The sequence below is a fragment of the Micropterus dolomieu genome, linkage group LG07, assembly GCF_021292245.1.
Source record: "Micropterus dolomieu isolate WLL.071019.BEF.003 ecotype Adirondacks linkage group LG07, ASM2129224v1, whole genome shotgun sequence".
In the NCBI taxonomy this organism is placed as follows: domain Eukaryota; kingdom Metazoa; phylum Chordata; class Actinopteri; order Centrarchiformes; family Centrarchidae; genus Micropterus; species Micropterus dolomieu.
In genome coordinates this window covers 28,148,062-28,220,150 of record NC_060156.1, presented here as the reverse complement: position 1 = coordinate 28,220,150, position 72,089 = coordinate 28,148,062, and the positions used below count along the sequence as shown (strand labels likewise).

Below are 72,089 nucleotides of genomic sequence, written 5' to 3'. Positions count from 1 at the left end.
TCCTGCCACTTTGAATTCAGAGCGATAATCTTGGTCTCAGATGTCAGTCTGTCAGTGTCTCTTAACTCCACGCACGCCTCCTCTTAGCAGGTGAGAGAATTAAATCTGACTGCTGAGAGACTCTTACATGAGTATCATTTTGTGCTTTTTTCCAGGTGGACTGGAACCAAAGAAGTTGACCTATATCAAATCAAAAACACGAGCCACCCCGAGCCAACAGAAAGAACAGACAAGACTTCAGCTTGCTAACTGTAAGGTTTATATGAGTGACACATTTGGGAAAAAGTCAGGCCGAAAAATGTGCTATGGTCTGTGCCCACAGTGTGTTTTTCTAGTGGTCACATTTTCATTCTCTAGCTTTATTATTTAGTGTTACACGGAGAAGTTCATTTTTGCTACAATAGTAAAATAAGCGACTGAAATCTTTTTCAAGTTATCACCTCTAAAAATCCCGGCGACCTGACTCACTCACGAAACGGCACATCACCTGATTCCAGACAAAATTAATCCACAAAAGAGTTATTATACCATTATATAATTAACTTGGAGAATACTGTATTCACTTTCATGTGGCAACAGAAAAACTCTCCAGATGCTGAGGTCAAAAGACTTGGGAACTTAGTTTGTTCCACGTGTTAAAAACTAGTGACGCTCATTTCTGCACACCAAAGGTATATTAGGCAGTATGATGAAAGTTGAAAAACTCTGCAGCGCTTAAGCTTTTTATTCACTGAATATAGAGCTGCTGTTGTCAGTAACGTTGTCAGGACATATTCAAGCTTTGCCTTTCAAAACTGTCAATGTAGCTGGTAGCTATAAAGATGAAGAAAACTTTTTCACAGTGTAAAAAGGTGTACATTCCCTCAAAACTGCACTTAAGAAGCTTTACTTTCCTGAAAAACTCATTTCCATTCCCCCTGAGCAGAAAGTAAGCTTAATGGTAGCAACTACACACATGACTAACACGAGTTTCTCAAACATAATTTGCATCTTACTACAGTACATTAACGCTGGCATTTACAACATGTGTGTGTGTGTTTGTGTGTGTGTGTCACATCAATTCACTACTTGTCTATTTTGATTGGCATTTAAACGACAGTTACTCATGCAGTACAACTGAAACTGATACATGTTAAATTAACTTCTAACAACTTTAATACTCTTGAAATCCCCATAAAAGGTTCTCTGTAGTAGAAAGAGTTGCTGACTTTTCTTTGAGCAAAATTGGTTATGTATGAGCTGTTTCTTGGCACACATATTGAGGAAATGTATTGCAACATGTTTTTTTTAACCATTTCTGGGGAAATAAACACACAATCATACTGAAATTCACTATTGAGCATCTCTTGACCGGAAAACCCCGGTCTGTGAGATTATTAGTCTGTGACATTTTTAATTACCTTCAACACCACTCTCTAAATATTGCAGTATGTGTTTTGGACGTTGTTTGCATGCCACCGTGCTGCAGGATCTCACTCTGCTCTTCATCTTCCATTTCAGAGCTTATGAAGCTGACTGAGTCAACCTGAAGTAAAGAATCAGGCAATCATTTGGATTTATCACTCTAACACACGGAGGATCCCTGAACCCCACAGCTTGGACTGAAGTGAGCTTGGCATTGTAGGCTTCCACCTGTGTTTAGTGTGGTGTTGAGAAACAGAGTAGTCTTTCAGGTGTAGTAACGAACCTTCTGGCAGCCATTTTGGAGGTCTGCAGCTCATTGGCATCAGCTGTGAGCAGCTGATTGAATTTCTAAATGTACAGCTCTGCTGTCTTTCAGGACTGGAGTCAAACACACAAACCCTTTTCCCCCTTGATGAAGTAACAATGTGGAGTACAGACAGTTTCCTGTGTTGCAGTTACCTGAACGTAATAAAACAACAACTGAGGATGAAGCTTATATATTTGGAACTTATAAATGGATCTACTGTTGCAGCACACAGCTGCCATCATCAAAAAGAGATTTCTCACATTGCTACTCAAAAACTATGTAACTATTACAACAATGGTGCAGCCATGTCACCTACAAATTATATTCACATACTACTAATTTACCGTGGCTAATACATTTTGGAGGAAACATATTGACCTGAATAATGGATTACAAAGCCTTTATAGTAAACAAATATGCAACATTGATGATTGTTTTCTTTCATTCTTCTCCCCTGGCAACTAAAGCTTGATTCAAGGTTTTTGGCAAAGCATAGGTCTAATCTATCAGCTATAATCCATATCATATCGGCAGTGTTGGGGCAAGTTACTCAGAAATTGTTAAGTTACTAGTTACTTATTACTCCTTAAAAAAGTAATAATTTTACTTTATTTATTACTGGGTGATAAAAGTTACTAGTTACATAATTCATTACGTCAATATATTATTTTCACTAGCACCCTCACCCCGAAACAAAGCAGTCTCTCCCGACTTATCATATTCATAACAGCAGCAAGGAGTGTGGGTTTTACAAAATAGATAACGTTTCGATCGATAGATAACGCCAACGGCTGAAATAAAAAAATAAAGCAAGTTAAATCCTGACTTTTGAACTATTGTTTTTCGCCACTCTCTCCCGACGAGTCCAAGCATCACTGGCAGTAGCGGCGGGTATAAGTTTCACATTGCTGTGCTGCTTTAGCAGATGCTGTAATAAATCAGATGTAGAATTGTTCGAGGTTGAAAGCTTTTTACTCGTCGCACAAAGTTTACAATGTGCGACAATGTTCTTTGCATCTTGACTGTGACACAATAATGGCAATAAGCTACTTACAGCTGGGGAAAGAACGCCGCTCTCCCTCGTTCTCCAGTCTTCCTTTAGCTTCTCGGCTAACAGCTGAACTGAACTAATAATATTACTGTTTTGGAAAAGCAATCTGTTATACTACTAGTTACTGGGAAAAGTACAGTAAAGACCACCAGACCTCCATAATGGCACCAGATGTGGTCACTTTTGAAGATCAGTGATGCAAATGAAAGACTACCACTAAAATCCTGCTGAACAAAGATTATGTTGACACACTCATTTGCATTTTTCATTCTTCAAACTTTCGTGTGAAGATCTAATTCTGCTTTGAATCTACTAAATATCTATCTAGCTACAATACATGTCAGTAATATATTTTTAAGTAAAACATCAGATTATAAACTCAAGATTACAGAATCCGTTCTGAAGACAATTTATGTACAGCACTAACTACTGATTGCCATTCATGAGCTCTATACCTGACTGAGTAATGTGATTCTTTAAAGTGTGCATCTTGTTGGGAACTTTTTTGTATTATCACAATGTTAATATCGACTTGCATGCAACCACCATCGGTCTTATTCTAACCACAGAATTGCGGTGTATGAATCTGATATCCATCACATGAAGAGTTTCATCACAAGAGGTGAAACATACTGATGTGTGAAACTTGATGTGCACTGCTCAGTATTTCTGACAGAGTACACATAATCTGTCATTACCTAAGAAAAGGTCCTGAAATAGCCATTGTGAGTCTGACTTTCACGGCTCATTCTAAATAGGTGTCGCATTTTAAAAACTGCACATCTCATTTTGTAATGAAACTCTTCATATGAGAACTCCATTCTGCATTTTATAAACATTTCCACAGTTATGACATCAAGACAAAGGAGTGAGTTGTTGCATGTAATCTTAGCTATAAAGCACCTAGTAGGCACATTGTGGACATTGTTGTGCTAGCTCAGGGAAAATACCATTTATATTGTCTCTGATAGATGCTGTGGATTTAATAAAGAAACCACATCTTTAAAATGTACACAACCATTTCATTGCAACCAGTGAACACACCTGATTTCACGGTTAAAGAATATTTCCTGAACTCAATATTTCCTCGTCTGTTTGTGTCTGTACATTTAACTGTAAGATATCTCCCCATGGTTGCTCAGTTTCTCTCTCTATTATGTATGCTGTGTCCTTTATAGTAATGTTTTCGGTGTTTTAAATGCATCCTGACATATTTGACGGTTTTACCTGCTTTGTGATGTTTCCCCCTCACACCTTGGTCAGCTCCGCGCCTTTCATGTGTAGATATTTGCCAAAATGCATATTGCCAAACACCTCTTTGAGCTAATCACATATACAGAAAATGAATGCAACTAAATCTACATATCAGACGTGTCATGGTGACTATAGCCATATTCTTTTGAAACACTAGGGACAGTGATGTAGAACTGTGGAGCACTGTAATGTTGCACAATATCATGTCATGTCATCTTACTGTATTTACCTCCTCTTTAAATCTTTGCTCACTTGCTACACGTATATGTTGAGGGTAATATTTGTAAAACTGCAGCAGTGTTTATGCCTGTACCAACACACGTGTAATAAATGAAATATGTAGCGTACACAGGTGAGACGAGGTGTTAATGGATCAGGGAACAGATTGGCTGTACTGATACGGGTAGATGGAGCATGACATCTGTGTTTTTAAAACGGCTTACATAATGAAGAGTGTCACTCTCACAAGAGTATTGTATTTTTTTAACATTTACTCTAATGCCCTGTATTTGTACTCAGCACTGATGAGTGTAATTGACCATTTATTGCACATATTGTTACTCACTATTACAGTAATTCTCCTTCTAAATGTTTTTTTCAGAACCCATAATAACAGTGATGTTCTTGTGTGACAGTCACCTTAGTAGTACGAATTGAGAATTGTATATTACTGATATTCTTTGATTTATGTAAAAGAAAGAAAAAAATAAACTATTTCAATACTTACACAACATAAAGGATGTTGCCTTGTGGTTTGTTGTAGTTAACTAAATGAATTTGGCTATTAAAAGCTCCAGGTGTGATTTTAAGCTAATAGGGGAGACAGTTTCCTCACAGTTCAAGTGTCCGCTCCGGACTCCAGCCCAATCTCTGTGCTTGCCAGTATGAAAGATGGAAGAACTACAGAGCATTGGGTCCAATTTATTTTTCCAACTTTCTTACAACCAGTGTTGTTTTTTTCACTAAATTCAAAGTAGCCTAAACAATTTGCAGAATATCAACCAACACATATTGGGCACTGGACCAGGGTTTCTCAAACTGGAAGCAAACTGCTGCTGGTCTGCCAAACAGTGTTGTCAGGTGAAAACTAAAAATGAAAAACAAACTGAATGAAGAATGCTTGGTCTAAAATTGAGATTCATGTATTGTAGGAATTGGTGAGAGGTTAATATAGTGAGGCAAAAAAGTAATGATGTAGAGGTGAAGTAGTAGTAGTAGTAGTAGTAGTAGTAGTAGTAATAGCGTGAGGTGTTGAATTCCCGTTCAACACTGGCATCCTGGAATCTCAAAGCAATATTTTGACATTTTTTTAAATATTTGCCATTGTTTGGAAATAATGCTTATTATGTTCTGCTGAAACTTAGATGAGAAGATCACTATCATATCTGTCCATTAAATATGCTGGAGCCAGGAAATGGTTAGCTTAGCTTAGCAGAAACAATGTTGCAGGGGGTTATATAATGCAGTATTTGTTGGCCAGGTACTGTTAGTAACTGTGAAACTGAAACTTGTCCTTTTTATTCTACATTGTTACGTACAGATTGCACAGATTAAACAAACAAGATATAATATGTTAATTAGTGAACTTTCTCTGGGGTGTGGCCTGTCAAATGCTGTGAGGTTTTTTCGGGTGTGTTTTTTTTTTGTTTCCTTTGTACTTTCAGCTGCAGCTCTAGTCATTGTTGATTGTTTCTTTCATATTTGCTCCTTTTCTCTGTGAATTTGAGTTGTATGTTATATTTATTATTTGGGTTAAAATCCCAAAAAAAAGAAGGTTTTTTTAATCTTTAGACAGATGGCCAAGACAGTTGTTTCCACCTGCTTCAAGTTTCTGTGCTAAGCTAACAGTCTTTTGGCTCTAATGTCACATTTCTCAAGAGATATGAGAGTGGCATTAATCTTTTCATCTAATTCTCAACAAGAAGGTGAGTAGCCTAAGCTCATCTCCCAAAATGTCAAATTATTCCTTTAATTATAGCCCAAGTGGTTTGGTTTGTCATTGGTTGGTCTTAAATGTGGGGTATTTGATATTGGAGAAATCCAGTTCCATGACAAATACCATGATATAGAGCGTACAACGATACAGCAAGTAATTTAACTAACGTTAGCTACGTTATGGCTTAGCAAACTGTCCCTACTGTAACGTTAGCTACGTTATGGCTTAGCAAACTGTCGCTACAGTTGCTTCCACGAAGCTAACATGCAGAGAGGACGTGACTGCCCCAGCTCTCCTGCTACTATAGCTAACATCACAACAACAGCATGTCTTGGCGAACTAGAAAGTAAGCTGAATGTCCGTGAGTAAGTCATTTAACATTAACTGACACAAATCATGGCTGGAATAGTGTTGTGTGGCATGGTCTGGGTGGCTTTGTTTGAGCATTTCTCCTGCTCTGGCTATGGGAAATGTCTGAGCGTTCGAGGGCCATCTGGTCCAGTCAATTCCCTGAACACAAATCTCCCTTGCCTTTGACAAACCCACCCACAGTTCAGGGTACCAGCGCAGTGCTGCCACATTTTCTCTTTGGACATGGGTGTCAGACATGGGAAAGGAGACAGAGTTGGCTGTCTGTTCACACTTTTAGCCAAAGACATTTTTTTTCAGTTGCACAGGCTGTAGTTCAATGTTGGCTAGATTTTGGAAGTATCCAACTGAAAAAATCCCACCCTCTCAAATCAGGCGTCTCTCCAAAGCCACTCCACCAAAACACATGTTCATGTGCAGTGAGTGCACTGGCAGAGTGCACGCTGGTAAACAGGCAGGTAGGCCATCATCATTTCATAGGGACCAAACATCATTATCTTATGATATCTTGCTCTTTGTGGCCCTTAAAGTAAAGTCCTGTATCACACTGAGTAGTTACTAAGTGCTGAATCACAACTTCATTATTTAGAGTTAATCAGGAACGGCTCATGAAGAAAGTGGTCAGTATGATCGCACAGTATGATTCACAGGTAATCATTACCTAATGATTCATTAATAAAGGATTTCCCAGTTGTTCTCTAGTAACTTATCATGATCTACTATAAGGTCCTCCATTAGAAATTGTTAATAAGTACTTAATAACGATTTATCAATAATCAAAGTCGTTCCTCAGTTGTTTCTTAATTAACTAATCATTATTAAATTTGATTAAGAGTTACTGCGTCCCGTATTGTAAAGTGTTACCAATCACTGTAGCCAATAAAGAATTATGATAAAACTGGCTACTGTGCTATCCATAATATTTGTAGTAAGAAAATGTAAACCTCTGCTGTATTTAAATTTTTAACACAGAGAATCATCATTAGTTTCATTCTGAAAGAATGATTTCTATATCTTTACTACAAAGATGTCTGTGCTTTATTTATTGTCTTATCTTTGACTGTGAGGGCCGAGGTTAATAAACGTTTGGCAGTTATTGCTTATTGTCTGTCTGCCAGTTGTTAATTATTGCTCTGGATGTAGGGTCGCAACTGAAGGTGGCTTATCAACCTGTTTTATCAACTCAGATCTTCTCTCTTCTGGACCATGATGGCTGAACAGTCAGAGACCAATGTTGAGAGATAGCAACCAAAATCAACCTGAACAATGAAATGAGGTGATATACGCCCCTACCCCTCATACCCAGTGGAAATTACATTCTTGTCATTGATGACAACGGAGACACTTTTAAATATTATCCTTAACTGCAAATCAGGTAAGAACACAGCCTCTCAGGAAGAATCAAGGTTCCTCTAACCTTGTGCAGTTTGAGCTGTCAGAGTGAATGCTTTGAGTCATGGAGTCTTACTGTCTTTGACATAATGACTTCCTTTTGATTTATGGACACTCATTTAATAACAAGGCATGCATTATGATCCTTTTCATTTTGGACATTTTGTTCAAAAAGCTTAACTGACACTTTTAAGATGCAGGGCACATTGTGTATGCAGTAGGCTTTTTTTCTGATCTGATGGTCAGTCATCCTTGATTAGTGTTGCTTTTAAAAAGCTCTATGCATAATGCCTCCCAGTGTGCCATCAGTCATGTTATGACTCTTACTCAGAAGCTGCCATAGAGGAAAAAATACATCTGGTGCACATTTAGCTAAACTCTCCTACAGTAAATGTAGTGTTACTCTCACTACTGATGCCTGGCTAAAAAGTAAAATGAAACTTTGTAAGTTGTAACACTTTTCTCCTAAAATACTGAACCATCTTTTAATAACAACTCTAACACCTGCCCATTATGTCTTCTACTTTCATACCAGCAGGGTTTTACTTTAATTGTCTTCCTGAACATCACATTTCAGAGTGAAAAGTTTCTTTGTCACCGTTGTAAATCTTCTCATTGCCTAAAATGTCATGTAAATGACCATTAGCTAATTTAAAACTCCACCAAAGTAGGGAATCATAACATTTAAGTGTGTCTTAATGTGTAATTATCCAAGTTCCAATTAAGATGATTAGCACAGTAAATCACAAACAACTTCCCTGCAGCCCCTTGATGCAGCGCTGACGCAGTGTTTCATCCACTAATTGAAACACGTTGATCATGACGACTCTGAATGAATCTAATGTAGACAAGAGGATTGAAACAGACCAAAATCTGCTCCTCTTGAGACCGATAAACAATGACAAAGCATAACGTGACCCTCCTTTGCTGCAGATCAGCAGTTTGCCCTCATCTGGGTTTGTTCTGCACTGAAATCCTCTTACTCTTTATGCAGCAGTGTGCTGGTAGGTGTAGTGAGGCATATACAGTATAAATTAGTCTGGGGTCTGGAAAGAACAGGTTGATATGGTGTCGGGCTTAGCACTGCGGACCACAGTTGTTAAGCAGAGTTGAGTAGAAGTTGTTAAACCAGCTTTCAGCACCATATGAAATATTAGCCCACACTACAGCACTGAAGAGACTAATCCATCTTTTGAATTTGTGAATGAGTATCCAACTGGTTTTTACCCCCCAAGTGTTGCAGACAGTGTTATTAGTTTTTGAATAGCCTTTGAAAAGTGCCTCACTTCACAGAGCCTTATCACCGGCCTTTTTATGGCAGGTTTTTGTGCCTTGCTGCAACATACTGAACCTGACAGCAGTGTGCCTCTGTGTTTACCTCTAACTTATGGTGCGTTTCACTGCCTGCGATATTTTCCTCAGGCACATGTTGTTTTAAGTCTTGGTTTATGATTTGTTCATGAAAAGCAGCCATTAGAAGTCAGATGATAACACTTTGGTTAAATAATCCCGTGTTTGTTTCCATTAAGAAAGCAGGAAAATGTGATTTGTAAATAAAAAAAACTGCAGTTTGTTTAATTAAAATAACTTTTGTCCAATCAGAAAAATCATGTATGACTTGTTTCAAAGGTTGGTGCATACACACCATGCAGCTAAGATGTTTAGCCCAGCCCTCACACCCTTACCTTCCGCCCTGCTACATAAAGGGAACACTACTTCGTGCGTTGGCACTGAATGTTAGCGCTGAATCGTGAGGGACAGAATTGTCTTACATTCACATAATCCATATAGGATACTTGTCTGGATTTAAAGGATCATGCTGGTGATATTCTATATTTTTGCTATTGTCAAGAAATCCCATACTTTAATAATAATAATAATCTTCTTCCTCTGTGCCATAAAGCTCCATTGATGTCCAAAAACTACTAAAAACACGTGAGCCACACTGTTGCACTGGGTGACTTGTTCCATTGTTTATTTATGTAAGTACATATATCGTCCTGCTGCTGGAAAGACACTGGGGTACCAAATGTGTATTAACCGCAAGTGAAAATAGTGCCCAACAAACATACAATTTTTTAGCGTTTGCTGAATAATGCAGTGCCCAGCAGGGAATGATTTAGCCTTTATTAAAATTTAACTACTGACATATATAGTATCTCACAAAAGTGAGTACACCCCTCACAATTTCGTAAATATTTGATTATATCTTTTCATGTGACAACACTGAAGAAATGACACTTTGCTACAATGTAAAGTAGTGAGTGTACAGCTTGTATAACAGTGCTGTCCCCTCAAAATAACACATCACACAGCCATTAATGTCTAAACCGCTGGCAATGTTAGAGACCTTGCACTTCTCCACCTGTATATGTGTGAAGTGTTTTTAAAAATGTAGATCTTTAGTCAAAACCAATAAGCTTAGAGCTGACAGACAGAGAAGATGAAAACACACTGTTAGGGATTTGCTGAAGAAGTCATAGAATCTCACCAGTCCTGCTCCGTGCCTCGTGGCACAACATACTTCAACAGGCTCATGACCACCATAACAACATGCCGATGACTTGGGCACCAGAAGGGAGAAGGAAGAGAGGAAGACCAAAAAGCATGTGGAGACATATAGAGGAGTTCATGGGAAGAAGCACGAGGGATTGCAGCAGACAGGAAGAGATGGAGAGAATCTGGAGAGGCCTTATGTGCTACGAGGCAGGGAGGAGACAGATACGATGATGAGTCCTATTCTTTCATGTAGTTCTGGAGTGAACCTAACTGGAAAACAGACTAATTGTTTCATTGGGGTTTATCTGGTTACTTATTACTTATCTGTACGATGGTTGTATAGATTTATTCTGTATGTCACATAAGCATAATCGATCTGATAACTTCATGTCACAAAAGTATTCATATATGTTATGTTTTGAAGTTAGCTTTACACCCTGTGTTGTTATGTGACCCTATGCCTATATCTCTAACTCTGTTTCCTCATAACTTTACAATAAATGTAAAATAATACTTTGGTAACAAAAGTAAAGTGGTTAGTTGCTATTATCTTTTACAGACATATTGGGCCAAATGGGGAAATAGAGATAAAACTGAATGGTAAGAAAGTAATTTTCAGCACAGAGATTACTAATATATAGGTCTCATTTCTGTAAAATTGGGAGTTTGAATTAAAGCAAATAAAGATCCAGCAGTTATTTAGCTATATAAGACAGATTTGGGGTGGTCTTGGGAGCAAAGGTGAATGCTTCCTAGACATTTCCCATGCCTGTTAGTATCTTTATGACTCCAATGGTGAAACCAGTGAGTTGCAGGGGATTCAACACAGATACAATAGAACATTCCCAGAGTAGGCTAATAATCAGTGCTTTAAGTGGTACGCAGTACCGGCACCTCGACATTTTACTCTTTCGCGCACCGGGACATTTTCTTGCGTACCGGAACTTCTCCCAAGTCCTCCCTATATCAGGTTCTCTGGGCGCTACGTGACGCTCACCTGTTCCCGTTCTCGCCTGCCTGCTGATCTCGAGGGAGAAGAGAAACTCGGGTGTCTTTCAAGCAGCCCTGTGCTGAATGTAGGTCGTCAATGTCGCTTGTCGTGAACCGACCAATCACAGCCTGGACGGGGCGGGACATTTAAAAGTGTTGACAGATAGGTGTCGTTGGGGACAGGTGAGAATCAGAATGTCTCCATCACTTTTTGAAGCTTTTGTGAAAAATATTCTGAAAAACAGCAACTAGAACAAATGAAACAATGTACAAAAGGAAAACATGCAATGCAATTGAAATAAAGAAGAAACTAATTTGCATTGTCCAAAAGCTGATTACTGAATTATCTGAATTTTATTGCATTATATTTTGATTTGTCACCTGTCACCTTAATTTAGTTTCCCTTCATAAAGACATTTCCTTCATAACTTGGTGCATAAAATGTGTTCAGAATGCAAGAACTTATGTGGTTAATGCGCAAAGTCGTTAATAATACCTACTTGTTTCATCTTGTGGTTGAGGATAGTGCGCGGGGGGGAGAGTACTGGCAACTATATTTTCCCACTTCAAGCACTGCTAATAATAATAGAGAAAGAGAAGAAACCAGGTTGGAAGTTCCTCAGCATCACTGTCAAAATTCTTTTTGATCACGTGTGACACAACACAGTGGTGAGCGTGCGTGTGAGCGTGCGTCAGCAGGCGGATAAGAGAGGTGAAGCATCGCAGGAGGTGTCAGGCTCACCATGCCAGACGGCCAGCTGCCGTGTCTCTGCGTCTCAGACCCGGCGAACACCCGTCTCTCATGTTCGTGCTCAGAGGCGCACTAAGCGGACCATGCGGCTGTTCACTGTCTCAACTTTGCTCCTGTGCTTCTTCTCTTCAGGTATGGACACGCAGCTTTGCTTTGTCAACACTTCGCGGGATTAAATGCGGCTTTTAGGGCTGTCGTTCCACACCAAAACTTCCAGACAATATTGCTTTTTGGAGAAGGGGCGCAGTGCCACTGAGGGTGTAATATCGGTGGTAAACTGGGAGACGCAGCGCGCGCAGCTTGGAGAGATCAGCGCTGATCCAACGTTGTCTGTCTTTAAAGTTGAGCAGATTTCAGGTTCTCCAATATGATGATGGAAAACTTAAATGTGTATATACTTAATGTAAAGTATCGGGTGCCGCACGTTTAGGGTACTAATGACACCTATACTAGTCTCCTAAACATCGCTGTGGCGCTGCGCTCCTGTGGTCTGAAATGACCCAGGTAAGTTTGCATAAAGACTACTGATCAACAACGGAGAGTCCGTTATGACTCCTCTTTAAACTGTGAAATGCCTTCCCGAATTTGACCTCTGCTTAATCTCCTACACTGTTCCATGGTCAGCGCGGTGGCACAGTGAAAAGGAGCGTTTTCTCCTGTTTTAGGTCTGCTGATGGCATTTATTTGATCAGTCTCGCGCAGGGCTGGAAGACGATCCTTTACTTGAGTATTGAATGTTAAAATACTCCATTACAAATAAAAGTATTGGAGTAAAATGTACAATATTTCGCTCTGAAATGAGGTGGACTAGAAGCATAGATAAAATGGAAATACTCAAGACAATTACTTCACAACTGTGTATAAGTAGTGCTTTATGTAATACTATGTACTTAGATTCCACAGTTGATAATATTTATAGTTTATAGTTTAGTCTATTTATAGTTGTATGTTTAGTGGCTACTGTTAAATACATTGCTTTACATACAGTAGGAAGGCAAAATTGTGTTAATGTTGACCAATAGTGAAATATGAGGTTTGATCACTTTGTGCAAAAAATCTCATCCTCTTGTCCTTTCAATGTCAGCAGCATGTTTATATTTTAAATGTCAGTTTTAGCAGAACAAAATGATGGGTCAAAATAACCAGTCTATGTATTCATGACTTGAGACCATTTGTAGTGTTTCATGGAAAAGGGGCAAATTAGATTAGTATTTTGAAGGACACACTATAAACAAATGAGTTTTATGGAAGAAATAATGAAATAACAAATATCAAAGCAAGCCGTGATGAAATGTTGCAACAACATTCCGCTAAAATAAATGTACCAACAGCTACTCAAATGCAACTAAATAATTGAGCATGTCTGTCACTTGAATTTGAAACGGTTGGAGTGCAAGACACCAAATGTCAAAATATTCACCAAAATGAAATTGAATTTCACTTCGAGATGAAACTCTAAATAATTCTTTATTCATGATACCAGAGAAAATAAATGGAGTATGCAAATGAAATGAGCAAGTGTTTTGGCTAACGGTGGCGGTGATGGTGGAGGCCATTCAACCTGCTGAAAGTGATATAATGAATATGGATATGGATTATGGATAATAATTGACTGTGTGTGTGTGTGTGTGTGTGTGTGTGTGTGTTGCAGGGCTGGCTCTGCAGATTCAGTGTTACCAGTGTGAGGAGATGACACACGACTGCTCCACGCCAGAGTTCATCGTCAACTGCACCGTGAATGTGCAGGACATGTGCCAGAAGGAGGTTCTGGTGAAGGATGATGGTAAGTCACATCTCTGGAGTGCATCTCTAGGATAGCTTGTTCCACCTCTCTACTGTCAGAAACACATGCTCATCTCTTCTTATTTTTCTGACAGGGTATCTCAGAGCAGAACAGACTCCAGTAGAATCTGGACAGATTGGCCTCAATCCAAGAACGACAGATTAGATTGTGGTGGTGATGTGGATCTGGGATTTCAGCTGTGAATCGAGGGAGTTGATTCAGAATCTTAGTTCTCTCAGTTTATTTTTGGCATGAAATCAATACTGCTTCATCAGTGTATATGTTGGCCAATACGCAACAGGATATTGCAATTCAGTAATGCCAAAGATCTGTCTGAGGTCATTGTAAACAGTGTCACTGTTACCAGGGCTCCAGCTGCCAGTGAGGACACTGAGCTCATGCTCTTAGTGTTTTTTAATGGAATTCAGGAATTCTAGTAACCTGTGGGGCGTATACTACAATTAAACATTGTGGTTTTTTGACCCCAGTAGCCAGCTAACATTTACTTAAAGCTACGCTAATCAAGTGGCCAAAATCAATTAAAACAGCATTACATTTGACTACTTTAAAACAATATTATCTAAGACATGTTTTTTTGTCCAAAATTTGATTTGCCATCCTTTCTGAGTGTAATTCACTGCGGTCGTAAATAAGGACATCTGTACATGTGCATTTGTTATTACATTACTCTCAAAGTAGCAAGTCGAAACTTTGCTAGCACAGACAAACATTAAGCAAGTGTGACAACACAAGACATAGCAACTTACAAGTCCAACAGAAAGGATGCCAGCTTGGCTTGCAGCCCTTTATTTCATGAAGCTCTCGACAACATCTCTTGCTTGGTCACTATCTTTTTCTCTTCTTAGCTTCCTCCATCAACGTCCTCTTCGGTCTCTTCGCCTTTGATTTAGCTAACTTTATGTCCATAGAGACTGCTGTTGCCCACTTGCCCTCATGCTCTGGCACAACACAGCAGCAGCAATAAGTTGCTTGAAACTTAGGTGGCAAGCTAACCAACAAAGCTAGACAGCAACCGACGAAAAAAAAGCACTTACAGTAATGTTTACAATGTCCAAGTGTGTTATCTTGTAAGTTTGCTAATATGAACTCGAGATTTATAGCTAGCGGCCAAACTCTCTTCGTGAAACCTGATTTTGCCGTAGTCAATAACTTTGCTAACGCAGGCAGACATCAAGCAAGCCGGCAACACAAGACATAGCAATCCAGCTAATATGTTATTATTTACAAGTACGCCAGCTTTGCATCCTTTCAGTCCTGCATCCTTTCAGCTTGTTTAGCTCACGCCAACGAGTCATAGCCAGTCAGATGTTTTCTCTTCTATCTCATTTGCTTGTCTCTCTCTTTTTCTCTTCCTCGCTTCCTCCAAGGTCTTCTTCGGGCTCTATGCAGCCTCTGTCATGATATTTTACTTACTTTGTACATTATATACTTTTTGCTTTATCTCATAGCTTGCTTGAAGAGTTTTCTTGATGCCGAAAAGCATTACGCTGTTCTCACAATAGAAATCCTGCTTTCAGTTTCAGTTCTGCATAGTGCCAGGCAAAGCATAAAGGGGACAGAGCAGCAATGCTAGTAAAGTCATTCACCATGATTACATGTCAGTGTACCATCAAAATGATTTTGCATCTGTTATTATAAGATACAAATGCTACATAATGTTGCTTTAAAGAAAATTCAGGGGATTCCAAAGTCATCACGATAGCCTACACTGTAGCTGGTAGGTTCTAAAATGTTATGCATAACAAAACATTCTGACCTGCTGGTGGAACTAGATGACAATGTCAGGAGATAACCAAGGCCAGTAGGATTCATCCTCTGGGCATCATTAATGTCTGCACAAAATGTTATTAAAATCCATCCAATAGCTGTTGAATCTGGACCAAAGTGGTGGGCCGACTGGCTGAGTGACATTGCTATTCATAGAGCAACACTGGCTAAAAAAATTAATAAAAATCTGATAACAATGTATCAGCCTATAGAGTCACAAGTATTCATATCAATATTGGCCTCAAAACTCAGTATCAGTTTGGCTCTATAAAATGGAAAGACAGCTATAACTGCTCTGATCAGATAGTTAAACTTCCATCTATTTGCTTTGGCCTTTTTGTCAATGTCTTAGACCTTCAATCACAAAGGACAATACACTTTCATATGTGTCTGGCCTGAGAGATTCATCTTACTCACAATTAAATTAAATATTCAACATGTTAAACACAATGAAGTTATGAACATATGTCCTATCTACCTGTGGTGTTGTTTTGGTTCATGTTGTGCTTTTTGCAACTGTTCAAGAAACAGTCATAAAAGAAAAACTAGCACAACATATCATGTGAATTATAGAGTGTAGAGGGATAGTTTTGAAATCATAACTCCAGTCCTGTTGGTAAAACATTTAGTACACATAATCAGTCATTTTCAGAACCATTAAAACCTTTCAGTAATTGGAAAAATGACACCATGTATGTTTGTGGACCTAAAGTCACATGTTACATTGTATGGGCAACAGCATTGAAGTGATTTAGTATTAAGGGACGTGTAAATATCTGTCATACGTAAAAAGATATTTTGAAATCAGCCAGTGGAAGAGAATTAAAGTGTTCCACCTGGATTTTTTCCGATTTGGTTTACAATATGTTTTAGCAGCTGCTGAATTTTACATTCATTGAGCTTTGTCCATCCATCCATCCATCGTCAACCGCTTATCCTGCGTACAGGGTCGCAGGGGGCTGGAGCCAATCCCAGCTGACACTGGGCGAAAGGCGGGGTACACCCTGGGATGGTCACCAGTCCATCACAGGGCTCATTGAGCTTTGTTTGCTTTTGTTTTTTGCATTTACCGTAAAACTTTGAATAATAGCCCGGGCTTTAAAAATTCACTGAATTGACCCTGCCTATATGGGACAGGCCTTTAATTCCTTTTGCATAAAACTGAAACTACTATGTAACAGTTCATTAATTAACATTAATTTCAAACAGATTAATACTAGTATAAAAACTATCCAATTATATCAAATACACATCATCTATTTGATCAAGCTCCGACAGACGGCTTATGCGCTTTTATTTTGAAGTAACATCATGACAACAACAGGGTGCAGGATGAGAGAAGTTAGCAGACAGAGAGTGATGGACTTCACATGACAGGATTCACAACTTGGATTCATTTTATGAAAAGCTGTTTTGGTTCTTTTGATCGGTGGACCCTTACAGACTAAAGGAAGATAAGTAATCAAGGAAGGACACATTCGGACTTAACGAGCACTTCAACGGTAACAGCAGTCAGCACTTTTTTTTCCTTTCCTCTCATGTACCATGCAGGTTACACTGGTAAATCTATAGGAATCAGACTTTGGGGCTCGTTGTTTTCGTTAAATGCACTGAACTATTGAATTGTGGAGAATCTAACCGATGTGCAGCATGTCCATTCTGACACATTGATCATAGGTTTAAACATTAACATTTGTGTTCACAATCTAAGCAGCTAAAGGAGGCGATTATTATACAACCAAAGAACTTCTATAAAAACCAGACCAGGCGTTTAATGGAGACCTGCGTTTATTTGTCAAAATGTGTTCCCACACCAGGCCAGTAAAGGAGATAGGCGGCTATTTGGGACTCAGCTATTAATTGAAGACACTAAAGGTCAATCTTACGCCCCAGGTCTACTTAGTTTTCACACCCAGCGAATATTGGCCCATTTTTTTCCCACTCTCTGCTGCTGATGAGCAAAAGCAATAAGCTGCTGTCTTTGGAAATGTGGTTCCCGATCCAAAGGGCAGGCACTCGGCACTATAGAGTCGACAGTTCTTTAATAAGAAAATTTCTGCATGAATGCTCATGTACGTCCCAGTCTTTATCTGTCAGTGTTATCATTATTGCTGCTCTGCATAAAAAAGAGGGCTTAAAAATTCCACTGACCGCACCTTATCATTATTTGAAATGCAATAGATACATTCACAATGGCACTGCCACCTCTGTGCAATGTGTTAAGTAATAAGAATAAAAATCAGTGGGGCTGTATAATTGCCCCATGATTTCCTCTATAAGCCTGTGACTGCATGTAACTCTATAAGTTAGACCTAAAAGATATAGAGACCCTGACGTATGTCCCCCTCAATTGGGCAATTTTCTCCTGGCTCAAACACGAGTCCTTGTGCATCTGGAGGACATTACAATCCATCTCCTACAACTGAGCTTTGTAGCTAAAAAGAAGACACTGTTTGGCAGAACATCATGGTGTCACTGGAAGAGTGAATATCATCTGTCAAACCACCAAGAGTGGAGAGAGACACATCCACAACCTCCATTCAGATGATGGCTAGTTTTCTGCTGGGCAGCATGAGACAAGCCTGACTTCCTATCGAAGCCCATCTTCTATTACTATCATCATCGTTCCCCTCTGATTATGTCTTGAGAAATGATAAAATGTGTGCTTTTACCTTGCTGAAGACCCTTCCTCTCCCATTCCCTTTAAAGGAGGGATGATTGCCATGCTCCAGCAGGCCACCTTTCATTTCAATGTCCTCTGCCCCTTTTGTTAAAGAAGGGGGAGTAAGATGTACTGTGATGAGGGATATGAAATTGGCCACCCTTCAATTGCTCAGAGGCAATTTTCAAGGGACCACAACTAAATTAATGTAATGACATATAAAAACACACCAAAAAGCATGGGTGTAGAGATTTTTTTTCACTTTATAATGGATAAATTATTTGTGCAACAAAGATATAAAATCTTTCAATGTCAGAATAATATTTTAAAGCTACACTAATAATTTTTTTAATAAATCAAATTACTATGTGATGCAAGCTCATAGGGAATTATAACACAACTGCAGCTCCCCTCAGCACTGTGGAGAGTTTTAACCTTTTTCAGTCCATTGTTTTGGTTTTTGGCTCACAAATTTACCGTTTTTGCTTCAGTCTCACAGCTCGTCTCAGCCCTGTCTCCAGACACAGCAGGAAGCTGTCTTCAGTGAAAAAGCTCAGAGAAACTCATTGTGCACTACCAGCAAACAGACACTTTAGTGACTAGCTCGTGAAGCATTTAGCAGCTAAAGAGACAGATATTTTTCTCAGGTGGTGGAGACCAAAATAGAGCTAAAAGGAGAGTGATTAACCCTCATGTTGCTAATGTCGTGTTATGTCAAATATGATTGGCTAAGTATGTATCTTAATTAGCCTGTCTGCTGTTTGGTGCTGGGCAGGTAGTGGACAGTGTTGGTTTACCGAGTGTTTTTGTTGTAGCTGCCTACTGCTGGAAAACAATGTTGTTAAAGTGTTAAAGTGGAGTTTGTGGGCCAAAAAATCAAAACAGTGAACTTAAAGATGCTAAAAAGCTATATAGAACTGAGGGGGACTGCAGAGTTAGGGGATAATTCTCTGTGGGTTAGACAGTAGGAGCAATACCTTTCATGTTTGGCTCATAGCCATTGGATTCTTTGTTCATATTAAAAATATTGATTACAGCAACTTTAAGCAAAGTTCAACATTTTCTGGTTCTGTGATTTCTGTTTAGCTCCATCAATTACATAAACAGGTTGATAAGACAGAGTGAAGATACCAGATCTCTGTTGTCTTTTTGTCATTTTTGACAGCAGCTACATCATAACAAGGACTACCCTAGAATTTTATGGTAAGGAAGAAAATGACAATGCACAGTTAATTGGGTTGACAAATAACTCGAGACTGCTCTACCCCCTTGAGCAGCAAGAACAATGCTAACTAATCACTTCATTATACTGTACAGAAACACAGCTCCCAAAAACAGCTTTAAAATAAGTGCTTAATGTCATACAGAGAATATGTCACAGTTGCTGTTTGTCACTACAGTGTGCCTTAAGCTGGTGATACACGGGGCAACTTTTTGAGCAGTGTTGCTGGGCAATCTTGCTGGTGGCAAGTCCAACTATATTAGTGGTGGGGAGCGTGGCGGAGTGGTGGGGGAAGGGGATTACGGTAGTAATCTTTACTCATTACCATTGACAGCAACATTTCCCAGCACCATTGCTCCAAAAGTTGCTCCATGTCTCTGCCACGGTTTGTCTTCACAGTGAAAATGTAAACTCATATCACAGTATCCACAGAGGCAGTGCGCTAAGTGGAGCAGTGATGACAAATAAGAATAATGATTGATGATGTTCTCTGAACGGAAGTCTGAAAAATCAAACAGTAGTGGTTGAGGTCTGCAAAAGCTGACGAAAGCTGATAAATAGCTGAGCAGAAAAATTTGATTGTTTTTGTTGTGAAGTCTTCTCTTAGGATACAGATTTGAGACTGAGTAAAGTGAGTGGACCTGAAGCTTCATTGCAGCACCAGAAACTGCTGCATCTCATCTCTTAATAGGTTGCTAAGGCATCTGTCTCATCTGTCTTTGGTTTGTGTCTAAAATGAAGAAGGAAAATTCAAATCATTTGATTGCTCGCACAAGAAGACTGACAGCAAAAATATCAAGCTGCTTTGATGATTTTGACTGATGTCTAAGACGAAGTCGGCAGCACAGGAGAGATTTCAGCCTTCAAAGAGAGAGGCGATGAGGTTTCACAATGACCCTGTTGATGATGTGGTTCTGAAAATTCATCTGGGCTGGAATCGTCAAGTGGGCTCATAGCCTGAGGCAGCATCAGACAGTATCACTCCTCAGAATCTCACTGAATCCAATTCAGTTAAGACAGTTTTTGACATTCAAAGATGGTGATAGCCTTCTGATGCACAGTCACTGGGCCTGTTCCGATAATGCAATGCCTACAGGTGACTTTGTCTGGGCTGGTACAAGACTGACATTGCGGGTCACGCTGGTTGTCATGTTAAACCGTTGGAGAGACCAAGGAAGAGAGAGCAGGATGGAGGCTGCACTTGTGTCTTCCCTTCATGGCTTATCTAAATTAGCTTTTGCAATTCACAAAAGTTAATTTACTGTATCAGGAAAAAGGAAATGAGAATATGGTTAGTCACAGTAGTTTACATTAATTTGGTTAAATTAGGAGATTGTGCATGTCTGTTGAAGCTTGTTTGATTGTGTAATTTGGATTGCTGTGTTTATTTAAAGGAGTGTTTTATGGACTTGTTTGGGTGACTTCTTGTGAAAGTTTCAAATCTGCCGCACCCGCACCCACACAGTAATGTCACAGTTTACAGACCACACCCTGAGTACACCTCTACATCATAGCATCAAGGCGAGAACTTCAAAAACTATACATGGAGCAATTTAAGAATCAAAAAACATCATTGAAAAATAACTTCTACATACTGACGTTTCTGGTGTTCAAAAACATGTCGTGTTGGAATGAATATTCTAATTAACATTCCAGTTTATTAGCTAATTAATTGTTTTGGTGGACAAATGATTCATTTCATTTCACATCATTTTAGTGCCCTCAAGTATTTGTTTTCATGTGTAGTGTGGTCAGCAGATTCACTTGCAGGAATAAAGTAAATCCATGTGGATCTTTGTGTTACGTTCAACTTTGGTTAACTTTTGGTTAGCTATCATACCTTAGCTGTGTTGCACTAGGCTACTCAGTGCACAACTCCAATAGTTTTGCAATTGATGGTTAAAGTACATATTTTTGAATACACCTTGTGAACTTACAGTTCCATTAGTTTGAGCTAAATGCAGATGAGTTGAACATTTTCCCGTAAGAAGAGTCTGTACTGATCAAACATTTTGGTCAAGCAATTTTCAGATGCGCCTTATATGATTAATTGTCTTTCAAGGTTTCCTCAGTTTTTCCCTAAGTCCCCTTTCCCCTTTTGGGAACATCATTGTGCTGCTGTTTTGGCCAGTGTGTTGATTAATTCATTCACAAGTGCTCAGAACTTGATGACTTTGATTTCTTGGTGAAATTCAGACTTTTATCACCAAAAATACCTGCCATCAATTTTATTGTCCCTACTGACCATTTATCTAGATGACATCTTTATGTTGGCTCATATAACAACTGCCATCGAATTTCACTGCTTAGTCAAGTTTGATTTAGAGGGATAATAAACCCCACAGAGCAGACTGATACATGTCTAACATACTGTAGGCGATACACCACTTCACCCAAGAAACAGGTTTCTTTTCCTTGTATAAGCACAGTCCATTCACCAACCACCAACAATGCCTTATTTTTAAAGCAAGATACCCTTTGGTAACTGTGTGTTGCAGCTCTATGGTAATGGGAAAAACACAAAAGTACAACCAGTGTCAGTGATTGCTTAATTTATTTGGTTAAAATCTCATTTAGGAGAGCAATCAAAGGTTCTCTAGACTCTTGGACATATTGGACTGCTCACTCTTCCCGGTGCAGTCGACCATGCTGATTCTCATTAGACTAAAGTGTGCAAGTTCTCTCAGTGCTCAAAAGTTGATAAGAAATTTCAACCTTTTCCCCATAAATTACCTCAACAGGATAATTTAGATTGAAGTGCTGAACCTTAGAATTCCCACTCATGGATTTAATTAAATCCCCCCTAAGCACTTAATACGTTACAGTGTGTTTCCCTGTTGTGCTGTCCATTTTGGTGATATTTGCTCAACAAATGTGGCGCAGCACGGCAAATATTCTCCATACATATGGAATATAATCACCATGTAAATGGTAATTGTAAATGGACTGTATGATGTTTATGTGCATTTGTTCTGAATTTCAATTAGAGCAGTTATCCTGGCAATGCATAATCCCCAAGGTAATGAATCAAATATTAGACAATTAACATCATAATCTAATTAGGAAGTTTTACATCTTAAAAAGAACGCTTTGTGATCTATAATATACTTTGACTTTGTCTCTTCAACTTTTCCATTAATTAGGATGTGCGAAAAACCTGCAGTAGCCAAAATGAATATCCTGTACCGCTGTGTCAGAGCACAGACTGAGCGCCACTGAAGCGTTCTCCTCAGTTGCTACAGAATGGTTCAGCAGGGGTGAGGTGTTACCTGTGCTCCTTCTCACAGTTATACCATTGTATTCAAAGTGCTGCACTGTCTTGACACATTAATCTGCCGAGACAGCACCAGTCTATTTGTGGATGTGCTGTGAAAGTAATATTTCACTTTGGTGGTACATTGTTATTTCTAGTGTCCACCCTTTGGACGAGTTCTTGAATGGAATGTAATCACTGAAAATAAAATGTTTAGACACACACCAAGGTGAAAACATTGTAATGCGTGGAATATCATTTTTAAAACCTTTAATGGATTCCATGCAATATCTTACACATACATTCAGGACAGGATATGTTTGAGGCAGATGTTCCTCAACTCTGAAGCACACATGCTAAAAAGTACCAAATTCTTCTCTGCAGGAAAGTGTAATGTAACATTTCTTTGACCCAAAATATTAAACATAAAAGTGGTTAGTATTTTAAAATAATGTTCAAATGATTATTATGTATATTAGATATAAATGACATTTCCATGGAGAAAAATAAAGATTTAATTATTCAGGCCAAAAAATGTGGAGAAGTGCTGACAAACACTGTAACGGGATCAAACAGGGAAGTTCAGTCACTTCAGCTGGTAAAGGATTGCATAGAGTAAATAAGGCGTTTTCACAGACATTGTAACATGTCACAGCAGGAAAAGCACAGGGTCCTGAGGGTCCTGGTATTGTTCATGCTGGCTCACTGTCACATTGTCATGGCTTACTGGGACACTTGAACAGAACAGAGCCTACTAACTTCATTAGTAACACCTGTGCTTTCCTGCTATGACGAGTCAGTATTGTAGAACTGGAGGCTTATGCCACAATCGAGACCGGTCGGAACTGGGATTTTTCCCAGTTGACTTCCGACCTCAAAGCGTTCCAGGTACATGGTGGTGCATGACTCTGAAAGTGAACGAAAACCATGGCTGACCGTGACAAAGCGTGCACACAGTTGCACCGTCAGCAGTGTTTTAGGAGTTACTTCGAAGGATGGCAGTTTAACTGCAACAACTGACATAAATAGCCTATACGTTACTAGTTAATTGTGTACCCCTCAAGATACATCAGTTGGTAACCCTCAAGTCGGTCAATGTTGTAGGTTACACTTCCTAATGTTTTGTCATTTTTAACAATAACTTTTATGCAGAGATGACTTTATGAGAGTCTTTACTGTAGTCAGCTACCTAATAGGCCTAACATATTTCTACATCAATGTCCATGGAGAACAGGTTTTACTATATGATCGTATATGTATTATTTTAATTTAAATACATGCAAATATACTTTTTGTTGCCGTTTAGTTTATGGTTTATCATTTACAGTGTGTGCTTCCATGGGAGCTGCCATTGTCTTGTGACGTCATTCAGCTGTTACTCGTGAAGTCGGGGTACAGATTTTTTCTCCGAGTTCACAACTAGGAAATCCGACTTCAAGTGGTGTTCCAGGATAGTTTTTCTAGTTGGAGATCGGAAATTTCCAAGTTCCAAGTTGCCTGGAACGCAGCATTAAACCTTTGTGATGTCACACAATTCCCAGTAGAGCTCCACCCACCATCAACTAAGCAGAGCTCTAATTATTTGTAAGAAGTAGAACATCTACAGACTGAGAGGTAAATCTTTCGTCTCTACAGGAACTGACAAAGATGTGTTGTGCCAAACCTTTCTTTAATCTGCTCAGTTGTTACGTAGTCCTTTAAGTTCCCTGACAGGTGGTTCAAATTGAAAGGAATTGGCATCAATCTGCTGCAAGTCTCTGCTCCCTGCCTGCCTTTCCTTTGTCTGTTGTAGACATCCCTGCTCCCACTGAACGATTTGGAAAGACATGAAAGACTTGACATGACAGAACTTTTCAAGCAGCAGTCAGACTGCATCCCTTTGGCTTGTAATTGGTTAAAAGCTGTGCTCGATAAATCTGAAATGCTTTTTTCAGAAGCATTTTGTTTTGTTATGTTTGTGGAAATTCTCTTTCCCAACAGCAATCAACAAATCCAGTATCTGTAGAAGTCACAGGACTGTAATAAGCACAGCCAATCATGTCTTCCTGCCTACCTTGTGCACTGACTGCGCTTGAAAATGTGTTTTGTGGGAGTGGTTTTGGAGGGTGACCCATACGGGCCGCTTTCTGCTGAGGACGGGCTGTAATTATAAGCCCTGTTGGCTGTTTGAGTGTGTAGTGTATATAGAACTAAAGTAGTTAAGTAGAAGAGTAAGCACTAAAAGCAGAAACTGTCATTTAAAGAGTAAAGCTGATGATACAAGGGGCAACTCTTTGAGCAATCTTGCTGGTGGCAAGTCTGACCACATTTTGAACAGATAGCGGCAGGGCGGGGTTACGGTAGTAATCTTTACTCATTACCATTGACTGCGACATTGCCCAACAACATTGCTCAAAAAGTTGCCCCATGTATCATCAGCTTAAGAGATGAAAGTATCAGCTGTTATGTAAGACAGTGTTTGAGCTGTCAGGTGAAGAGTAATTTTTTGTACTGAAAGCAATTGAAATGTAATTCGAAGTGTAAACACTGAAAGCAGAGTAAGAGACGAAAGCAATTAAGTTATCAGTTTAAATGTGGAAATGAAAGCAGTTAGTAAGATGAAGAGCTGAAGAGAGAGAGCTACACAGCAATGTAAAGAATCTGAAAACAATATAAAACTCCAATTACTGAAAAAGTTTGAAAGTCATAAAAAAAAGTAATATGATAAAAAGAGGGGGACTGATTTAAAGTTTAAATGAAGTTGCTAGGTAAGTAGGAACGTGTTAATGAGTATGATAAAGTTGAAGATGAGTTGGAAATGTCCAGATTGAAGGCACTGAAGGCGAGCACACTAATAAATGGCCCATGTGATTGGTAAGTAACTGTTTGAGGTGAGAAAAGCCATCAAACCTGTATTCTCTGTCAGTGACACTACTTTTACTACACCTCATTTTCCACTGACTGCCCGTCTTATCGGCTCTCGCTATTTTCCAATTACTGCTCGAGATAAAAACCAACAAATTATATAGACTATATAGCCATTTACGACAGGCTTTCTCAACTTATTTACCGTATTTGTCCCACAGGTTTCTTCATAATATCATAATGTGTTCATAATATCAACAGCCATTTTAAGGTTTGAGTAGAAAACGGCAGAGATCCTCTGAAGTGTCTTCCATCCTTTAGTCTCAGATCTAAACGCAGTGTGAGTCAGGTTTTACTCTCCAGGCTTTGTGACATGATGGGACATTTCCTTCCAGAGCTTTGCAACATTTCACACTGTGTTTTCTACTGGATTACTCAACACCTTCTGGGGCCTCAACTGATATTTGCAGTATGTAAGACATGGGTGGATGTATAATTTAAATGAACATGCAGTTCTTCAGGTGTTACTATGCCTGTATCTGTTGCGCTCGGGTGGAGAGAGGAATGACGAATTACAAGGGTTATTGGAAGTTCATGTGCTCATATCTAAATTAGTTTGAGGTAAAATGTCAGCCAAATGTTAAGGCCTCCCTCCACTAATCTCACAAACAACTTTGACATGTTCCAACAAGCATTTCAAGTAAATTAGAGTGTAAAATAGGAAACACACAGTATATATTTAATTACCTGGCTTCCTAACCAAACTTGATTGTGATGTGGATTGTAGCTGGTGGAGATAAATCAACTTTGCTCATGGATGCTTTTCAGAAGAGCTTTGAAAATTGAATGTAGTCGCTGGAAATGGCAAATATAGTGTTTGGGATTTTCTTTGACCAAACTATACAGGACCCTCATTCATTTAGAAAACTCAGATGTACTGTAAATAGTACACAGTTGATGTCTGGGGGGAAATAAAATTTTATTCACAAAAAAGGTTTTGGAGCTCTTCATGGTCACAGATAAACGATGCACGATAAATGATCACAACAAAAGGTTCCCTAATGAATGTGGAAGGATCAAATTAAGAACTTCTTGATGATAAATAGAAAGAAGGGGAATGGGTGTTGCAGTGGGATTAAGTGGATGTTCAAGCCAGCTATTCAGGATAAGATGAGGACCACATCCACATTAGTTCTCACAGTTACATATTTACACTTGGTGTAAAAACTGTTGTCCACTGTGGCTGTATTTATGCAAATCAATATACTTTGTGTTCTTTACAGTACTTACACAGTATGTGCATTGACATTTTGATTTGTTTCTTAGGGGAAAAGCACCATTGTAAGTAATAACATTAATTCAGACTTAATTTAATCAATTCAAAGCGTCCTCGAAAGCTATTTCGTTGAGCCAGCGTGTACAACAACAGAACTTTGGAACTATGCAGTCTTTATTTGGGAATTTATTTCACCTGTACTTTCCTGTTGCGGTGGGATAGTTATGACTTGTCACAGCAACGGGAAAACAGCACACAGGTGCCATTAAGAACAGTAATGATGGCTGCATTCCATTTAGGTGTGTCAGTTCCAGGACCCTGTAAACACTAGTCTAGCTCCACCCAACTACAACCTTATCGGATGTCTAATTAGACAGAGTATGTGTGACCTGTTCCACCCACATGTTCTGTGCAGTAACAGCCAAAATGTCAGCTGTGAAAAATGCTTGTTTTCTTAAAAACATGGAGCAACTGTATTTGTAGGTGCCTGGTGCCTCGCAGGAGCTGTAGTCCATGTCAAAAGCTCACTGCTGAATTTTACTAACTTTTCCCGCTAGTGTTACACTACTCCTACAATGAAAATGCCAGCACTTAAAACTGGTTTCTCTGTCAAATTCTGAACAAGCTGCATATGATGCAGGCATTGATGCTATAGTCAATTTCCTTACATGCATTTTTTAAATTTAAGTCTGTGAGTACACATAAAAACATATAGCAGCTATCTGTGCAGCTGACTGCTGCGTGCGGGCTTCTTTTAACGCTGCTGCCTCAGTATTTCCCTGTTATTTCCCAATTTCTTATTTTCTCTGGCTTGTATGAGTAACCATCTGATTTATGTTTCTGTTAAGAATAATTTGTTCTCCTTCAACCTGTCTTTGAACGATCAAGTGCCACCCTCACTCCCATTCAGACGTCTGATGTTCACACAGCACTGAAAGTCACTGTGCTGCTACTTAGCTTTGTTGGCTAAAGTGTCATCTGTAAAGTACCTCTGGATGTGTATAAAACACAGTGAGAGGAGAAGTCACACCCACTGAGAGCACCAGTTGAAAAGCAAGAAGGGCTGTAGCCTCAGTCATGGACTAATTATACTAGACACTGACAATTTAATGCAAATCATTTACAGACACAGAGAAGTGTTCTGACTGCCAAAGGAGCATCAGCAAAATTATACAGAGATGATGAGATGTTTCCCTTTAACTTGCAAGAATAGATCCTATTTATCATTAATTACATGCCCCCATCTCACTCTTTCTGTTTTCTGTCTGTCTCTCACACACTCACACCCTGCAATCCTCTCAATAAGAGCCTAATGAATCTCATTTCTGTCCTTGTTTCAGGGATACACTACCGCAAGTCCTGTGCCTCATCAGGAGCCTGTCTTATCGCTTCTTCTGGTTACCAGCAGTTCTGCACCGGCAAGCTCAACTCAGTGTGCATCACCTGCTGCAACACACCACTGTGCAATGGACCACGCCAGAAGAAACGACCCCAATCGTCCGCTGCCGTTACCCTAGCCGAGCCGCAGCACCCTGTGTTTTCGCTCTACATCCTCCTCCTACTGTCCTCCACCCTGTGCTGACAGACTTTTCACACACTGGGTTAAGTTGTGCATTAAAAATGTTCTAATACTGACGGTGGAGACAACATGAGCTGGAACTGTATTAAGTGAGGCAGTGAAGAATACATGCTATGAAATGTTTATTCTTTAATTATTTCTTCTCCTGACTCTTTGGCTTTCTCTTGCTGCTTGCCTCCAAAGTTCACAAGGTAAAAAAAAAAGAAAAAAAGAAAAAAAAGTCATGTCACAAATATGATCACGGTGCAGCTGGCGCGAGTTGGGTAAGGTAAGGTGCCATGGATGAAACAGCTTCTGGCTATTTTGTTGGGCAGCAGGTGGCTCATTATCATCTGTCTTTATTTACTAGGTCAAATAAGACATACTGCAGGAAAGATAGGAAGTTCAGATTCATCATTCATTCATCCGAGAAGAGCTCTCCAGAATAAATAAATCAAATCAATACCCTTACCTGCAAAAATCACCAATTTTGCTGTTATTTATGAACTGAAAGAGACAGTGTATTACGACAGTGATACTGTTTAATGACTCTGGGAAGAAAGACATAAAGTGAGGTGAGGAAAAAGGTTTATATCAGTGGTAATATTAAAACCACCTACAGCCCTCTAGCCCACAACAGGTGCAACATGTTATCAGTGACAGATCTCTGTAAAGTCCACGAACGCACTGCGGAAGCCGTAAAAAAGTTTGTTATCCTGGAATTTTGCTCCACTAGTTCTGTGACAATCTTTGCTGCTCACCAATATTGTATATAGAGCTACATGTTGAAGAACAAATACCCTTTTCAAACTACTTATCACACATTCATTGCATCTCCAGTGACTGACATTTGAACAGTTTGCACTGAGGTGGAGCAGCAGTAATGCAATAAGTGTGCAGTGTGATGGGGGGGTATCTAGTGTAGCTACATGTCGGCTTATGATGGAGTATGTCAACTTTTTATCCCATCACTTTAAAAAGAAAATATGCTAGTTACCTATTATCAGGGAATATGTTATATGGGAAGATATCAGCATCCATACCTTGAGAGGTTATTTCAGAGCCAGATATATCAAGACATGAGGTAATGTGATCTGCTAAACCTGCAAGAAATTGGTGTTGCCTGTCAAAATGTAATATTCAGTTGCTTTCACAGTGGTTAAATGGTTTGTTTGGAGGTGATCTGAACTTTAAAGGTTCAAAGCCCTGTGGAGAACAGCATCAGTTGTTTCAGCCAGTGCTCCAAAACAACACATTTACGTTCCTCTAGCAGTTGTAGTAATTATAACAGGAGCAAAGGAGTTTGCTGTTCGCTTCTCATTTCCTACTGAGCAATGTTGGTTTCTTTTATCCGTGACCATGATCGTCTCCTTACCCTAACCAACTGTTTATTACTGTGACCATGACAAAGTTGACATTTTAACCCAAACGATGATCATTCCCTAACCCAAACCTTTTGGTGTCTAAACGTAACCAAACAATGGTTAAAGATTTATTTTTATTTTTCAAACAGAGATTTGTAACTGTTTAGGAAGGAACAGAAAAAATATGTCATCCTGTCGATAGAGGCATCAGATCAGAAGACGCTTATCTATCGTTCTAGAGGGTTTGAACAAACGTGGCGTTTAACCATCAGATTTGGAGAACTTGTTGTATTGTCAAGTCTTGTGTCGAATACATGAACTCTGAACATCAATAATACCATGATCTCAACCTCATGTGCATCGAGACATCTGAATAGTTATTCAGTCAAGGCAGAGAATACTTTTTTGGCGCCTTTGGCATGCCTGCTTCCTGCTTCCCGACTTCAAATTTGAACGACTTAAAGGTTCAAATTCATTTTGAGGTTTTCATCATCATTTTACAGCCTTTTCTTTTGTAATAAATGTGTATGGGAAAAGTCTTTTGGGGCCAGTGACCTGCTATATAACTGTGGCCACTTAGCCAAAACTGCCTTCCAGCTCAGTGTTGCTCCTGGGGGCTTGTAGTATGCACTACACATCTGCAATTCCGCCCTCTGCAGTCAATAGGAAAATATAACGTGTAACCTGTGTGCTTATGATATATATATATATATACACACACATATATATATATATATATATATGTGTGTGTGTGTGTGTCCTCATGCGCATTATAGAAGACCCACACATCCAAACAGTGATCCATATCACCACTAGTGGTCATGTCACTGGGTACGTTTAACTTTAACTCTAGCTGTGGGGTCGTCAGGCTTATTTTAATATTTGAGCTTTCACATAAACATTCATTTGACATTTTGACATTTCTTAAAAGTGGGGTAAGCGATTCTGGAGAAATCCAAACAGCTCGACAAATACCTTGATAGAGAGTGAACAAAGACACAGCAAGTAATGTATCGTTAGCTAGTCTATGGGTTACCAAACTGTCGTTACAGTTGCTGCTCCGAGGCTAACCAGCAGAGAGCACGAGACGGTCCCAGAGCCAGCACAGCAGCTCCAGACAGCCATACTCACAGCTCTCTTGCTGCTATAGCTAACATCACAACAACAGCATATCGTGGCAAACTAGAAAGTAATCTGAATGTCTGTGGCGAGTCATTTAACGTTCCCTGACAGACAAATCACGGCTGGAATAGTGTTGTGTGGCTCGGCCCAAGCCACTTTGTTTGCTTCCCATTTACAGAGTCAGGGCTGTGTACAAACACTTTTTGTTTTTCGAGGAATTTCACAAAAAGCTGTGTACTGGATTGGAATCGCACACCCCACCTTTAAGTTATATGTCTCTTTGAGGAGTCCCATCAAGCTTACTACTGTGCTAAATTGCCAGCTGAGCATGATTGCTCACTGAAATTTCCGACTTTTGAAACTTTGTATTGTTGTGGATAAAGAATATCTTTATATTTGTTTCTGATGGTACAGCACAGGCATCCTTGGTTAGTTTTTTTCAGTCTTGCATTAAATTGTACAGCACATTACACGTCAGCCTCTGATGGTACATCTCTCTTTGTTTTGAGGCTTGAGTCAGACTCTTCAGTCGGGCCGAGAGACATTTGAGTATTTGAAGCCACTCCAGAGTCACTTTGAGGGGTTTCCTCTCGTGCAAGGGTGGGGTGGTTCGCCCTGCTGCGACGCAATGACTTTAACAGCAGGGGCTGGAGGGAGCGTGCAGAGGCGGCACCATGCACAGTTCGCTTGTTGATGTGTTCGATGGTGAGGTGGCACCGCAGCACCTGGACAAAAACCTCCCTGAACTGTCTGGAGGAGAGGTTGTAGAGAAATGGGTTGAGGACGGAGCTGAGGTAGAAGAAGGAGTCGGCCACAGGGTGGAGAGTAACGTAGCTCCGGAAGTAGGAAACACTCCACTGGGACTTGGGCAAGGCAGCCATCATAAGACGACGAATCTGGTTGGGAAGCCAGCACACCATCAAGGATACCACGATGAGACCTGAAGAAAAGTGAGAAAGAAAGTCAGAAACATAAAAACGATTGATACCAGTCTGTACATCTGTATTTCTAAAGGAAACTGAAGAATGCAAAGTTGAAAAGTTCTTATTAACTTTTAGAGAGGACAATAGAAAGCATCCTGACTGAAAACATCACTAATGGGCATGGGATGTGCACGGCCCAGGACCAGAGGCCTCTGCAGCGGGGGATTAAAACCCCTCAGAAAATCATCGGTACCCATCTCCTGAGTGGTCTACGATGTAAAATAGTACGACTTCTTATTTATCCACCCATGTAGTGTATATCATTTTTGTTTGTACGTTTGCTTTGTGTGAGTAGCATACAGGGAACTACAACTTTATCTCGTTTTAAAACACTGTGTTGTAAAATGATAAATAAATCTACCATGTCCACTAAATATAAAGCTAGAGCAAGTTGGTTAGCTTAGCTTAGCATAAAGAGTTTTAACAGCTAGTCTGGCTCTATCTAAAGGTATCAGAATCTACCCACCAGCACCTCTGAGCTCAGCAATTAACAGGCTATATCTCATTTGTTTACAGGGTGGGTTATGTGCTGAACTATTTCTTGGCTGGGTGCAGTGACTTCCTGGAGAGTTACCTGGCAACCATCAGAGACTGTAAGACAGTTTGTCATTTTAGTACATATTAAACAAACATATCACCTGTTAATTAGTGAACTTTAAACAGAGCCAGCCTAGCTGTGTCCCCCGATTTGAAGTAAGAAAGTAAGTTAAGCTAACATCTTCTGGCTGCACCGTCATATTCATATATTCAAATTTCATATTTAATAGGGTGTTGTATGACACACACTGTTTCATTTTAGAGAGAAGAAGAGCGGCTGATTGAAACAGACATGACTGGATCATGCCTGCTGATGTTTTATCCCCCTAAATCCGTTCCTTTTTGTAACTATACTGCAGGAACTCCGAAAATGACCAAAATGTACCCAGAGTGCCTGCATGTGCACCGTTTGAGTACACTTTGCATTGTTTACCAATGATTCACAAATGTGAAACCCAGTACGTTGACCTCCCACACACAGGATTGCACCTCTGACTGATAAACCAGCCAGCTGACTTATCTCATCTGTTATGTCTGAGTCATGTGCTTACTATTTGAAAGAACTAACACATCGTCATTCTCTAATCTGGTGTTTATCCATTTGCCCTGCGGCGTTTTAATAGGAATTACACAGTGACTCGATAGCCTTTCAACACTCACAAAATGATCTGACTTGAGACATCACTTCCTGCTGTGGAACATAGATATCATCGCTGCTTATTTATAATACACCGTCCAAGACTGCTGAGGGAATTTATTTATCCCAGAGTCATTCAAGGAAAGAGCAAAAAAAATGTGAATAGATTTCTTCACAAAGAGGGAAATGTAGGTGGTTAAAATCTCTCTTCATGTCGGTTTACACGTAGACAAGAGAGAGACAGCCTATGGGGTTGATTATTCTCATTTAGTATGTATGCTGTTTTGGCAATATTGTTGTTTCACAGTCATGCCAATAAAGGTAATTTGAATTGAATTGACAGCCACAAACGGATTTTAATTTAGACCATTCGCTTCAGTTGGAAGCTGTGATTCCAACCTCAAGTGTCTGCGAGCTTTCAAAGTCGCAAGAGACAGTATTCAGGCCACAGTACAAGTTATTTTGTGGAAACTAGGCGATTTTAGCTCCCTGAAATGCATTTCAGTGATGTTGTTTTAAACATTTTTACACTGTATTGGCTCTTTTTTTAATGTCTCAAAAGTTAAATACATTTTTGGGAGGTGTGAACACTGGCAATTTTGGCTAAGCTGTCCATGGAACACATTGGAGCATTTTAGGAAAGAAGAGGGCTTCTCGGTTATTTTTAAGGATGAATAGATCTACCACATTTGCTGGCAAAAAATGTAACAAAAAAAAAAAAAACAAGTTGCAGGTTAGTCACGGCAGATTTAGGTTCATCTACGCAGTATGGCTCTATGGATGACAATGTCAGTCAGTCAATCCGTTCACCTCTTTGGTCAAAACAGATATATCTCAACAAATATTTGATGCTTTAACATAAGCCTTTGTAGACTTTCACAATCCCTAGAGGATGTATTCTAATGACTTTGGTGATCCCTTCACTCCCCCTATCTTGAGGTTTTTTAACCTGTTGGGAAACTTGAAGGCGAGATGCAGAGGAAGAGATCTGAGGTGACGATACTGCATGATGTGAAAGAGGCCGGTGTCCTAAAAACAACTGGAAGTTAGCTGTTGTAGTTTAGTTTAGGAAAAGATCATGGTTTGGGTTAAAACAACTATGTATACATAAGTTAATTTACATAAGTCATGTGAATTTACTTAAGCCAATGTTGACTTTTGGTCGCCGGGACACCAACAGCGGTCTCCTGTGTTTGAACGTTATGAGCGTAAGTTAAGCTATATCTGTCACCTGGTGTAACTTATGTCACCTGACATAATGTAAGCCACATGACATTATGCAAGTTAAAATAAGTCAGCGTTAACTTTTGGTTTCACTCGGGACATGAACAGCTGTCTCCTGGGAGAAAGTCCTGTGTTTGAGCTGTCCATCCAGCCCGAACTTCCTCCCTCCGCAGACTCTGTCGCTCTTTATACTACCTCACCTCACCTTCCTCCTTTGCTCCAGTCATAATAAGAGGCCATCACCTAACAATAGAAATAAATATGGGTTGTAACAAGCTGAGAGCACAGATGACCTATACAGCTATATTTCTGAGCAGAACGGGCCGTTTCATAAATGTATTTCACAGGAGTTATTGGAGACTAGAATCACAACTCAATTTAGCGCTGTGTGTAAGGACACAATGTTTATAACATTGAACAAGTTAGCCATAATGTCTTGATTAGCCTGTGTTTGTTTTGGACGACCTTCTGTCCTCTAGCAAGGCTGGTTTATCAACTGACTGCCCCAGGGTTCACTGTGTGGCAATTAGTGTGTGGTAATCCAATCTGAATTTCCAAGATCCCAAGATGGATTTTTACCAATTACTTATTGTTTTACAACCCCAAAGATATTTGATTTACAATGATATATAGGAAAAAGCAACAATTCCTTACATGAAATAGCTGGAACAAATATGTTTTTCTTTTGTTTTGAAATTTTTTCTTGAAAAGGTATTTAAATGATAACTTAACTCATTAATGTTATGTGATTTTTTTTCTGCTAGATTGACTGCAACTGTTTTCGTAGGATTTTTAATAATTGCAAATATTTTTGGTGATGTGTAACATGTAATATACTTGGGCAGTTAAGGAAAACGTCTCATCCTTTATCCTGCCATCCTTATAAATGACACCAACTGTCCAAATGACGTTTGCATCAATATCACACACTCCACTGATCCAGCGTCAAAGCTTGGAGGGATGGTGCATTTTGGCAGTTCTAGTGTTTACAAACCTACAAAGTTAAACATTTTAATAGGCCGCTAAAATGTCACTTAGAGGGATGAAGCCGCTTGTTACTGATTAGCAGACAAGGCTGTCTTTATTATCGGTGGTCTTACTCTGATCAAGGCAACAGATCATGTATGAAATGGCACTATCTTTCTTTAAAATGGGTTTTTTATTTTTTTTTGGCTTGGTTCTACCTGTCATGGCGGCTCGTTGATCACAGTCTAGTCGTTCATCTGGAAAATTGCCACTGAGTCAGCACAGTTCAGTAACGTCCCCGCAAAGAGGAGTGTATGCAGCTAAAGTTGTGAAGGTGTGTGGATGGTATGTGTGAAGCACACACGTTTTAAATTTTTTTTTAATATTGTTGTTATTATTATTATTCCACTATTCCACTTGTCATTCTGAATGTGCCAATGACCCCCCCGACTTCACTGAAAACACACACACACACACACACACACACACACACAAACGGTCTCCCTGCCATGGGCAAAATATAACTGTCTGCTAATTAGAAAGCAATTAAACCAGATTATTGGAACAATTAATTGTCTGTCTCTGCTGTAATTGGAGTGTGTGATTGAGCTTCCTCGTTCCTTGGTGCAGTACACAGCAGCGCAGAATAGGGTAAGTGAGCCATTGTTTTAAGTAAACATAATTTACATTGTTAAACATGTGCTGAGAAGAGAATTTCACTACAAAAGTCTTTCTTAAGTCCTCAATGCCACCTGCAGCCATGAAAGTTGGAGATAAAAGTGTAACCTTTCACTTCCAAAGGGTTCAGGGTTCTCTGAACATATTTTTGACATTATATGATTTGTTCTGGGGCTGTGCGATATGGCAAAAAATTCATATCCCGATATAGAATTTTTTTGTACATTCAATGAAATATGGCATTTCCAACAGTAACTGATGATATTTATCTGCATCATAAAGGTGGGTAAGCGATTCTAGAGAAATCCAATACCATTATAAATACCATGATAGAGTGAACAACGACACAGCCTAGGGCTGGGCGGTATATGAGGTATACAGATATAATTTCAAAAGAGATATGAAATTAGACAATACCGTTTATAGCGATATAGTTTGATGTTGAGTTAATTAGTGTTTCCGTAAAGCCCTGCCAGCGTTTGCTCCTCTCTCTCTCCCTCACTCTGTGTCTGCACGTAGCCGTTTACTCGCAAAGTCTCTAACAAGATGGAGGGAGACACAGTGCTGAAGCAGGGTACCCCCAGGATCCTCCAAGTTAAATTTAAGACCTTTTAATACCACCTAGGATGAAATTTAATTCCAACTTCACTGCCATATAATGAAAAATCTGTATGAATTTTAAGCCTGAGAAAATTATTTACAAAGTTACATGACTTTAATAAAAGATTTTATTCTATTTAACACATTATAGCTTTTTGGGTTGTGTTTGTACTTTGATATGAATCGAGGACGTCACTTTGTGTTGAAAAGTGGTGTGGACATAGAGGTTCAAATTAGCACAGTGACGATACACTTAGCTCACATGCACGATTTACAATATTGGATTCACGAGAACAAGACAAGATTATATTTTAACACTATTTTGATGAAATATAATAATAATAATAATAATATAATATTTATATGAAAATTTTTTTAACATTTCTTATTGCAAGCCATTTTTCAGAACATATTTCAGAAATGCTTCAAAAAAAGTGATGGTGACATGTCCCCAGTATCCCCAGCGTAAGTTACACCTATGAAATGAATCAAATATTTGTGCACTAAGAAGTCTCCGGTGAAATCAAAAATACTAACAAATTGTGCAGTATGAGTTGTTTTATTAGTTACACCTTGGCTAGAGAAGGTTATGTAATTTAATATGCCAAATTGCTTCAGTGATATTCATCCTGTTCGGTTTTTGCATCTTAAGGCTGTTTGAAATAGTGTTAGATAGTATTGGCTTGAAAGCAGCAGGGATAAGGAGTTGGACTCCAGTTTGTATTTTCCTGGCATGTCGGATGTTTCCATTCACATAACGTTACCCTTCAACAGCAGCACAACGCCGACACACAGACACGGTCCTTGTCTTAGACAAAACTGTCTCTCCGTTGCTGTTGTAACACTCACAGACCTGTAACCTGCAGCGGGTCTTCCAGCGCCGCCACTGACCTCGGCCTCAACCGCCACTTGTCCGTGTCTCTGGCTTTCTGAATTTCAGACACTTTCCCCATTCTCAGGCGACGAGCTAGCGTTAGATTGTTAGTAGCACTTCAGAGACGTTTTGTTTTCTTTCCTAACAATAGAATGATTCGCACCAGAGCTTGGATGCCAGAGCTCGTGCACTGTGATCACTCCACAGTCCACACTGATGTAAACAGTAACGTTACCTGTACTGCCGTGTAACATCAGAGTCACACCAAACGGAGTAAATGATGAAGTCACACACATAAAAAGTGTATTTATGACTGTACGGCATTTATTAAATTCTACGAAAGGACAAGAACAAATTTAAGACCTTGGTACACGAAATTTAATACTTTTAAGGCCTTATTTGTGGAATATGAAAATACTTTTAAGACCCCACGGGTACCCTGTGAACACCTGGCTTGTAAAAAGAAAAACAACTGTTCAGTCAGTGTTTCCCACACATACACTGTACTTCGGCGGCCGCCCAGGTTAGGCGACACATTGTAGCGTTTATCAGAGAAACACGGTGATTACCTTATAAGTCGCGACACTATGGATATTTGACACACCAGTCAGATGTTATTCATTATTATTGTTTTGATAGGCTACGTCGTCAACAAGCCTCCTCAACATGGAGCTGAGCTGCTGCTGTGAACGGAATCGTGGGAGGAGTTTTCGGTGACTTGATTCAGCCTAGCCTACTACTGATGGAGAATGTCAGCGAAGCGGACATACAGGGAGAGAGAGACGGTAAGAAGCGGGGCACAGTGACGTGTTTGCAGGGCTGTGAGTGTGAAGAGAACTGAACTGGAAAAGATCAGATTCCATGTGACTTGGCCTGCTCACACTTTCATAAAAAGATCAGATCTGAGTCACATATGGACGAAAAAATCAGATTTGGGTGACATTGGCCTGCAGTCTGAACGTAGCCTAAGTGAGTGATACTCAAGATGGGGAATGAAGTATAATTAAAACGGTGAAATAAGAAACAAGCTAAGTTACTAAAAATAGTAAAAACATGTATGTTAAAACCGGCCCCTCCCTCCCAGTCTACTTAGCGGAAAATACCGATATTTTCAGGGCGAGACTCACAGCTCTCCTGCTGTGACGGGTTTCTGTGCAATGTCATCACCGAGATGCGCGCGCAAACAGGGGGCAGAACGCAGCATTCTGTCCTCGCGGCACATCAGTTTAAACGGCATATCTAGCTGCAGTGTTGGGCAAATTACTCAGAAATTGTAATGACTAACTTTTTACTTATTACTCATTTAAAAAGTAATAATATTACTTCACTTATTATTCCAACGAAGGTTAAAGTCAAGGGCAACTGGACTTGGCACAGACCTGTATATTGGGGAGACTAAACAACCACTACACAAACGCATGGCTCAACACAGAAGGGCCAACTCCTCAGGTCAAGACTCTGCAGTCTACTTACATCTGAAGGACAGAGGACACTCGTTTGAGGACCACCAGGTGCACATTTTAGACAGAGAAGATGGATGGTTTGAAAGAGGTGTCAAGGAAGCCATCTACACCAGGGTGGAGAAGCCGTCATTGAACAGGGGAGGGGGTCTACGCCACCACTTATCCCCCACTTACAATGCTGTCCATTCATCACTTCCCAGGAAACTCAACAAACGTAACCTATTGGCCTCAGGTGAAGATACCAACGATGGTCGTTCAGTCTTGGCCACAGGTAGTCTTAACGACTGTAACGACTGTCGTCACAGCAACAAGGAACACTAACGAACCAGCGGTATCGATGACCCGGGCCAACGACCCCACTGAGGTTAAATAGCTGAGTTTCCCTGCCAGTCAGTCAGAACTGAAGAAGTCCTTTGGATGAGGGACGAAACGTCTTCCAGTATCTTCAACCAAGTCCAGTTGCCCTTGATTTTAACCTTCGTTGGATAACTATGACCTGGATGACTGAGAATCTTCATAGACACTTTACTTATTACTGGGTATTAAAAGTAAATAGTCACGTTACTTGTTCAGTTACAATGACTTTCAACCATCGCACCCCATCCTTAAAAGTGACGGGAAACCTGTTCAGCTGCGTATTTTAGATAAGAATCCACTTTACTGGAACAATAATTAACCTGAGGAGTAAGAGGCCTGTACCACGAAGCAGGATCTGAGCTTATCCAGGTAACTTCGGGTTTAATCCTGGGTTGTCAGTACCACGAGTGGTTCACTTCTTATGGGGGTAGATCTCCATGGTAATTTATGCTGAAGGCTAACCTGCTCCGGAGCAGGTTATGTTCCAGAAAAGAGATTAACTCTGTGAAAACGCCGCCTACTGACCAATCAGCTCTCTTGGAAAATGACATCACCATCTGTAGGAAATCCCACAGACTGTTTTAGCCAATAGGCTGCTTTATGTTTGTGATGTGGAGAAACTGAATAAAAGCCTTAGGCTAATGTTGCCTACAGGTTTTTACAGTACAGCAGGATCAGCCTACTTACTGCTTTGAAATGTGTTTAATATTTTTTATTTGCTCCCAGTCCGTTTCACACACCCTGAGACAGCCGTTAAAATAAATGGGTTTTAGTTTTCTTATGAGGCTGAATATTATGAGCAGTTTGGTAGGGATCTTGAAATACTAAATTTTTATATGAACGTAGGCTATCTATTTAGGTTAGTATAGCTTTCTAAGGCCTACTATAGAGACTGTAGTCATGTTCCGCCCACCTTTTTTGATGTGGGTGCAAAGGGTGGGACGGTGAGTTTTCAGCAGCCTAAATGTTGAGATTCAGTCTTTTACCACTATTTGAGCACATTTTATGGCATGAATGGAGTTTTCGTTTCATTGCTGAGCGTTAAATAAATTAATCTAATTTTTGAAGTGACAACGAGTCTTTTAATGTGGAAACGCCGACACACAGCCAAGCTGAAAGAATAAGGCTGATATTTTCATACAGCTCATAAGAACACTTTAAATCAACGCAATATACTATGCCTGTTTATTTAGGCATTCACACTGTCTGCGATTTTCTGTCTCCCTGCAGGCGTGCTACTGTCGTATTTCTGTAGTGTTGCAGTTTAATCCTCGTTCATAAAATATGACGCTCTGCTGCCAGTGGACTTCATGTCTGTGATTGGCCATCTGCTGCTAACACCGCCATTTTTATGTGAATGCGCTCACGGCTGAATTGGGAAACCCCGGGTTGACTTACCGAGTTGATAACCAGCTTCGTGGTACCGCTTATCCCGATCGTGATTGTTAGGGTTAGTTAAGCCATATAACGAAAACATATCCTGGGTATGTTGAACTTGCTTCGTGGTACAGGCCCCTGACAAACTGAAAACACATGATGCAGCATCCTCTGGTCTGAGAAGCTGCATCATATAGGCTATGGGTATAGGCTTTTTAAAAAAATAAAAATAAAAAACAAAGCAGGTCTCTCCCGACATTTTAACGGATTCTGCCTGCCTGCCGAGAATTGCATGCACCTCGTGAGTGTTAACCACGGTGTTAACGCTAATTTATGCTGAGAAAAGAGGTGGATGCAAATCTCGGCAGGGAGCCTACAAAATTTGTTCTCCTGAATTATGCATCCACCTCTTGAGGTCCTTTTCAGACACTTTGCTGTGCTCATTGATCGAACGCGGTTATCACCACATATATTTACTGAATGTCAAGGAATGGTACTTCTACTAAGTGTATTAAAATATTAAAGACTCTAAACGTTCAAAAACAAATGAGCCACAGCCGCCCCTACGTCACAATAAACACAATGTATTTGTCACAGAGGTGATAAGCAATCGCTTATCAAAAATGCCCACTTGAAATAATGTACCACAAATGTATAAACTTTAATAGTACTTGTATTGTTCAACACTGCACTACAAGAGAAGTCTCCAAGTCAGCGTCTTATCAGAATAATGACCAGTCACATCAAAGGCAATGCCCAGGTATGATCTGTCCCTCTTTAAACCAATTATTCCTAGGAAACTAGGGAACTGATACAAATTAAGTAAAGACAATTATGGCATTTTTAAGAGATGATATCAAGACCAGCTGGTTAGTTACAATTGAGTTTCCTTTACCTTTCAGTTACACTTATTCCATACCCTGGGCTGGGATAAGTTGTGCCAAATAACTACAGCAGTCTCTCAACCTTCCTGCCAGGAGTCAAGAGAGATTTGAGAAACTAATTTATTAATATTTGACTGATAAATATTTAATAACCCGCCCCTGGAACAAGGTTGTGCAGCAGTCCAGACACATTCAGACTGAAGTGCAGCTGACCACTAAAGTATCCAACAATTCCAAACAGGCAAATCCCTCCTACTGAAGAGTCTGGGTTAAGATAATTATGAAACTAAGTGCCCTGTCATGGAATGAATATTCAACAGCACAAGCAGAGACTCTTAAACGATCACTTTGAATACTTTGCAGCTGCAGCAACTGATTTGACTCCTTCACTATACTATTTGGGAATCAGGCTGTCTGCTCCAAAACCCCACACCTGCACTGCTATAGGCTGAATAAACCTGCACATGAATGATCAGTGGGGCTTTTGTAAATGCAAAATTTCTTTCATAACTCAGGGAACTTTTCAAATAGAGGGCATCACCACATCATTGATGTCCTTCATTTCCATGATTGGAAACGGCTCTGCAGATTCAAATTGAACAATCAGGAGAAGTGAAATATTTCCCCCAGTATTTATGGTTACCGACTGACTCAAGACTGAATCTCGTCAGTCTAGCCAGTGGCCGTCTTGATTGCATATTGATTTAAAGCATATGTCAAATCTATGAAATTACCTAAATGAAAGTGTTAATGAAGGAGAAGATGAGTAGGTGGTAAAATCATGACTGATTTGCATGATGAGCTTATTCACTTGTTTACTGCATGATTATGCAACAGATTTCACTCTCAGGAACTGATCATTTCAGTGTGCATCGTAAGGGATTTACTGTCGCAAGAGTTGGCAACATATACTTATGACCTCTCTTAATACAAAGCAAAATATGTAGTTTACGTATATGTAGACGTTATGTGAATGCAAGACATTACCTAAAAATATCACTGTACTCTAGATTTCTGTATATTCTAATTAAACAATACAGCCCGAAACTGACAACATTTTGAAAAAGGTTATCAGACAAGTTAAATTTATTTATATAACATAATACATCAATTCATCATTAAAATGGAGTCTAAAAACTAATATTTGTTTTATATAAAATATGAAAAAAGCTAATTGCCTCCCACCATATTTACAATTTTCCTTATACATGTATGATAATGAGATGGGCGTGTCCATGTATACGCAGAACAACAATTGGGACAGAGTTTGGGTGTGTGTGTGTGTTTGTGAGTGTGTGTGGGCGTTGTCAGTGGAGCAATCAGGAGGATTGTGTGGCTAGCTTGCTTAACTGAAAAACATCGGTGACTGAGCACACAGGCCATCCGCATTTCAGCTACATACCCAGCTGAAGCTAACTTTCATCATAAAACTACACCATCCAGTGCGTGAAATGTTAATAACCATGTACTGTACTGTAGCCTACTGCTGTAGCATCTCACACACACACACACACACACACACACACACACACTACGGACCAATCCCTACACTGCACATGCATGAACATGAACATGTCATTATTATATGAGCATAAGCAATTTGGAAATGTGGTGGGGAAACTGATAATTAGCATTTTGTGGATAATGGGAAATGTTGCGTGGGGAAAAAACACAGTAACCTAGATACATGATTAAATGTGTGCCAACATAAAAAACACAACAGGAAAACTAAGGAGAAAGGGAAATATAAAATGGGCCAGTGAGAAATAAAAAGTAAAATAAATTAGGTTTTAATTGATTGTATCAACTGATTGGAGATTAAAGTATAAAGCTATATATTTATTTTACAGATTTTAATTAGTTAAGTAACAAGAATGTTACTTATTGATGCATTTAGTTCCATTTTTGAGTTGTCTAAAAACTCCATACAGGCGGCAAACGTTTGTGTTTAATCACTTTACATTATACAGAGTGAATAAGTCGTGTAGCCACACATTAATACAAAAGAAGTGAAAATAAAAGAGAAAATCTGTCAAGCAGAACACTGAGATGAGTAAATAATCTAGCAGCCGACTTATTGATCTGGTTAGAAGTTGTACCGAAAGTCGGTCCTGAGGATAATAAGCTACCTGTGATGAAGGCAAACATTATCAAAGCCTGGCGAGTACAAACTGTTGAGAGAGTAGACTGAAACCCTGTGGATGATTTACACCCACAGAGAGTATAAAGAAGCTTTTGTAGATTTGCTATGCCATAACACTTGCATTATAATGAGTTTTTGAATTGCCAGATGGGTGAGTTTAACTAACATGCCAACTCAGATAGTGCCTGGTAGACATCAAACACAGAAAAATGCCCTTCATTTCAAATGCTCAAGAAAGAAGAGATTTGGCAATAATAATAGTAGTGGAAAGAAGTGACGGTGGCTAATGTGGGGCTAAAATCCAGGAAGAGTGGGACTGAATTCATTTGAAGGCTAACAGAAGATCCTCAGTCATTAAAGTACTTGAATAACTTGAGCAAGTCACAGAGGAATATTATATATAATGGAAGTAATTTAATCATCTTAGAAGAGATTTTCTTTCTTCTTCTTCTCAAGGAGACATGTGTGTTTGCTGCTAGATAATCCTGCTCTGGAGATTCATGTTTGTTATCTTAAAAAAAAAAAGATGCTTTTGAATTTGAACAGATGTTCTTGAGCAGGGCTGTGGTCTAAGTCTGATGCAGATCAATTTTAATACAAAAACATTACAAAGTTAAAATTCATAAGCTGTCATCAACAGTGTTAGAACTATAGTTTCCTCTCCAAACTACAAAATGCATAATTTTACCAGCCTCTAAGGCCACATTCAGACTGCAGGCCAATGTGACCCAATTTTCTTTGCTCATATGTGACCCAGATCTGATCTTTTTATGACAGTGTGAACAGGCCAAGTCACATGGAATCTGATCTTTTCCAGTTCTGAATTGGGCCACTTCCATATGTGGTCCAAATCTGATACGGATCTTTTTAAATGTGAACACCCAGGTCGGAATTGATGTGACTTTGATGTCACTCTAGAGCAGCTGCTGACGGAGCCGCGGCTGACGGAGCCGCGGTGGACCAAAAAGCTCCACAAAAGTCATAATTAAACACGTGGCTCTCTATGGGCCACATTTAAGCAATAGTGTGAACTGCCAAACAAAAACATTGTGTCCAGTCAAGTCTTAGTTGTTGGGACAGATTAATGCTTGTAAAACATCTGGTGGTGGTTTCATAATATAATTCATCCTTTTATGTATGCCAATTATGTGGTTATATTTTCTGCCTGCAGAGCTGGTCTTAGACATCTGCTGTATATGAACTCTCAATATGGTGCTGGCCCTGACACAAGATTTAATGCTGAACACTACATACATATATAATTAGATGTAAAGAGGACAGAACATCTGTATCTCCAGAGTTCCACTTGAGTGGAAGTGCTGAACTGAGCAGTGAGGTCAAATAGCTTGGTCTTGGATGGCTCATCGACAATGTCGTAAATTATGTGGTAAAATAACACACTTGTACTTTGTACTCTCACAAGAGCTGAACACGTGTAAAAGGTCTGTCTGTTCACTGTCTGCTCACCTATAGTGTGATCAATCTGCCATGAGGATATAGTGTGCCAAGATTAGATGGTGGTCATGATTTCTTCAGCATAAATGAACACACATGTCAGGCAGTGATAAGTAATCTCATGTGTGGGTGGATGTGGACAGTAAGAGCAGAATCAGGTAACAGATCGATATCTGTGATATCCTGGTATCCATCACAGCTGTGTCGACTCTGGTGTGAGGATGTGTTCGAGGCTGAATGTGAAGCTAAATTTACTAGGCACAATCCAATATAATGTCAGCTCAAGATGCAAGTGGACAAAGAACCCCCGACAGTTGAACTGAGGAAAAGACGACTAGTTGAAATGCTTTGAAACGGAGGAAAAAGGAATGTGAAATGAGAAAGAGAACTGGTGAGCTCTGAGATCTGAGACTGAGCTGTCAAGGACCGACAGAACAGACAGAAGGCAAGGCTAATTTTTAGACGCAGCACAATCTCTTCTAAAGTGACTGTAAATGCAAGCGGGCATGATTATATGCAAGTTTATTATACTGTGGTGAAGTTGTGTTGCGCAAGTTGAAAATAATCAATAAGCACAGAGCTCACAATCAGTCCACAGCGGTCAAATTCGTGCTGATTATTCAAGGTGAAAATTCGCTTTGCTTTCTGTCTGAAAAACCCTCACACAAACTCAGACACACTAATGAATTTTGCTAGCTACAGCTAATACCTGAAAAGTTGGAATGTTGGCTGTCTGGAGTGAATAAGCACAGGCTGCACAAACTATTCAAAGGTCAAATTTACAAAAATAAGCTTTCTAGTCTTTGCCACTACTCAAACTTTTACACTACATTGCATTCATAATTCGGGGGTTCAGTATCTTGCCCAAGGACAAGGACATGCAGCCTGGAAGAGCCGGGGATTGAACCATCGATCTTTCGATTACATTACTGACGCTTTTATCCAAAACGACTTACAATTGCTATACATGTCAGAGGTCGCACACCTCTGGAGCAACTAGGGTTGGACTTTTGCTCAGTGACACAATGATGGATGGGGGATCAAACCAGGGTCTCTCACACCAAAAGGCATAGTCTTACCCATTGCGCAACTGCCACCCCACCTCAATTAACAAGCATACCTGCTCTACCTACTGAGCCACAGCCACCCCACAAATAATGCAGTAGCCTGTTATACAGTATATTTGTCCATTTTGAGATGGGTAATGAACAGAAATGATAACTATTTCATGTGATGTTTGTTCTAAAAAACTGACTAACTGCCGTTAGCTCAGTAAGACACCCAGCTAAGTTAGAGATCCAGCTGACTGAGTTCAGAATAGGACCCACAACCAGAGCCAGGCGAGAGGGCAACGGAACAGGACTCAGCAGCCTCCCAGTGATCCTGGCCGAGCCAGGACCGACACAGCCTCCGAGACCAACTGAGGCCAGTTTGATAACAGTGTTAAGAGTGAGAATAATTACACACACTTTGAATTAAGGGTTTATTTTGACCAAACCAGAGTTGGTGATTGTTGGAACAGTGGTCATTTCTTGACATTTTGTGACTTTATTTTATTTATTTGACTAAAAAAGCTAAGAGAGCTTGTGTAACGTAGCAAATCTGCCACTTGCACACATCTCCCAGCAGTAACTACAGGGAGAGGCCTGAGCTATACTGCAGGACTGTTTATATAGCTCTGTGGCCTCCCAGCAAGAAGGTCGTGGGTTCAAACCCCGGTCGTCCCGGCCTTTCTGTGTGGAGTTTGCATGCTCTGCGTGGATTTGCTCCGTTTTCCTCCACCATCAAAAACACGCCAGGTTCTTCAGTCAGTGCCATTGACTACACACTGATATAGATCTACAGTTGGTCCCCTTGAGGGATGGGTTATATGCAGAGAAAGAATTTCACGATGTGTATGTGACAATGAAGTACCTTTACAGCAGATATTTCTGCAACACAATTAATCTCAAAATCGATTTAACTAGTTTCACTCCACTACACCAATTTCATTACCTCGGAATCACAATATTATAGGCTGGAGGCCGAGACAAATCCAAGACCTCAGGAGTGTCCTCAACACTGGACTCAAGACCAAGACCAGTAGGAAGTACTAAATTTGATTACTTTCAATGAATTCAATTAAAAGAGTGGAGCACCAAGTGCACTCATAACCACATCCCCATTCACCACACCTCACACAAGCCTGCATTAATCACACGAATGCTGGAGAGGATTCTGGACTGAAGCAGATGTTGGTTTTACCCTGATTAAATGAAGGCACCATAACGCTTCATTTACTGGCTGAGCAGAGTAACAAAGAGCAGGCTGAACACAATATTTCCTGTGAAAATACAACTTGGCAACACTAGCTGACTTTATGAAAGAGTCTGCTCCTCTCTGTACCATTGCAGCGCAGACCTCTGCTATTTTTCTGTGCATAGAAACAATGGGTGTGGGAATGGAGCCATCTTTTATAGGGTACCTATAGGCAAGGATGATGAAAAATAAGTAACTTAAACTTAACTTTATTATTATTATACTAGGCACTAAAACTCAAAATATCTCTGTCTGTGTTTCAGTGCTCAGTCAAGATGCGTTCCTGGGAATGGAATGAAAGGAAAAGTACAAGTTTAAATAATAGAATTAAAGATGGATGAATTCCATTTAGCTGCTTCAGTTTCAGGGTCCTGGTATTGTGGCTGCTGGTTCATTCATCTTATTCATAATTAGTAATCTTGTTATTGTCCATAGACTATATATAAAATCCTGTGAAATCAGGTCCCAGTGTGTTGCAGTTTGCTATGTACAATGAACAATAAAAAGACATGGGTATACTAATTACCAAGCTAACCGGATGCGGTCTGTAGCTTCACAGACAGCATCCGAAAGTGAAAGTGGTATTGGTCCTCACATTTAACTCTCTGCCAGAAAGAGAAGTGTATTTATCAAAATTAAGGCTGCTTTTGGGGCAATTAGGGGGGCAGCAGCAGAACAAGCAGTAAACACAACACTGAAATATTATCTTCTTATAAAGTTGTCACAGCTAACATGATTGCTAACAGTTGCTAACTTACACATCCAGCACTTACGGAGCAACATTAGCATTCATTATAAGTCATGATTCTGGCCACCTGATGAACGGAAGTCCAATGTTCACTCTCCTTATCTCTGTCTTGTCTCTCTATGGGTTTGTCACTATAAGTGAACCCTTCTAAATTCTTGTTATCTTATGTTATTTTATCTTATCTCATCTTCTTTCATCACTTCTCATCTTAGTGTGAAATTAGTTAATGAAGAAGTGTCTGTTCATTCAGAAAATGCATGCCCAGTGAATCTTTAATATCAATACAATTTAGGATATAACTGTATGCATAATTGTGTGGTAGCAGCATGCTAATTCATCAGGTAGGCATTGCTGCAACACAAGAAACATTACCACAGACAGGGGAAAACAGTCCTTTAGCAACAATGACACATTGTTGTTTATCAGTCATCCTTCTGTGCACATCCTCTGCTCTCATCTCCTGCTGTTTAATTGCTTTTAGGAGTGAACGTGACCATTTGCTTTGAAGCTCCTTGAAGCTCTGCGTCCCACAGGACATTAAAAAGCTCCTCCAACCGCACCTGCTCACTCTTGTGCCTGCAGCCTCACCTTCAGCAACATCCAACATGACAAAAGCCCCTCATTAGGGAAGAAAGCAATTTTCCAACTTCATGAGTTTAGTGATAGATAGTGATAGAAGAGAGGGAGCTCGGCAGTATTCAGATCTGGTCTGGAAGTGAAGACCTGAAACCTTACCTTTTATGCGTTGTTCATTTCTCACTATGATTTTCCCTTGTTAACCGTCATGAAAGCACACTGTGTCGGTGGTGCAGTAAGTCGCCTTTTGTTTTTCTCAAAGACATTGGGGTCTCACTATTGATATTTACTACTTTTGATGTGACATACATTAACGTTACTTGTTCTACTGAAGAGAGCAATTCAGAATCATTCAGTATGAGAATTATCATTCCATTGTAACAGTGTTTTTATCTGCCACACTTGCACGGCGATGTTGATCTGTCGGTTCACCACTTTGGTCCAGACTAAAATATCTGAACAACTACTGAATGGATTGCCATGAAATTTCACCTCGCGCCATCATCTGGTCAAAATTTGCAATTTGTCCAGTTCTTTGGTTTATGAACAAACTGTATAACAAAGTTATACAGCACAAAAAAACGCAGTCAGTCTAATGTGTAATGATCCTAAAATATATAATGTAAAAAAAAAAATTCCTCCTGCATTATACATTAGCTGATTAGCTAAGAATATATTTTTTATTTAATCATTTATTTAGTGATCACTGATTTGAATTTAATAGATGTGAACTGGGCCCCTATCACTCTTGACCTAGGTTTGATTTCAGTCAGTGGTTCTTATCTTAAGACATCCTCTATCTGCTGCCTTGAAGCACAAAGTATCTTGTGAATGTGGAAAAAAATATCAAATACTTCACTGTACTTCAGTGAGTGCAAGCACACCAATAAGTCACCCATCTAATCTGTCCTCAAGGTTTTTGTACTGCATGCTGTGTTGGAGCTGGGAGCATCACTGCAGTATGTACTCCAAACATCATCAGTAAAACATGTCCTAATGTCTGCTCTTAGAAAATAGATTTTTGTTTTAATGGAGGTGCGATAACACATGTTTATTTAACAAATGACAGTGTGACTACCTGACATTTATTTGTTGTTGCAGTGTGTAAATGGTATGATGTCATTATGTCATAAAGTTGGAATTTTGCCATTATCATGATATGACTTTTTAAAATCACATTAAAAATGATATTGCTATATCGTGAACGATATGATATGGCACACCATCTCATCACCAAGAATTGTTTTGTTTTCCAGTTTTCAACCTTTTGTCTATGGAGGACTGATCCTGACAAATTCATAAATAGATACAGAAATAAATAAATAAGCATCCGATTAAATGCACAAAAAAATAAAGTAAATAAATAAATGTAGGCAGTAATTAAACTATACAAGGAGACATAAATGTATATATCTATTTTAATTAGCTTCTTTACTTATTCACCTTTGTAATAATTACCTTGTTTATTTATTGTTCGTTATAATGTTCAACTTTATTTATTAATTACTTATTTTTTAAATGTATTTATTTATGTGTGTGCTTTAATATTTTTGTCTGTTTTATTCTTCCCTTGCATACCATATTTATACCATATATTGCTCCCTTGTTACCATATTTATTTCCCCAATGGTATTTATTTCTGCCTGTCCTTTTTATATTTCTCTATGCATTTCTGCCTCATTATGCAAATGAGGAGGGGCTGTGTCTCAAGGGGTGGACTTATCTCCTATTGGTGGACCAGTCAGATGGGAGAGCTCTCTATGAGAGGCCTACTCTACCTGCACACATCAACAAGCTTGCTCCTCACACAGTCAGATGGCTTCCTTCAGTGCGCTGAGGTGTTTAGCAACTCTGTTTGAAGACACTACTACCAGCCATGTCTTCCTTCTTTTTCGTGTGGATGCTCTCAAAGACTGTTTTCTGTTTTCAGTTTGATGCATGCATGGACACAAAACTGCAGTATAGGGAGAAGCACACGGTCAGCTAGCTGCAGCTAAATGTGAAGTGCACTCGTATTCAATTCTGTATGGTAAATTCAGTTTTGTCTGTTTCTCTCTTTACAAAGACACATGTTGCAGTCTAAGAGTCTGTATCCATTGTGTAATTTGATAACAACCTAACAATATATGTATTTGCCATAACAACTATCTTTGTGTTGACAGTTTGTTCCGCTGATACCAGAAAATGTAATACAGCCAAAATAAATGTGGAACATTTAAAAGTACACTGGAAGACAATTACCATGCACAAACATTTAAATTTTTCTAAAATATTATTTATATATCTAAAACATTAAAGCTACATTGACCAATATTTTCATTAACAATGGATTAATTGGTTATATGTAATGTGAAACAGGGTTGCTCATATCGACAGACCCATTCAGAATTATTACCTGACAATTCCTCTTAGCTCCTCTGAGCATTTTTGTGTCATTCAGCTCATTGTTTTGGTTTTATAGCCTTTAAAACCTCATCATTGGGTTCTGTATCACCAACCTCATCAACCTGATTGCCAGTCAGGGCAAGGAGCTGTTTTTAGTGAAAAAGCTCTGATAAACCGACTCTATGCTCAGCATTAAGCAGTAGTAGGGCTGGATGATTTGACCTAAAATCAAAATCACGATTAATTGAACATTTTACCTCGATTACGATTATTGAACAATTATTTTGTTTCTGAATGTTGTTTTTTGCCCTCATAGTTCACTGACAAGGTTTGTACTGTAGATATGCTCAACTATTAAAGCAGGGTTTATTTAATTTTTTATTCACAGATTTCATAAATCCATTATCTAAATGTTAATTGATAAGGTAATTTTGATGTGCACTTTACGTAGACATGGTTCCCCTATATTAGGCAAATGACCGCTGCCACTAAAATTTCACTCTATTATTTAATATCAATGCGGAACAAATGATTTTCACCTTCACACTGTGTGAGCACTGTAAATCAGGCTTTGCTAGCTTCCTCTCATTCATCAAAGGACACCTGCGTTAGAGCTGCTGTTATCAGAGCAGCTGAGTCAGGTCTTTTAACTGCAGTGCAATGTGTTTGCGTATGTTAGCGACTGAGTGGATGAGCGAATGAGAGTCTTGTCAGTCTGGCAGTAAATGTTCATTGTAGGTATACGGTCTATGAGTGTAGGTCACAGTGTGAAATTCAAATTTATTGAAGTTTTGCTAAAGTTCAATATTCACAGAGAATCCGGTTGATTTTCAAAATAAAACCCCCTTTGCAGACTCCCAATCGTAAATCAACAATAAACACAGTTAAAACAGACAAAAAAAACCCAATTCATCTACATAGCCAACTTAATCATAGTAGAAGAAAGATAATAAGCAAATAAGCAAAATCTGAACAAGTCAGAAAAATCAGACAGGCAAAACGCTCTTATTCTGAAATGCTCCATGTGGATATGTAACGTTAGCCTGCAGAGAGGAACGCAACGAGCTCACAGAGAGCTGTTGTCCGTAGTTGAAGCACACAAAATGACAAATTAACAACACGTTAACAACATGTAGGCTAAGCGCTCCGCCGCTGAAACACTGTAGTGTGAGTTGACGCCGGAAAAAAACCGCAGTACAGCCGCTGCCTGTGTCTGTTCGTCTGACGCCATTAGCCCACACGTTTTCCTAGTTCCTAGTTTGTTGTTGGAAAAGGTACACGCCCTGTGCCGGCTCTGATTGGTGAGTAGGACCGTAACAGGGGTCCTACTCACAATCCAGTTTGTAACTGCTTGACTGTTTAGAACGGATCAGATGCGCTGGATAATTAACCTACATTGTAATCGCCATCTTCACGATTAGTTAATCACGTTCTTTCAAATCGCAATTTGAATTTCGGTTTCAGTTACTTTTCGATTAATCTTCCAACCAAGCAGTAGATAGACAAAGTTAGTAACTAGCTGGTGAACATTTAGCAGCTAAAGGGCCATTTCCCTCAGGAGTTGATGGACCAAAACAGAGCTCAATGGACAGTGAACGTTGGAGTCAATACTGGTGACTTTTAAAATGTCAAATACTTGTTATGTTGAGCCAAAACCTTTCAAAAATAAGTGACAAGTGGGAGAAACTGATCACCTCAAATCATCCAAGCATCACTCAATCCCAGGAGTCAGTGTCAAGTTCTGACATGCTACAGCATAGATGTGTGTGAGGTGATGTACAGTATGGCATTGTAAAACAGATAAGGAAACACACCCACACAGCATAACCTGTGATTTCCCAGCAGAGCCCTTACACAACATGAAGATACACCTCTCAGCTGCAGGACTGTCTCCCAGGCGGCTTGGTGAGTGCAGGCTGTCACTCTCTGCTTGCCTTTAGCTATGCTGTCCGCCACGGGGCCACCTGGCTCTGGAGCTTATGACTAAACTATGCGGCTGTCAGTGCGGATGGATGTCGGTAGAGGTGGGAGGGTTGAGGAAGGGGGAATAGTGAGGCACATTCATCGAGCTGCCCAAACAGGCTCAACAAATCCTGCCAGAGGTTTATGTTATATTTGGTAGAAAAAGAGTTTGATAGAGGCCACCCTAGCAGCATAAATAGGGGACTTACAGTCTGCAGTCAAACACAATAAATAAGCCCCATCGATCCGAAGGAGAGAGGTTCATGGGTGGCAATTGGGCTGTCACTGCAGTTTGTGAGCTACGGCCGCACTCTGGCAGGCCAGTGGAAAGTGGCTGATGAGAACAGGTGAGACAATGCAAGGCCAGAAAACTTAGAAATCCTCTTAAAAGAATAATCCAAACCGAGTTTCTCTTACGCTGTTAGATGGCATCAATTTACTATGTCTGATTTCAAGACCTAATTATTATAATTATTGCAATTCATTATTGTCATTTCCATTGTTGCTGTTGCATTTCGCCACCCTGTCTGGTCTTCTAGTTTGGTGTTTTCTGAGCTTTCTAGAAATATTTTGGACTCCTCTTAAAGAACTCGTGGCATTAGTGCCTTTTTTTTTCCTTTTTCTTTTTACAGATGTTCCTCCTGCATGACTAGTAAAAGATAAGCAATGCATTTGATTAGCATTACTGTAAAAGGGAGCTTTGTAATTCAGGAATTTCCCTTTTCGTGATGTGTTCTCACAGCATAAACAATTTCTGAGTTTCACTGAAAACTACTGACCAAATCCCAGCACCATCTGTGGATAAGAATAAATCATCATGGGTTTCTGTGTCTCTTGAAGCCACCTGAATTCTCTCTGCAGCCTCTATGATTCTCACCCAGTCAGGGAGGAAAGAAAGAATCTCGCAGGTTCCAGACTTGCAAGTCTAAAGCCTCAAAGCTGTACTGATCAATATTTTAGAATTACAATAAATCAAATGACGTAATAATGTTAAAAGGTGACACTTGTAGAGACGAACCACAGGATCAGGGAAGTTCCCTTCCCTACAGACGTTGTTTGTAGGGCTGCAGCTAACGATGATTTTAGTAATCAAGTATTATTTCATCGACTCATCAAGTAATCGTATAAGAAGTTTCTTCTTCGTCCCTCGCTATTTTCTCTTTCTTCCTCCACTTTGCAAACAGCGCCATCAAATCACGTCATCTTAACTTGATCACAGCATAAGCGCGATGTGCGACAGTAATAAATGTCCGTGTGAAACAGTGCGCTATATATTTAAATGGATTAAATGAGGCATTGATGCAAAGAATTTGTGTCAATGCATTTTAGTAATCGAATTACTCAATAAATTGTTTCAACCCTAGTTTTTTTGCCTCTTTCAGTTCGTTGTTTTGGTTTTACTGCCCACAGCTGCTCTAATGTAAGCTCCGAATATTAGCATGTCCAGCTAACTAGTTTACTACCTACAAGATTTAGTTTGTCGTGCCCTAAACCACACACTAACTAACTAAACAACAATATTTTGTAGGGGCGACAGTTTGCAATTAAAAAAGTGTGTTCACAACTTAACACATCTCCTGTATAGGATTTCCACACTGTGTGGAAGCGGGTCCTTGATGCTTTCAAAGAAGATAAAATTCTTGTCCTGCTCTTTATTAGGAATGGGGAAGGTTAAACTCCAGAAACCCAGAGACAGCGTTACATTTGAAAATAAGACAGAATTTGAAAAGGTATGTAAGCTAACCAGCCAACCAGGACCAGAACAAATTAACAATGATCTTACATTTGTTTTGTTCATACTTGAACCAATTGCAGCAATACAAGAACAATGCGGTTTCTTTATGTCCATGTCTTCTATGTGGATTATTAGCTGGTGAGGATGCTGACATTTAGCATGGTAACTGTAACTATAGCCTTAGTGTTGTGGCACAATCAAGCGAGAAGCGATCTGATGCGAACGCAGAAGTCCCTGAAACCTGCATTCTATTGAACGGCCAGCAGGGGGCGACTCTTCTGGTTGCAAAAAGAAGTCCAGCTCCATTAGAAATAATGGTAAAATGACCCTACTTCTCCCCTGAATAATAATTACCCCAGTAAACACTTTCCTGATGAGTTTATGGTCACAATCGCTAGTTTCAAGTCTTCTTCAATACAAAAGAATTATTTTAAAATAGACCATAAAGCAGAGTATGTGTCAGGGCGGGATTATCTATGATTGACATGTCACCATGGCGACCTGTCAATCAGGCTAGAGCCAACTCGTACCCACGGCACTGTGTAAATTTATATTTAGTAAGTACATTTAGTTTTAAGACTGTTGTTCACTAGACAAAATTATCATCCCTGTTAAAATGACAGTTGACGTGAATTACAGATCTACCTAGTTAAGCTAGCTAGCTCCGTACACAGCAGTTAGCTCCACCGTTTCATCACTTCCGGACACTTCCTGGTCGCAAAAACTCAACATGGCAGCAACGGCCACGTCACAATGACTACGTCCATTTCTTATATACAGTCTATGGGCACAATACCATGAACGTAGCCGTCAATTACATATTCAAGACTAACTTTACAATGTTGTTATTTGAAAACAACTTGCATTAACAAGTCAACAGAAGACAGCATTTAAAACAAATTTATAGAGGCAATGTTAGCTTAATTAGCTAGCTAGCTACAACTGATAAAAACTTGGTCTTGACAGTTTTCTGTCTGTGCCAGCAACAGACGCTACCTCTGCCTGAAATCAAGGGTATGTTGTTTGTTTGAGGCTAGTGAACAGCCAGTTGTTTTTAATTGTAGATAGATTGTATGCAGTGTTCATTACTTTGCATTCTGAAGAGAACACAGAGACCGTTGTCCATGTATTTCATGTCAGCTGCCTGAACATTTCTTCTGTTTAATGCCCTTTTGTTTGGTTGAAATCATGTATTTTACTCCAGCATGAAGGTAAATGTCACATTGACAAAACATATAGCATTTTTCATTTTTCAGCTCACTAAGTGCATTGTTTGATACTCAGCTGTGATAAAACAGGATTATCACTACACACATCTTGTATGAAAAGTGTTCAAGAATAACAATAGCACTCCTTGCTCTCTTATTTTTCCCAAGTCCCCATGCACACCCTCCTTCCACATCTATTCAGCCTCAGTGAGTGCTCCCTCACAAATGGCCTGCATAAGTCAAAAGTCACAGGCCAAAGGCTGAAGGCAGCAAAACAGAATTAATATTCATCTCCCAAATGCTGGCTCCCAGTGACTGAAAAAAACATCTAAAGCAATTAACCTCCTGTCCTGGACGTGATGTGTGGGCAACTTAACAAGGATGTTCTCTGATTTTAATTATTCTCCAAAGTCGCAGAGCCCAACCGGGATTAAAAGTTATTTCAAGGTAAAGTGGAGGGGTGACAGGAGCGTGGCGGCTTGAGAGATAATTGACACGAGTGCTTACACCAGGAACGTTTTCAAGCGAGTGGAACCCTGCAATGTGCAGCAGGTCTTTTCTGTCTGCCAACTCCAGTAACAATTCAATTCATATTCAGACTATTACAATCCTTACAGCAGAGTAAGCCAACAGTCAATAAAGAAGAGAGTGAATACTATTGATGCCAGCAGACTGTGTCATGACCCCCCCCTAGTAATATTCAGCCAAATGTAATATTCCATTATGAAGACAATGAAGTCCACTTGCCAGTGTATTGTTGTTTATGAGGACTGAGCTGTTATGAATTTTAAAGTAGTTATGACAGACATGATAATGTGGCTGGGAGGAGAAGGCAGCAGGTGAGATGATTACAATATGGCCTGGCTAACAAGTATGTGGTTCTTGAAAAATTATAATAACTGTGTGAATATATTGCTTGGTTGCTTGCTTATTCCATTAGTTCTATTCGACTAAAAACTGAATTATTTTACTGACTTTTTGTATTTGGGTACAATGGAGGTATAAATATTAGAACATTATGACTTGTATATCAACCATAAACACATAACCCACTCTGTATCTGTCCTCATCAATATTTACATACATCAGTATTCTAGTCTGTTGGTTACACATAAAGCAATAAACCTTGACTGAAGGAGTGTGGAGATGGAGTGCGTACTGTGAACACCCCACACAATTTCTGCTAAGATAAAGTACAAGCAAACTGTTTGTATAAATGACTATCACACACCGAGGAGTGACATTACTGATTAAAAATCAGTCAAGGACGTCGGGTTTTTAGTCTCAGATTTCCACTTCCTACTTTGCCAAAAAACATCAGTCTTCTCTATGCAGTAGGGAGTCGCCCATTTACCTTAATTTAATCCTAACAAGAGGATTATCTGCTGAAAACTAAAATAAAAACAAACAAAAACTCCACCTCACCTCACATCTGTTGACAGGCAGTAGTAGTGAAGGGTGGCACCTTCCAATAAAGCACAATTTAAAATGAACAACACAGCCAAACAGCTTTAATACATTTTAATATTGTATATGTGATGGCAGCAAAAGTTACTTCTTCCAAACAACATGGAGCAAGTAGATCCAGTTGATTTCACTTTCCTCTGTGCTCAGAGAAATATGAATATTTTTTACTTTTCCGAGAAATGCAGCGTAGACTTATTAATTTCCAGATAGTATACAGGAATTGCCTGTATGTGTGTGACTAGAAATAAAGTGAACATGGGAAAATAATAGTGTTCTTCAGACAGGATCACATGGTATATTTAGACTTGACTATGGCTGTGTCCGAAATCACTCACTACTCCTCCACTTTATCGGAAAACAGATTTCCACAGCCCTGTCTCACAGTATTTAAAGGACCAAACTTTTGTTTTCAAGCTATAGCTCCTTTAATAAAAATCATTTATATTTTTACATTTTAACCACATTTTTTCAAATACATACTGTAGAGTTTTTAGAACAGCCATGCACATTTGTTGCATGTCTTCCCACATCTCATCTCTTTTTTCCCCCGTCAAATCTGTACTGTCAACTCTCTTACAAAATGTAGGGCTGGGCAATATGGACCTTTTTATGGATATGGATCTTTTTACAAGCCAGGTCTTCAGCACTGTCTCTCCCTCCGTGTTGTTGAGAGTTTGAGAGTAGACGGCTGCGTGCAGACGCAGAGGGAGGGGCGGGGCTGCGCGGTGAGGGAGAGCGATGAGCAAACGCCGGCAGGACTTTACGGAAACATATTAATTAACTCAACATCAAAACGGTATTGTCTGATTTTATATCTCTTTTGAAATTATATCTGTATACCGGAATAGTTGGAGAAAGAAATACAACATCTCAAACACATCCGAGGTGGGCCAAAATCAACTGGACTTGGTTGAAGATACTCAAAGACGTTTAGCCTCTCCTCCAAGAGGCTTCTTCAATTCTTGCACGGAATCCCAGCCATATAGCCTCTGTGGGGTCATTATCAAGGTGATGGATACCACCTGGTTCATTAGTGCTCCTGACTGTTTTACAACAGCAGCGAGGAGCATAAATATACATAAAGTTGGAGCCTCACTTAGGCCCATTATCAGCAACATCAATTCAATTACCTACAACATTGCCAAACACACATAAACCTCCTAGCCCCCTTGGTCAGCTAAACGCCTCACCACATCTAAAACTGCAGTGACTTTGTGGACAAAGTTTCAGGACTGAAACTTGACCCAGATGAAACCACGGTGTCCTATGAAGTGACCTCTTTGTTCACTTGCATCCCCACCACGGAGGCAGTGGAAACAGTAAGGACACAACTGCTAGAAGACAACACCCCGAATTACAGCCCAGACCAGATCTGTAAACTACTGGGTCTCTGCCTTAAAGAGGTGGTATTGTGCTTTTTGGCTTTTCCCCTCTCCTTTATTGAGTTATATACATTTTTTTGTGCATGTAATAGGTTTGCAAAGTGAAAAAGAACAAAGTCCAGACCAAAGGGAGTTCCCATCTCCCACAGAAAACTCTGCTCTGAACTGCCTGAAAACAGCTTGTTTGTCGTCCAGCCGTTTCCCCTTTCATCCCTGTGACGTCACAGGGATGAAAGCTAAATGCACCTCACATAGCGCTCGCCAAGCAGCTACTCCGACACGCCCTCAAAAATACTGGTGGAAAAACACTGAGCTGCAGCACACAGCTCTGCTCTCCCTTCCAAACACTAGCTACCCTCCAGGCAGTCAGTGGACATAAAGTTGTTCCTGTGATGTAGAGACAGAACTCAGTTAAAACTTTATGGATGAAAGATACTTTTGTTACAGATTAATAACTCACCACTCTGAAACTCTCGCTCCAGTCCATGTTGCCAAGCTGGTCGGCAACATGTACAGCTGAAACAAAGCCGTGTTTATTGGCTTCTCATTGACCCGCCCTTCACTGCTCCTGATTGGCTAGTAGTCCTTAACTAGGAACTGTGCATGTTCAACTCCCAACAAAGATCATTTAGAGCCAAGATGCATCACTCCATAGCTAAAATGAAGCCTTCAACACAGGGTGAAAAGAGGAGCTGCAGCAATGTGCAGTATGACAAAAATATGGTGTTTTATTGAAAATAAACCATGTAAACCTGTTTTGGTACCACCTCTTTAACACCAACTATTTCCAGAACAACGGGTGATTCTACAGACCTTAGGAAGGCTGTTCCGTGTGCTCACCAGTATTTCCTATTATGATCAGTGTTGGGCAAGTTACTCAGAATTTGTAATATATTACTAGTTACTTATTACTCCTTAAAAAAGTAATATTATTACTTTACTTATGACAGCGGGGGGAGGGTATTCTATCGTTGGACAGGTTTGTGCTGCGGAGCCAGGAGGTGCTGCACGAATATATGCTCCCCAATACAGCTCCTTAATCAAAAATTATTTTATATACGCCTAGTAAAAATTTGGAAAATCAATATGTGGCGGTCCGTGTTGATAATTATCCAAATTACTGGTTAATTATGGGAAACACTGCTTTCCCTACCACCGCCTTTCACCCTCAAACAAAGCAGTCTCTCCCGACTTTTTAACTAACATCATATCCATAACAGCAGCAAGGACTGTGGTGTTTACAGGGCATATAGCCTGGGCCTAACGTTTCTTAACGCCACCAGCTGAAAAAAAATAATAAAGCAAGTAAATCCTGAACAGCTGTTTTACTGCACAGACCACCTCTCTCCCTCGTTCTCCATTCTTCCTTTAGTTTTGGCAATCAGCGACATGAACAACAAAGTTTGTCATGGATTTACGTCAAGGATGGTGCGTTCAGTAACGAGTAACGCAGCGTTACTTGCCTTAGTAACTTGTAATAATATTACCGTTTTAGAAAAGTAATTGGTTATACTACTTAGTTACTGGGAAAAGTAATATTATTACTGTATAAAAGAGCGTTACTAGTAACGTGTTACTGCCCAACACTGATTGTGACCAACAACTACATGGAAGAAGTAGAAAGCAGAGCCCTGAACACCTTCAGAGGAACAGTACCGAACCACTGGTACAGATCCAAATTAAAACCACTGCCTGCCTCGGCTGTAAAAAGGCTGTTTAGAGCAGCAAGAGGGAACAAAAACAGTAAACTTATAACTTTATTTACTTATAACATATTGTGACAATAAAACTACCTACCTACCTAAAGCTGCAGACTGTAAAACCAAAGCGATGAGCTGAAAGAGGCTAAAACCTTCCATAGAGCTGAGGGGAAGTGCAGAGTCTGGTGATCTTTCTCAGCGGGTTTGTCACAACCAGGGACCCCTTTCACATTACAAATAGTCATTTCATCCATTGTTAGTATAAAAATACTGATTAGGGCAGCTTTAAATTAATAAGTAACTACTATATATCAGTGTTGTAGTTGATGCTGCTGGTGTTAGTGCGAAATAACAAATAGTTTATCGCTTCACAACGGACAAAGCTTAACATACTTTCCGACAGTAGGTCTTCATCCTACTAATGTGGAACATCTTTAACATAACCCCTGTCATCATCTTTCTTTCCCCTCTCTGTTCCTCCATCTGTCCCTACTAATCATCACCGTCCACCCTCCTCCTCCTCATGACCATCACAGTCATCATCATCATCCTCATGTTCATCCTCATGTCCCCGTCCTCATCGGTTAACACCAGTCAATGTGAATATGTGTAAGCAGGTTCAAAATTACATCCATACAGCGGGACAGAAACAATTATGTTTGTTTCAGCCCATTAAGCTGCGCAGGGATTGTGACTAATGGATGAAACCCAATTTTATTCATTGCTTGTAATGCACCTGACCCGACCTCCACCCCCCCTTCCCCATCCATCCGAGTTCATCAGAGCACAGACACTCAATTTCATTCACACACTGTCCAATACTAAATACTTAATTAGATTGCTGAGGACATATGATTGGTAAATGAATCAGAGCACCCTAACCAGAGCGTCACGGTCCTGTACTCAAGGAAACAGGAAACAACACAGGTGTGGAAGAGTAGAAAGAATGTATTGCTCACTCATTTAGTACACAAAATCATTTGCATATGAAGAAGAAAATACATTTTGCGTTAATTTAGATGAATTGACACGTCAGTATTTTATTAAAACAAAAATGGCAAAGGAGCAAGCAGAAAGTCAGCATCTATCCATCACATGTTTTTTTCCTACGGGATGCTGCAAGGCTGATTAACTGTCTCAGTGATTGTCAGTGTGGCTGATACATGGCTGTCCCGAGGACCTAAGCTTAGTTATAGTCACAGTGCTTGCCCCTCAACAGTTTAAAGGATGCATGCTATAGATTTTGTCATGGTGAACAACATCCCTTAGATCAGATTACAAGGGAGATCTGAGATTGTATCCCTAAACAGCGTCAAGTGTTAGTGTCTTATTTTTGTTCTAGTGTCCCTATGATACATTTAAGGTCGCTTCTCAAACTTTAAGACAGATACAATTGATACATCTGGCCCCCCAACATCCCCCCGCCAATTTAGATAGAGGAGAGGGTCAGTGTTCCAGACATATAAAAACAATGTTATACAATCCCCTCCTATTATTATCCTGTGTCTTACTCCTTCTATGTGGGATAATCATCTCCATTTCTCCTACTACAGTTCCCACGATGCTTTGGGGGATGTAAACAGGTATAATAAGTATAATGTTGCACAGATTCATTGAGTTACACTGCGGGCTACAACTTGAGCTCAGACATGAAGCAACTTTAGCATTCATCTGGAGTTGTGTTTCTGGGCACCTTACAAAAAGAAGTCTAATATTTACTCTTCTTTCAGCTCAGTTTTAGTCACCAACTAAACATGTAGCTGTAGTTGTGAGTGTCTGGTTTTTGCTCAATGTCGGACTGATCCAACATGACATCATGGGTGATTTTATTCAAACATATGTCACAACGGACTAACTGATGCTCGTCTCCAAAGTGGACACATGAGATCTCATGAGATCATATTTAACATCAAAATCAGTCATCTGGTCAAGAAGGCTTGTCCCTTTGTACAAAAATAAGGCAATCTGGCTATTCTATGCTGTCCTCACTATTCATGCTCCTAATTGAGGCCAGATGCTTTTGCAAATGTGCCCACCCATTTTAAAAATAGTGGCTTGTCTTCAGTTGCAGGTAGCAGCTGCAATGTAGATGGCAGGTATTACAAAGCTGCAGGTAGCAGAGCCATTTCTCAGCATGCGCTCTTGCTTTGCCATCTGCAATTAGAGAGACGGCTTTTCGACTGTCCTTCAAAACTGGCTGTGCATTTGTCTCCACTGTGCTGAACATACAAAATGAAAGGAGGGGTGGGCGATAACTACTCTCATGATATTACAGGGTCAAAAAAGTACAAAATGATGAAAATAATTTTTGGTTTAGATCTCACAATAGCTGTTGAGCTCCTCCTCCATGGAGCCGGTAGCCACGTTACTTTTGCTTGCTGTTGCATTGTGTAACTGTGTAACGCCATTACGTCAATAAGTCTGAATATTTTTTAAATCATATTAATAATTATAGCGATATAGCGAATTATTCGTCGTGAACGATATTACATGGCACACCCTAAAATTTAATAAAAACAATTAAAAGAGCGTTCTAGTTCATTTGTGCACCCGTAAATCTACCTATAAAAGAAAACTTAACATTCACTATGTAGCGACGTAACAGCCGTTACAATGTTGTCCTCACAATGTTTCAAAACTTCGTATACAGTAGAGGAATCTGGAATGATGCTTTTTGAACATTATCTGATTTTTGTTTTGCCACTTGGGGGGAAGCAGTATAAAGTTGTATAAAGTTGTTATGGTGAATGTGATTTGTGTGTTTGTTGTTTAGTGCTGGGCAGGTAGCGTGCAGTGAGTTCACCAGAGATATTTCATTGACAACCGCTACCTGCTGCTGCTGAAAACAAGGCTGTTGAGAGCAACACTCTGAAAGCTGAAAGACACTAAAACTCTCCATAGAGCTGAGGGGGGCTGCAGGGCTGGGTGATAATTCTGTTCTGTTTGTTTGTCACTAAAAGACACACCTTTCACATTATACGGTGCATATTGTTTTAGAAACAGGAAAATGTATTCATTTCTGTATCCTTTACTAAGAAACTGACTAATATACATTTCCCCAGATATAACAGTGAGTTTATCTTTAACAGCTTCCCTCTCCAGTGGAAATCAGTTCCTGTGTCCTGCTTCTTGTCAGTGTACGACGTATTCATGTGGTCATTCTCTGTGACGGTCTGCTGTATAACCAAAGGACATTGGGAGTTTCTGTATTGGTGTGTCTCCTATTTCTTTTCATATCAGCCTGTCTGCAGTGGGGCATACCAGCATCCGCTAACATCTCTGAACTCCGTTTCCAGTGCTAGCTGATGTCCATTGGACCAAGACGGCGCAGATGTCCTCAGGATGTCCACCCCAGTGCTCACATTGCATTTATTCTGGAAATTCTGTTGGCATTGTTAGCACCCACTGCACACCTGGCTGCCTGGAAGGAGAGTCCTTCTCTCTGAGGTCTTCCATTAGTATTTTTGTTCAGTATTTTTTGGGGGGATATACGTTTTGTGGGAGTCATTTTCTGAGTTAAAATATGGCCATTGAGCCCTTGGATATTGTAAATAGCGGCTACCTTAACAAAACTTGTGTCATAGCCTATATTCAGCAACTTTAATCCTGTCTCACCAAATGATGACTGGACTGCACGGAAAGACACGTCTCAAGGTAGACAGCAATCTTCAAGTTTGAAACATCATGCAAACAAACTTAAACAAGCAATAGTTAGCATTTCAAGATGGTTTTATCTGCAGTGTTTCTGTCAGTTCAAGAACACACCCTAAACAAAAGCAGCGTGTGTGTATGTGTGCGTTAGTGTGGGATATCAATCATTCGAACGGTCATAACATTAGCCTGTCAGACATACATGTCTGACCATCCCCAGCATCGGTGGTGATAGAACATCACACAGGTCAACTGGCCCCCAAAGAACACATTTATGTTACCACTTTTCACTCTTTTATGTAGAAATTCCAAAAGGGTATGAAAACTTAAAAGTACACACACACACACTCTAAACAGACACACCGCGAGCTCTTTGATATATATTTTTTGATATTAAACCAACAACCTACCAAGAAAAATGATGGTCTGCTTCCTGGCTGTCCTGACCTTTGAACTTTCGTGCCTGGCGTCTCTTTGGGTCCCATTGGTGGCGCCATCCGTGGTTCCTAAATGCTTCTTAAGGACGACGACCATGGCCCGGCACATGAAGGCCACCCAGATCAACACGACCATGTAGACGATGAAAGCGATGAAGATGCTGACCCTGTACATCGTCCAGCGCTCCCTCAGATTGGTACAGAAAGTCAGGTTCTGGACGGGTGTGCTTCTTGCGATGGGAATGTGTCCCTGCGTCCCCGTGGCAATCAGCAGCGGCAGGGCCACGAGCAGGGACACCACCCAGGAGATGGTGATGAGGGCCATGGTGCGTCTTTGCCCAAAGGCTTTGAAGCGGAACGGGTGGCAGATGGCCACGTAGCGCTCAAAGCTCAGCGTGGCGACGTTGAGGATGGTAGCATAGCTGCAAGCCTCGAACAGAAAGTTGTAGATTTTACAGGACGCGTTGCCTGAGATGGACGAGAACGGGAACCAGATGGCGCTGTAGAGCTCCACCGGCATGCCGATGAGCAGCACCAACAGGTCCGAGCACGCCAGGCTAACCATATGGTCGGTGACGTTCTTCTGCAGGTAGCCGTTACGCTTCAGCACCTGGGTCACTCTGATTGTGATTGAATTACCCAAAATGCCCGTCACCAGGATCAGGCTGTAAAATACTGTCAGGAAGATTTTGGTGGGCAAGTTGGGTTCAAGCTCCCTCCAGTTTTTCTTATCTGCTATTTCCTCATTCATGGTGAGGGAGTGGTGAGCTCAGGTTTACCAGGTATTGATTTTTTCTTGTAGCTATTAGTTCTGCTGGGCGCCCTCCCGGTGATTAGAGCCGAGATCCAGGAGCGAGCAGTTTCCCAAGAGAGCACTTTACCCTCAAGCCTTTTCTTTGTCTGGAATTATTTCTTCAAGCAGGGGGGGGGGGTCGGAAAAACTTCATATCACCGTAGGTGTATCATTTCAGGACACTCCACAGCAGAAAATACAAAGAATCCACCGCCGGCTACTTTTTACTATCTTCTCAATGTTCAGTGTCTTACCCCCCAAAATCCAGTGTGTGGCTCCAAGCCTGGTCCTTCTCCTCCCATTGCTGATGATCAACTTGAATCCCCGTGAGTCTCAACAGCTTCTAGTCCAGAGCTGAGTGTTTGTCTGTGAGTGTTCAACATACCCAAATTTCCTCCTCCCATCTGAGGGCAGGGCAGGGCAGTTAAACATTACACTACCACAGGCAGTGTCAGTGGTGAGGCCGGCTTTCATTTCTTATCAGTGCTAATGTGCCTCCCTGTCACAGAAACACTTGGTTTTCCTCCAAGTTGAGATTAGACATACCGTACAACTTGGAAACAATCTAGTAGTTTTGTAAGGAGATCCTAAAGGTGAAGCTGAACCTGAGAGTGACATGCAAAGAAAAAGTCACAGTCGCCTTAAACATGGCTGAGAACGTGCACTCAAGTAATGAAGACATAAGAGAATAGCCCATTTAGGAAGGCACAGAAGTCAAAAGTGTAGGGAAGTGGACAAGTTTAAAAAGGAACCCGGCTGAAATAAGCCAGACTGTGTGGGAGAGGGAACACATTTTCCACACCAGTTCTTATCACCTATAAAATGCTCATGTGGAGAAAATGCAATACAGAAACAGAATTATGATTGGGTGGTATTATTTGAGTGGTTGATAAAATGATAGGCTACTCTTATGAGCTTTTCCTGCATCTCAAATCCAGTGAATGATTGTTAGGTGATTTTGCACTTGAAACACTGAGCAGAGCCCTGGCTGCATCAACCCTTAAAGCGCCCATTTGAAATCCTTACAAAAAAACACTAACAGCAATCAAATACTCAGACACAAAAATGAAAAGCAACCGGTGCCTGTACTAAGCACATGATTGGCGGGCCTACCTGCACACCACACTGCTTGTAAATGTGTTTTGGGGGAGTGGCTTTGGAGGGAGTGGGTGGCATTTCTTTCGGCTGGATCCTCTCAAAATCTAGCCGTCTCTGGCTGGCTCTCCAGTGTTGCCTGGCTTTAACAGACAAAGCTGAAATGTTGTTGAGCTTGATTAGATTAAAGCGTTAAGTGCCCTCTCTCTGCTCGCGCTCCGCATGGCATCACATTGTCAGCCAGATGTTCAGTGTCAAAAGTAAAATCAAGGTTGATTGGTCATTATGATAGTGAAGGCTCTTAATTTGTCTCAGATCTCATTGGCATTATCTGCTGTTGTGTTCGCATGTCTGTGTGTAATTACATACAGCTTGACAATCCATTTCTCATATCTCAATAATGAGGTGCTGGTGTGTAGGAGATTGCGTGAATTGCCTTTGTGACTTTGAGATAAACACATCACGGGCAGTATTGTACTGTTTGCTAGAAATCATTCACAGCTGTTAGATGTAAAAAGAAATAAGCCAAATCAAAATGGACGACAAACATGAGAAAAGCTTAACGGCAAATTTCTATATCAAAACCTGGTGGAGATAAGTACAACTTACAGCCTATGTAGTTGTTGTATTTCAACAGTGTGAAAAGAAAAAGGAAATTAAAGGATGTCGAGGAAGATGCTTTGTCCTCTTGAGTCGCCACTTGACACTAAGAAGATAAAAAGGGACACACTCTTTGAATTGCATCAGGGAAAATATATTCTATACTCTCCAAGACCTAAAATGTCCACTGCTTTATGCGAGTGCAGGTTTTACTAAACATTTAGGCAACTAGTCTGTGTCTTAAATGAACGTGGTTGCAAGACATGCACTCAGCAGCACCAATGGTGGCCTCTGTTATCTGAAAGCATAGCGATCATGCAGCACAATACACTGAAAGGATTATAAAAGCATCTTTAGCAAACCGAGAAATGTTTTCATCCATTACGAAAGAGAACTTTTTGTGACTTTGTGACAGATGACTGGCCCTGACGAGGTGAATCTGGCTCTGCTTCTTTCAGCACAATCTGTAACTGGACAGCATCTCTTCTCTATGTGGACATTTTTCCTGGTAAAGTTGTTTATTTTATTTGTAGGAGGGTCTGAAGTCTAACTGTGTAAATATATCCCAAAAAACAGTCACAGCTGCATCATGGTTTAATAATCCCCCCCAGCTAGACTTTACTCTCAGAGCCAATTCTGCACTGATGTGATGGCGGTGCTAGCACCTAGTGTGAGTCTGCACAACAGACTTTTTCACAACTATATGATCAGGAAAGAAAAGCAAAATACAGGCAAAGTAGAAATGCAGCTGCTCTGACACTTCTTAACATTTGCTATGTCTCTTCAGAAGAAATATGATCCTGTAGAAACATGCCATTTAACACAGACATTTAAAAAGAGGTGTTTTAATAGTGCAGTGTAATAAAAGGATAATTCAAGAGCTGAGACTGATAAAAAGGGAACTTATTATTACAACAATTTTTCTTTAAGGTCTTATAACATCTTCATTAATGACAATTAAAAGACAAAGACAAAGTCCAGAATGTAAAGCAAGACTAAGAACCTGAGAAAGAAAAAAATATTCATTATTCCATGAGCACCACTGATAAAAGAAAAAAACAAAAAAAACAACGATTTTGAACAGTGAAGTGCTTTTAAGCAGACAAGGGAAACGTTTACCACTTGGAAACTAATCATCCTAAAAAAGCTTTCATACTTGCAACTGTGGCAGGAGGGACTGAAACAGCAACACAGCAAGTGCAATAATGAACAAGACAAGTTTATATCAGTCACTTAAAGTGCTCACCCGTTCACTTACCCTCACAAGACGGTTACTACTTCCTCCACTTCAAACATCCAGTCAATGGTGAGTGCAATAAAAACACTCCATAAAGATGTACACACAGCCGGCGTTTCACAGGATGAGTGGAATAACACTGACACTTCACCTACAACTGTAGTGTTTACATCCTGGATAGACAGTCTCCATCACATGAAATCACAAACACAGCAAATGAAGCAGTCATTTTTTGCTTAAGAAAAAAACAAAACAAAAAAAGGATCATGTACAACAGATGTGACGTAATCTCAGTTGCAAGTAAAAGAGAATCTTCATCTGGCTGAAATCATTTACAATGATACATAAAATATAAAATGATAGGCAATCTCAGAACAGGAATCTGTAGTGGTCATCTGAATTTTACAACATCAATAATGTTTCACTGTGTACAGTATTTACACCCATTTTCAAAAAAGGAAACCGTTATTGCAGCGAGGCGTTTTGTAGCTTATAGCTGAAGGCTTACGATCAGTTCATATTCAAAAACCCAAAGATTATGTCATATATCACAGTTTGACTTCATCATCCAACACTATCACGCGTGCAGCAGGAGACAAGAAAGCAATAAAGGACGACGCTCTCTTGTTCAGCTGTAGTTTGATTTTTCTTCATGTCCGACTTTAAAAAGGGTTACTTGACAAAAAAAAAGAAAAAGGTTAAGACTAGCAAAAGACTGAGAAATAAAAGAGCTGAGATATGTTACAATGTTGAATCCTACCAGAACAGCGTTAGTATCACCTGGCGGCCTAAAGGAAATTGTCATTACCCAAGCAGTCGAGGCTGAGTAACTCATCACCGCATTGTGTTTTTGATTCTACCACATCGCTGCTCATGAAAACAATGCAGCCATATAGATTGGTTCATATATATGAAGTCTGTCACATGGTGTTTTCAAAAGCAAGAATCCCAGGTGTTGAAATTAGTGACAGTTCTGTAGGAACAATACAAATCAGGGGAGGAAAATCAAAAACAAAGCTTTTACATAAATATCTGACAGACTGTCATTTGTGAAACTGTCTGCTTCACACGCACCAAAGGCTTCAAGAGGCCTACAAACAAACATACAGATGTGAAGTACGGAACAATGTCAACCCTGAACCCACTGATTTCAGATTTTTAAAGAAACACACAGTCACTCCGCTTCCGTTAGTGTTATGATCAAGTTTCACATGTACCGTTTCAATTGGTCACATGACAGTATAGTATATCACTGATAATGTTCAGCACTTAGAGCACCATATTGTTTCTTTTTACACAGAAAACATAAAAAAAGAAGTAAAAACAGAATCTCAGCCTGTGTTGACTGATATGTGAAAATAAAAGTGACTTTGTAGAAATGGATGCTTCGTCTCAACACTGTAGAAAATAAATATATTCAATAGGAGGCACTGGGGTAGTTCAATGTCTCTGAAAGCTTCCAGATTGTCAGCTCAGTGTCCACATTCGCCACCTTGGGAGACAAATAAAAAAATATGAGAAAACAGGCTGAGACAAAAATGATGCTAACTATATTGTGGACACGTATGTGAACACACTTCTATGTAGTGATTCCACTAATACTTCACTGATTTAGCATTGCACTCATGTAACTGATGATGAACAGGAATTAAACTCAATAAGGAAGAACCAGGCGTACTGTCGTTGTTATTTCATGCATTCCCTATGCTTGATGAAACCTGCTGCCTGCAGTAACCACATGCTAGCGGTGGCTAATGTAGCCTTGAACTGCTAGCCTGCAGTGGAGATTAGGAGGTGTGGAAACGTCACTTCTTTTAAACTCCATGCCACCAGATTTTTTTAATTTTTTTTCCAAACTAGGGCTGGAGGATATGGCCAAAAATTATATTGCGATAAAAAGTTTAATATCTTTCGATATTGATAATTATCACGATAAGTATCAAATCGTTAGTTCTTTCGAGTTTAAAGGCTGGTTTTTGCTCCTCAATGACAGTTCAAGAAACCTGATGGTTAATTGTGGTTGAAATGTTTCTTCATGGTCAACTCTTGATGCCAAAACAGTGGATCACTTCACAAGTCTGAGGTAGAACATTCAAAACAATAATGATAAAAATGAAGATGATTAAAGTGAATAAAATCATTTATCAACGTTTATTGAATATTTATTATATTGTTTGTTATAGAGAACTATTATATTGCGATAATTATTGTTATTGTTGCCCTATTTCAAACTTGCAGTCTTCAGGCCAAACAGACGCTGAATCAAGTGACACGATTTGAGACAATTATCAGATTTTGCACAGCTTCCTCTGAAGACACAAAAGGCTTTAGGCAACTTTTTCTACATATGCAGTCGTACTGCGCACCACCTGTGAACAGAGTGATGAGTAAAATAGCTCCACTTGGTTACTGATGCTTTGCATTCAAGTATGGCACATTTGCAGTTTACAGTGACAGCAGGCAGATTTATGACTCGAAATTCACAATCATTTTTGAAACAATAGGTATTCAGCTTTTTACAGAAGTAGTCTCTCCATTTGTGGGCGTTTGTTTTCATTTTAAAACGAGAAGCCTGTTCTTTAATATACACTCTGTGGCTACATGATTCTAGAAGCCACATGTCAGTGGCAAAAAAGCATAGAACATTTAGATCATGCCCTCCATTTTGTCTTGGAATTTGAGACAGTATTTAAACTTTCACGTTTGGAAATTTAAAAAAAATCCAAATAATATTTTTGTGTCTTTGGAGGGAAGTTGGACCTCAGTATTTCTAATATCCTATCCCAGTGAATGGCACTGTCTATTCACCATTTAAGTCATTTATCAAGTAAAAATGTCAACCACTTCCAGCTCCTCCATTCTTATTTTTGCTGCTTTTCTCTTTTAAAAATCATTATGCGTTCAATATCTGGGTGTTGTTTAGTATTTTTTAACGCTGAACAGAATAAACAGTTAATCATTTAACTGAAAATAATAATGAAAAGGTGAATCGATAATGAAATAATCGCTGGTTGCGGCCTTACTTTGATGCAAGTGGACACACAGACTGGCACACACATACACCTGCTCATGCATTTGCTCTTCAATTAGACACTACATACCCAGCAGACAGGTTCAAGTTTGTCCTAAATTGCACTGTTTTCACGCCTCTATTAGAACTCACATGCTGAGTTCAAAATCTCTCTGTGTCTTGCTAGCAATTACTTTCTGGATTGTTTGGGAGGCAGATGAGAAAAGCTTGATGAAAGCTCTGAATAGTGAAGGCATGTACAACATCACTGAGATGCAGGCTTTGTGGAGTGGGTGGCCAATCTCTGATCTAAAATATTTACGTGATGATCATCCTGTCCTGCTTACTCTCCATCATGTCCAAATACTGAGGGCGTCAGACAATTGCTTGACAGATGTTCAGATAGAAACAACTGAATGAAAACAGGAGGGAGATAGCAGACATTCTGAGCCAACTATTGCAAAATCCTAGTGTGTGGGACACAAATCTACCAAAATGTTATTATTAAAGCTAATATAAAAGCTGAAATACAGCTGAGCAGAGGGTTAAAAGGTTCTGTAAAGCTGAGCAGAGTCTGTGACAATTCTTTGTGGGTTTGTCATTAGGAAAGACTCCCTGCACTTTGTCCATAGTCATTTTATCCCTTGTTTATATTTAAAAAAAATGTATGCAGTTAGTTAAAATGTTAGCAAATTTGTCAACCAAGGGCTTAATTTGCTGTATCAGTGTTTCAAAAAGAAGCATTTGCATATGCATTGTATTTTTACGTCAGAAGTTGTCACACTTTACAAATTATTTCAAT

At 39.8% G+C, this 72,089-nt stretch overlaps 4 protein-coding genes across 8 annotated transcripts in view; 2 read left to right on the top strand and 2 right to left on the bottom strand.

Moving 5' to 3' along the window:
- The window catches only part of LOC123973833 (nck-associated protein 5-like), a 73,035-nt gene extending 68,282 nt beyond the window's left edge, over positions 1 to 4,753 (top strand). For both annotated transcript variants that reach the window (XM_046054163.1, XM_046054164.1), the window contains 2 exons: positions 156 to 251; positions 1,501 to 4,753. In XM_046054163.1, coding sequence (XP_045910119.1) covers positions 156 to 251; positions 1,501 to 1,502 — 98 coding nt within the window. In that variant the 3' untranslated portion in view covers positions 1,503 to 4,753. The remainder of the gene's footprint in view (positions 1 to 155; positions 252 to 1,500) is intronic.
- A 7,182-nt stretch (positions 4,754 to 11,935) lies between these two features.
- Positions 11,936 to 28,483, top strand: LOC123973641 (ly6/PLAUR domain-containing protein 1-like). Its single transcript, XM_046053825.1, has 3 exons — positions 11,936 to 12,085; positions 13,605 to 13,736; positions 28,122 to 28,483. The coding sequence occupies exons 1-3, from the start codon at positions 12,037 to 12,039 to the stop codon at positions 28,361 to 28,363; spliced, it is 423 nt and encodes a 140-aa protein (XP_045909781.1). The 5' UTR covers positions 11,936 to 12,036; the 3' UTR covers positions 28,364 to 28,483.
- A 378-nt stretch (positions 28,484 to 28,861) lies between these two features.
- On the bottom strand, positions 28,862 to 66,102 carry gpr39 (G protein-coupled receptor 39). The gene is made up of 2 exons (XM_046053824.1): positions 64,526 to 66,102; positions 28,862 to 31,765 (listed from the first exon to the last, which is right to left on the bottom strand). The coding sequence occupies exons 1-2, from the start codon at positions 65,301 to 65,303 to the stop codon at positions 31,293 to 31,295; spliced, it is 1,251 nt and encodes a 416-aa protein (XP_045909780.1). The 5' UTR covers positions 65,304 to 66,102; the 3' UTR covers positions 28,862 to 31,292.
- Positions 66,103 to 67,869: 1,767 nt separating this feature from the next.
- Positions 67,870 to 72,089, bottom strand: part of LOC123973639 (solute carrier family 35 member F5-like) — a 16,944-nt gene continuing 12,724 nt past the window's right edge. For all 4 annotated transcript variants that reach the window (XM_046053821.1, XM_046053820.1, XM_046053823.1 and 1 more), the window contains one exon: positions 67,870 to 69,769. The gene's annotated coding sequence lies outside the window, so the exon portion shown is untranslated. The remainder of the gene's footprint in view (positions 69,770 to 72,089) is intronic.

What these genes read in the sequence shown, in the direction of transcription:
- LOC123973641 (XM_046053825.1), top strand. Translation starts at nt 12,037, where the DNA reads ATGCGGCTGTTCACTGTCTCAACTTTGCTCCTGTGCTTCTTCTCTTCA. An exon ending in CCTGTGCTTCTTCTCTTCAG is followed by an intron (nt 12,086 to 13,604) that starts GTATGGACACGC and finishes TGTGTGTTGCAG; the next exon opens with GGCTGGCTCTGCAGATTCAG. An exon ending in GGTTCTGGTGAAGGATGATG is followed by an intron (nt 13,737 to 28,121) that starts GTAAGTCACATC and finishes TCCTTGTTTCAG; the next exon opens with GGATACACTACCGCAAGTCC.
- gpr39 (XM_046053824.1), bottom strand. Translation starts at nt 65,303, where the DNA reads ATGAATGAGGAAATAGCAGATAAGAAAAACTGGAGGGAGCTTGAACCC. An exon ending in GCAGACCATCATTTTTCTTG is followed by an intron (nt 31,766 to 64,525) that starts GTAGGTTGTTGG and finishes ACTTTTCTTCAG; the next exon opens with GTCTCATCGTGGTATCCTTG.